The sequence below is a fragment of the Paroedura picta genome, chromosome 10 (genome assembly GCF_049243985.1).
Source record: "Paroedura picta isolate Pp20150507F chromosome 10, Ppicta_v3.0, whole genome shotgun sequence".
NCBI classification, from domain to species: domain Eukaryota; kingdom Metazoa; phylum Chordata; class Lepidosauria; order Squamata; family Gekkonidae; genus Paroedura; species Paroedura picta.
Window position 1 is genome coordinate 41,803,425 of NC_135378.1, and position 72,089 is coordinate 41,875,513.

A 72,089-nucleotide genomic window follows, 5' to 3' on the forward strand; every position below is an offset into this window, starting at 1 on the left:
TTGTGGCAGTTAAGAAGGCTACTGGTCGGAGGCCTGTCTGACAGCCTTAGGACCATGTTGTATGCCACTTTAGGACCTTATTGGGAAGAAAATGGAATCTAAATTTTAAAAGCCCACGAATAAACTAACTGGGCCCCTAGGTTCATGATAGTGGCTTCACTCAGCTCCTTCAGAAAAGAACTTGTATTTTACCCTTCTGTCCATTTGGAAATAAGTCAGGCTAGTCAAGCAACTTAGACTGGAGTGGGAGGAGGGGAGAGCACATCCTTCTCAGAGGAAACATAAGATGTTGTTGTTACCATATACTTCTTTAATGACTTGTGAAGGCATGGGATGGGTAGAAAACTCACTGGGTGAACTTTGTAAAATGGTTTTATTTGCTATTTTACTAGTTGCATTTTAAAGGACTTTCTCCCAGATTTTCTTTATTAATCTACATTTGCTGTATTTTACTGCCATCATGTTCCCTCATTTTCTAAAAAATCATGCTGGTTTAACCATCCTACAAAAGAGTCCTTTAGGAACATAAGCAAAATCTCTAGTGATGACTCGCTAGCAAGCTTTTATTGAGACATTATCACATTATTGCCCACAGCAGAAAAAGTACTCATCTCTCTCTAGACTGGTGCAAAGGGACCTATTTTGGAATCATTCCAATTTTGCAAACATCTCTGTCAAATATGAGTCCCTGGAGATTATTGGGGAGACATTAGTAGTGAAACAGCTTGAGAGAGAAGACAGCTGGGGCTGCTGAAGGCGCCAAGAGGAGACAACGAAATGGAGAACATGAAACCGAGCATTGTGAGTCCCCCTGCATGGCAAATTCTGCTTATCATCAGCGGAAGAAACATAAACCAGGTTGTGCACTATTCCAGAGAATGATAACAATTCAGCAGTGGTCATAAAATAAAAATGGTATGTTGCAGTACACACTCACATACGTAAATGCCATGAGAGCTTTATGGATTTCAGAAAGTCTGTACATTTTTGAACTGGACAGAGGAACATTCCAATAGGAAAAGCAGATATTGGTGGTTTACTAAATAGGATCCCAAGCTTGTATGTACTGTTTGCATACAAAATCTGACACTTTATAGTGGTTAGTCATAAAGTGCTAGTTCCATACATTTATTTTGCTATATTTGGATACTGAATTCAAAAATTTTAAAATGGAGGGATGCTACTTTGTAAATATTTTTACACAATTGTCATGCACCAAGAACTGATGATCTCCTCAGGACCAGTTCAGTAGCTGAGGTAAGACTAACCTTACTTCATTTCAATCTTCATATCTAGCCTGCTGGCCTTCCCTTTGTTATATGGGGAATAATGTTTACACAGACTACTTTTTATAGTTCAAATCGATCTGAATTCAGAAGGATCCACAATAGAATAAACAAAGTAAGTGCAGAATCATCCCTGGTTGATCAGATGTTAAAACCAGAATTCTGAAGCAAAAAAACAAAAAACAAAAACAAAGCAGTATTGCACAAATTTAAGTCAATTCTGAGACCATATATTCAAAACACAAGGTAATACAGAATTCCAGACAGCACAGTAGTCTTGACCCACCGCTGCCACAAAAGGTAGTAATTAGCTGGTTCTGAAAACCATTCATTTATTAGATGTCACAGTTAAGATTTACAAATGATTATATAACATCATGGTTAGTTTTGTGTCGTTATTAAGAGCAGCAACCTTTAATGTGGATAACTGGGTGTGATTCCCCACTCTTCTGTAGGCAGCCACTTGGCTTGAGCCAAGTTACAGTTCACTATCTATGACTATCTCTCAGCCACACCTACCTCATAGAATGTCTGTTGTGTTGAGAGGAAGGGTAGGCGGGCGATTGTAAGCCACTTAGAGACTTAGAGGTCTCAGTTAGAGGTCTCAAAATTGACCACAGGCTTTTGCATGATCATGGGAGTTGCAGGGCCAGACATGAAAGATATCAGAATGCCCTGGCCTACACTATCCTTCCTGCATTTTTTTTCCATTGGAAGCTATGACTATCTGTGGTGGGCATAAATAATCAGAAAATAGGGGGAGAGAGCTAAAATATATGACCAGCTTCAGGATGACAGGGGACTTCCAATGACAAAAACAGAGCAACCCTCTGGTATTTGCGATGGAAGAAAAGGCTGACTTGTGAGAAGCCAGACTGGGCAGTCAGCTCACTTAGGGAGGCCTATGGTTGCGGCCAGGTGCAAGCATCAAGATACAGGCCTCCCTGCCTAAGAACTCACCCACCAGCATAAGCTCTTGGAAGCTCTGACAACCTCATTGAATGTGGGTTTAATTAGTAGAAGCAGGATTAATAGTTTGTATGTTTTTATTACATTTCTATGATTGTTTTTAAAGTTGGTTATTATCCACCGGGGAAAGGCAGGATAGCATTAAAATTTAGTAGTAGCGGTAGTAGTAGTAGTAGTAGTAGTAGTAGTAGTAGTAGTAGTAGTAGTAGTAGTAGTATCATTATTATTATATCCCCTCTCTGATGAAACCAAGTGGTTTTAACAGCTCCCATGACCTATCAGAGCCTGTGTGGAGTAGCAGATAGTATGTCGGAATCAGATGAAGGAAATCCAGATGGGAACCCCCACTCTGCTAGGAATGTTTTCTACATGACTGTGGGCCAGGCGCACACACAGCCAGGTTTATTTATTTTTAGATGTATTCCCAACCTTTCCCCAGGGGGTTCATAACTTACATCACAAGGTTGCTGTGAACATAGAATGGAATAGAAGAGAACAATGCAACCCCACCCCCTTTTTTCCCTCTCTTTTAGGGTATAGTTGCTCTAAGTCTAAAACAGTAATTTTAATTAGATGTTGTGAAAAAGGGATGATTGTTCTTGTTGTTGCTTCTTCCCATATTGTTGCCACTGTGTCAGTTCATATTCTAACTACCAGGGAGCCTCAAGGAGTAAGCAGAGCCCCTAGTTTTAAATATATCGCGATAGGGTCTGAACTGAAGATAGCCTGAAGAAAATGTCAGTTCAGTATGACAGCAAAGAAAAAGGTCAAGTTCCATGCTGAGTATTATTAAGTGAGGGACTGAAAATAAAACCACCAATAATGTTAAGTCCCTGTAGAAATCTATGCAGCAGCCTCATTGGGTGCAGTTTTGATCACCATTTCTCACAGAGCAGGGAAAAAGAAGAGGGCAACCAAGATCATTAAGGTCTGAGGAACCTTTCCTAGATTCAGAAGGATTTCTTCACTCAAGGAATGATTCAATTGTGAAATTCACTGCTGGTGAATATAGGGATGGCCACTGACACAGATTTCTGGAAAAGACATCCATCAGCAGCTACTACATGATGACTAAAGAGAACCACCACAGAGCCAGTTTGGTGTAGTGGTTAGGAGTGCGGACTTCTAATCTGGCATGCCGGGTTCGATTCTGTGCTCCCCCACATGCAACCAGCTGGGTGACCCTGGGCTCGCCACGGCACTGATAAAACTGTTCTGACCGGGCAGTAATATCAGCGCTCTCTCAGCCTCACCCACCCCACAGGGTGTCTGTTGTGGGGAGAGGAATGTGAAGGCGATTGTAAGCCGCTTTGAGCCTCCTTCGGGTAGGGAAAAGCGGCATATAAGAACCAACTCTTCTTCTTATACAGAGTCAGTAAACCTCTGAACCGTAGTATTAGGAGGCACCATCAGCCTCTATGTCATGTCTGTTGGCCCTTTAGGCAAATTGTTGGCCATTATGACCATGTATGCACTGGGAATTTCACTGCCCCGGCTCCCGTGCAGGAGCACAAATTGGAGACAAATGCTCCCCCATGTGGGTGCAGGAAGAGGTGGGGCAACCTGCCACAACTAAAACTCCAGCCTGCAGCTTGGCATGAAACCTCCAGTGCATAAACGGTCGTAGTGACACAGGACGCTGGACTATATGAACCACTGGCCTGGTCGTCAGAGGCTATTCTTGGGGGGGGGGGGGGGTTGGTGGGCCTAATGTGTCTTTTAGCCACTGCCTGAAAGGGGGAAGGCACCAACGTCTGAATTGCTTTGAACTGCAACCTCACTGATTCAACAACTGGAGTACAGAGCCACAAGGGAGAATCTTTTATAAGGAAGAAGTTCCACCAGATCCTCTTTCTCCTTCTTTTCTTTGCTTGGTAGGCATTAAAGGTGGCATTGTTCTATTAGGAGAAAGGTAGCAACCTGATATTCTCATCTATGTACCATTTCTGCAAGCACATTGGCTTGAGCAAAACATGTACATTCCCCCCCCCACACCCCCAAAGTAATTTTCTTTTGATCCACAATACTTTTTCTAGCCTTTAGAGGTCTCTCTCTTCAAACAGCAAATGTATTATCATTTCAGAAGGTTTACATTCTTCATTGTTGCTTGTAAAAGGAGATGGAAAATCGTTTTTGTGATGTGTATTCATTAACAATTGCCATTCTAGTGCCTTTGTACTTTCTTTTCCAGGACTGAGATACATTTTCATTTTATAACTGACAGCTTCAGTGCTGTCATACTGAACCATAAAGCATTTGCGTACAGATTTAAGACAGCTTTCAGTGTGACTTGAAAAAAAATTGAATCCTCTGGATTTATTTTCAGTAACAGAGTAAACCAAGAGAAATACCGATTCCTTCACAGACAAATCAACTGCATTGATCTACATCTAGACTAGGCAGGGAAAGGTTACTAATCTTTTAACATTTTCAAAATGTTTTTCTCCCTTCCTACACAAACTGATCTCAACCTGTTGATAATACAAGAATACTGTCAGGTAGTTTTAAATGTGTATGTTTATGGTCAAACAACATATAGGCATCAACTTTCCAATAACATTTAGGATCAAGACAGGTAAGGAAAACAGACCTTTTCACAAACTAGCTTCAGGTGGTTCCATGTTGGTTTAAGGCATCAGAACAAAGTTTGAGTTCAGTGACACCTTTAAGACCGACAAAGTTTTATTCAACTAACTAATAAAACTTTTGTTGATCTTAAAAATGCCACTGGACTCAAACTTTATTCTCCTTCAACAAACTGCATACCATCAGATATTAAGATTGTCAGTTCTATGTTGGGACATACCTGGCGATTTGGGTGGTGGAGCCTGGAAAAGGCAGGATTTGAGGAGGAGAGGAAATTCCATGGAGTATATTACCACAGAGTCCACCTTCTACAGTGGCCATTTTCTCCAGGTGAACTGATTGCTGTTACCTGGAGATCAGTTGTAATTCCATGGGATCTCCAGCCATCACCTGGAGGGTGACAATCCTATATAGTATATATTAAGAGATTCATCTTACAAGGAGGAAGAAACTCCTCTGCTGGACTTCTAAGGTTGGACCTTTGTCTGCTCCTTGTTTTGTTCGTCCTGTAAAAAGAAAGTCAATTTAAGCTAAGCCTTTATCTCTGGATACTGTAAAGCAAAAGCCAGACAACCAAGTGATGAGGGCAAGGGCTGTGATCCAGAGTGAGGCCAGTGAATACAATGTCCAACCTGTGCAACAGGTTAGCCCCCCTCCCCCCGCCCCTTCTGAAAAACTCATTATTTTGTTTGTGATATGGAAACTTCCAGGTAAGGAATGTGATTTTGGTTTTAGAATAGGATGTTTGTTTTGTTTTTAATGGTGACTGTTCTAGCCTAGGAATGTATGCATTATAAAAAGTATAATAGAGTCTGAACTTTAAAATGAATGGCCCTCAATGTTATGTAGACTTTTGATGCCAACAATTCAGACACATTAATAGACGTATTCACTGATAGTGACATAGTAATGTAAGTTTGTGTTGATGGTGATGGAATCCCAACTGCATGATTTTATCTAAAGCCCATGTCCAAGGACAGATCTAGCAAGGAATGTTGGCTACAATTAAACTTGTTGTGGTCAGCTCCTTTGAGTTCAGTGCAAGCCTAGCCAATATATTGAAAATGTGTTCAAGCTGAGCTGAGTCCACATAGTTCCTCCTCTGAACCAAACAATATTGGATGGTGGGTCTTGGGCAAAAAACGGATAGTCTTTTTTCATCCTCATGAGTCAATATGTTGCAATCCAGAGCCAGCTTGATGTAGCAGTTAGGAGCACCGACTTCTAATCTGGTGAGCTGGGTTTGATTCCCTGCTCCCCCACATGCATCCAGCTGGGTGACCTTGGGCTCGCCACAGCACTGATAAAGCTGTTCTAACTGAGCAGTAATATCAGGGCTCTCTCAGCCTCACCTACCTCACAGGGTGCCTGTTGTGGGAAGAGGAAAGGGAAGGTGATTGTAAGCCGCTTTGAGACTCCTGGTAGAAAAAAGTGGCATATAAGAACCAACTCTTCTCTTTTTATTTGCAGGCATTTTGCATATTGCACAAAATTTTGAATGTGTTTCACATTGAACAGGTTAGCAGATTACATCTAGAGGGTGGTGAAAGGTGCTATGAGGTCACAACTTACTTACAACAGCCCTGCAGGGTTTTCAAGGCAAGAGTCTAACAGAGATGGCATTGCAGCCCTGGATTTCCTTGGTGGTCTTCCATCCAAATCCTAACCAGCATCAATCCTGCTTGCCAACTGAGATCTGATGGGAACAGACTAGCCTGAGCCATCCCTTACAACATAGAAAGGAACAGAAGATATTAAACACTGTATTAACAAAAAGGTAATTATATAGCCCCAGTGGCCCATAACTTTACACCAAGCCATATGGACTGCAAATGGGTTGCATCCTCTTGGTGATCATTAGTCCTCCAAGCTCTAGATTTATAGACACTGCAGTTGGAAGAGCCATTTTAATACGCAGGGCTAAACATCTATATTACATAACTGGTTTCTGTTCAGCTAATTGCACTCTATGTGTCTGCAATAGCTGCAGCTCTCTTTTCCTTCCAGCAGGACTATATTTTTCTCTCTGTATCAGCCTTTAGGACCTGCTTTCCTGACAATGCACTTGAGTGCTGTTAGGAGCTTTATATATGAATGTCACACAAAATGAACAAGCCTTTTAAATCTGTGAACAATGAATCCCACAGAGAGCTAAGTAGTTCTATACCTCAAGCAGTATAAGTTCCAAGTAAAACACTCTGCAAGCCTCCGATTTAGAAATGAGCACGCACATGTACCCATGGCATGCACGTAATGCTTCAGCACAGAGAACAGAGTGGGGCTTCTCATCAACTGCAAGGTCAAAAAGTACCAAACCACTGACTATGGTTTCATGAAGTCAGAGAAGGGCAAAAAATGTCAAAAATTATGGAAGAGAGATGTATTGGAGAAAGAAAGGAAGCCCTTGTAGTATAACATTGGGCTAGAATCTTGGAAACATGGCTTCACATTTGACTCTGCCGTAAAGTTGTGACTTCCAAAGTATTTCACATGACTACCTGGAAGAAGGCTCTTCTTTTGAAAGTAACCTCAGAAGGTGCAATTTTTTAGGGCACCTTTAAGGCCAACAAAGTTTAATCTGGGAATAATCTTTCATGTGCAGGCACACTTCTTCAAAACTTACTTTGGTGGTCTTCAAAGTGCCACTGGACTTAGACTTTGCTGTAGTGACTAGGACCCTCTGAGCATTAGAAAAACTCAAACATCTTCTAGTAGTGTGAGGTGTCTTTTCACCATACCTCCCATATCAAAATGTTTAAAGTCAGAGATCTGCATATGAGGCCTGTTTCTCTTCAGAGATTAATGACCACAGCACGGGTCTTCTCACATGTGGCCTTAGACCATGACCTCCCCAGACAGATGTTGATTCTTGCAGTGTAAATTCCCTATAATTTTCACATTTTGTGTGACATTCACATTTGGTCAGGGCACCTGTCATTCTGTTTGGTTTTTATTGACTTTAACAGCTTTTCCCCTTTGTGTGTGTGGGTTTCGGGGTATATTGTTTTTGGTCATTTTTTACAATAAATTTGATTCTGTTTTATATTTAATTCTAGGATTTATGAATTCCCTACAGCAGAGTACAATGAATTCCATTGAGTAGAAAAGTAGATTTTATATTTCTTAAATAAACAAAATATTTGACAGCTGCAGTTAAAGGAGGGCAAAATCAGTTGACATCAATGTCAGCAGGATTAAGAGAAAATGTTTCCATTACTCAGGCTGAAATACATGTAGTGGAAGGATTTTAAAATATAGCCTGCTTATTCTAGGAAGTAATATATTTGTATAAAGATTAAATACAACATTTAAGCTAAAAGAATATATCAGGTGTGACTTCATCTTTACTAGTAAAAAGAAACAATAACATAATCAATAATGCAATTTATTTAACAAATATTATTTAACAAAGTTTTTTAGCCTTTTATCTGAAACTGTTTTTGAGAAGGGACGCATTTTGGTCAGCAGTGCATTAACCATTACACTAACAAGTGTGAATGTAGACCTTGCTTTCTCTCTAAAAAGCTATAAAATGCCACAGCTTTCAGGATTTAAGTATAGATATAAATCTGGCAGCCAGGTGTTTCTAAATCATTTTCTGTCATCTGCAAATGATACTCACCTTGTTTGATTCAAGCAAAACTTGACTGTCGCTCTTGTTTGTATTAAATGTAACCCACTTAGGAACAAATACATCAAATGCAACAAAAAAGAACCCTAACAGGAAAAACATGTCAAGTGACCTTGAGAACCAGATTTGAGAAGCCGGCTTTGGAAAAATATGCAAAGGTGATGAATGAGAACTGACACACAATCCAGCACGCAAACTCTGCTGAACAAGATACAGTAGAATGCTCAAGTAGCATTCCACTTAATTTATGACCAGCCATAAGTCTCCACATTTATGTCAACATAGATGATCACACAAGTTTTCTTTTCCAGGTTCAAGCCCCATTGAACAGTGTAGATTTCCAACACTTCTGACAGCAAGCAGGAAAATGGTGTAACCTGCCAGGAGTCTCCCATTCATTTGCTCCAACCTGGAGTCACTAACCTGGCATTCAGTCTTCCTAAGGGTTCCCTCCAAGCCTTTCTCATCTACCAAAGGAAAACCTTCCCTCATTACCCTGACGGATGGCCTCAATTACCAAATGAGCAAGTCGATAGCCTAATGTTCTAGGCTTTGGTCCCAGAAAGGTAAAAAGGTTCAATGATATGCTTCAGATCCATCCAATTAGGAGGGAAATTAACTTTAATGCACCAGGAACCACTGCAGCAACAGACAGCAAGCGTTTGGTTGAATAATCTCCATGTACTTACCGTCTGCACACTTCCATGCCTTCTGTGACTATAGCCTTGTTTGCTTTGTATATTTGATTCCCAAACTAGTGGCTGTGATTAATGGAGCTTTCCACTGGAAATGCTGAGAATTTAAGATGTGTGGAAGGCAATGTGCCAAGCACAGGGACAGAAATCATAAGAAACACCACTTATTAGCACACGAATTCTGCCACAATGTATGAATAGGTGTAGCTTTTCCACTACAAGGAATTATAGGGAAATAATTGACTTCAAATAATTGAGAAGTGCATAAACAAGGATATATTATGTTTTGTAGATATTTATTTGAAACTCTATTCTGAAATTTGTTGTACACTACTGAAGCTTCGGAATAAACTTAGCCAGGGTGTGTGTTACAGAGAGAGAGAGAGAGAGAGAGAGAGAGAGAGAGAGAGAGAGAGAGAGAGAGAGAGAGAGAGAGAGAGAACCTTTTAGGGGGGCTCCCTCCCAAGTCCTGAGCGGGAATTGAGGAAAATCAGTGCAATCTTATATACAAGTATTTTTGCCATAGTGAAAGGAAAATTAGCTTCTTTATGGAACTGAGGAGAGTGAGCTCCCAATTTAGGAGCTATACAAATGCCTGGGATTCAAATGACTACAATACTTCAACAGAAAGAAAACCAAACTTGGTCCATATGCAGTTCATTGGACCCTAGTTATTATCTAGAATCAAACTTCATTGGTCTTGGCGGTGCCACTGGATTCATACTCAGTTGTCATGTTTGTTAACTCTTGGGTTTAGCCCTTCCTGGCAAGTACAAAAACTTATTACCTTAAATAAAACTTTATTGGTCTTAAATGTGCTGTTGGACTGCTGTTGATTCTTCTGCCTCAGACGAATATCCCTCTTCCAAAAAACGCAGGGTACAAAATCTGCTTCACAATAATAACAGATCCAACACACATGTCAAGGCAGAGGTTAGATGATGTGTTTGATGCATCAATAATAGAGCCATCAATAATAACCTCCACAAAAAGTTCCCCCTCCCAGAGACTACTAGTTACAAGAGTCTCTCCTGGGGATTGCAATTACATAGAACAGTAATTGGCAATGATTATAAATTCTCACTTTGTTACAGGGTTTCATAGGTGGTTGTGGTATAAATTAGTGAACAGTTTATATTCTGCAGGGCAGGCATAGATCTAGGTCTGCTTGTCTCTGCTCTGGTCTCTCCCTTAATTGTGACCAAGATCAAGACTAAGCCCCTTTTCCCCCTGCAAACAGATCCAAGTGTAACCTGGAAGCATCTCATCTCATAAAATTAATAAAATTCAGGTGCCTACTTGCATGTTTCCAAGCCTGTCCTCAACCATACAGACTAAACACATTTTTTAAAAAACAAGCAAATGAAAGACGGTCAGGAGTTTGTCAAATTTTTGCAAAAGCCTTTTGCTCCAGATATGTCTGTTTCACATATATGGCCTCTTTCTCTTCAGTCTCATTTTTTTCCTGGAGAGCAACCAAGAGAGAAACTATTTTCTTGAACCAGGACAAGAAGATGAGCATGTAAGTGGCAATTCGTAATTATAGGGAATGAGCCGTGGCAGAGGTGATGGTGGTGGAATGTACCATCAAGTCACAAATGACTTGTGGTGAACCTGTGCTGTTGTCAAGGCAAGAAATACTCAGAGGTAGGCTGCCATTACCAGCCTCTGCATCGTCACCCTGGTACTTCTTGAAGTCTCCCAACCAAGGCCAACCCTGCTGATGAGAATAGGCTAGCCTGGTAGTTGACACAAATTAAAGTTTGGTTGCATTTGTTTCCTTACCAAATAACTATTTACCAACCCCCAGCTTTTCTTGCTCCTCTGTTCCCCACTATGCTATTCCCTCCCTCCTGTCTGCTTGGCAGCTTCTTTAAGCTCTGCTTGTCCAGTGCTCATTTCTGCCCTGCAGGGAGACAATGCTTGCTTGCTTAAGAGCAGCAACAAAAGCAGCTGAAATCTCTGAGGTGGCTATTAGGAAAAGAGAAGAATGCAAAGACAGCTGACTTTCTGATGCTGACATGCTCAAAATAGTAATGAGGACCCATTTGTTCTGCAAAACAGCAAGTCAGCTATGAAGGTTAAGGGTAACTGTTAGTGTTTTAGTGAGCTTATTCATTACAACCCACATGAGAAATATTGTGGGGCTTTTATGGACAAGGCCTTTCTTCCATACATCCATTGCAAGGCATTTTTTTCATAATTTTGCAATAACACAACTACCCACCTTTGACCTCTGAAGTTAATTAAAGGTCCTTAGATCACTTCTAATACCTGATGTTGTATCTTACAATATTCATGTCAACTATTCCAACATTCTGCAAATCAAAACCAACGATCCACACATTTTGAGGCTGAGCACAATTTTCATAAACAGATTTCTTATCAATAGACCACACGTATAAAGCTATGTTGATCCACTGCCTCTTTGATGGAGGCACTGTGATTTATCACCATTAGGACCCTCCAAGGAAGAGAAACACTATTTGAGCATCTGAAAAGAAGGGACATTATTTCAGGAGTGACTTATTGAGAGCATTGGGCATGTCCAGATTCTCATTTTATGTGGGAATTTGAAATAAAATCATTATCACCCTCCTCTTGCTCCATTCCCGGTGACTCTGAGTAAGGGAAAATTAAGAGCCATAGCATGCAAAGTACAACAAAACTGTACTATTAGACATTTGCTTAGGTAATTTTGTTGTTTTTATAGTTTTAAATTATTTATATTTTTTATTGTGTAACATTTGTACACTGGCATGATTTGCTGGATTATGGTTTTGTAAGTTGTGTGGTCTTGTAGTTGGCTTGGATCCATCTTTAAATAGGACAGGGTCCTATTAAATAAAAGAGTAAGGCCACCTGGGGAGGAGTTAGGGCGGGCCCTGTCCAGGATAAAAACGCAAAGCGGCTCCTGATTGGGCCCTCCGAGTGTCCATCCAAGGCCAAGCAGCCAATGGGGAGGCGTGCAAAGTGCCTTCCTATTGGCCCCTCACCAGGACAGACCAAAATTCCATTCACCCAGCCCAGTCTGGCTGCCAGTCTGCTCCTGACCACCAAAGGGAGAGGAGGTCAGCAGGGCTGCCAAGGGGGATGAGAACAGAGGCTTGGACAGGCTGTGCCAGCCCTTTTCGCCCCAAGGCTGTCCTAACTGCCATGTCCAACTGTAAATTGCCTCAGAGCCCTGACAGAGCTGGCAGGAGGCTGCAGAGTGCTCCCCCTCCCCCTCCCTTCAGGCCTGCTGCGAAGGAGCCTCTGACAGGCCCTGACTGAGGGAAGGAGGCCTTTCCAAGAGCAACGCAGGGGAGACTGAGGGCCTTCCTTTTGAGGGGGGGGACTTTCCCCTTCTGCCAAACAGTTGCCTGACAGCGAGGCCACAGAAAAGCCCCTTCTCACTTAAAATACTGCTCTGGCCGGGGGTTAGACACAGCCAAGTCATGTGTCTTTCTTCTTTGCAACTCTCTGCAGATTTGAGGCCACTGCACAGCGTTATTCTGCAGAGGAAGCTGGCTCTTTTGTCTCCTGTTTCATCTGCACAACAACCCTGTGCAGTAGGCCTCAAGTCTTTCAATTCAACAACAACCTGTGTGGGAAGTCTTAAATGTTTCTTCTCTACCACAACCCTGTCCAAAGTAGCCCTTTCTGCCTGGGGAACTGATCTTTATACTCTGCAGGTGAGCTGTAATTCCAGCAGCTCTCCAGGCCACACCTGTAGGTTGGCTACCCCTGGGTTGGAAATATTCCTGGAGGTTTGGAGGTGGGACTTCAAAATCGTACAATGCCTTCAAAGGAGCCATTTTTGCCTGCAGTTGGTAGGGAGTGGTGCAGGAGTGTCCCTCCTGGCCTATGGGTTATGGCCAGCCCTTATCAGCAACTGTTTGTATTCTGGGGCGCAGACAGGCAGACCAGCATCAGTCCTGTGAGTCTGGAAAGTGCAGGAAGATCTAAATAAATATTTACAGCCTGAAACCAAATAGAGAACAAGTAAATGTCTGGAGACACATCACTGAAATAGTAACTGGCAAATAACCTTGGCCTGGCAAATAAAAAAAACAGTATTAAAAACCTTACTAAGGTCAAGACTGCTGTGCACAGACAGTCTTCCTCTTAGGGTTGCCAGCTTCCCTGTGAGGCTCGCTACCCCACCTCCCTCATGGGGAGTCTGCTATGGGGAGAGAAAGGGAAGACAATTGGAAAATGCTTTGAGACATCTGAGGCCTGCTGGGTCACTGCGGCCCATCCCCAGTTCTCTCAGATCTCTCACAACCCTACATACCTCACAGGTTGACTATTGTGGAGAGACAAATGGAAAAGGTGTTTGTAAACCGTTTTGAGACTCCTTTGGGTAGTAAGCAATAGGGTACAAAAATCCGTTCTTCTAAGGAGCAACCATGAAAGAAGCATGTGGGCACATAACATTTTACCAACAGTGAAAATATGGGAGACAGAAGGAACAGGGTGGACACCTGTGTACTGTGACTACCCCATGTGTATTAGGGCAGAGGGGCATTTCGGTGAATGTGGCCTAATTCACACAAGAAGGGAAATGACGCAGAACTGGGGGGAATTGGTTGCCATGTAATCTTCCCCTAAGAAGAGTCTCCAGTCTGATTTTCCCTTCACATATCTGATGACATGGCTCTGGAAAGCTCATCTGTAACCACTATGCCACAATTCCCAAAGGTCAGTCCTCGCCCACAATCAACGAACATTCCACACCACAGGTTCTTGACACCCATATCTCCACACCCATGGCCTCATTTGCCACCATGCCACCACAACCTCCCACACAACACACATGACAACCCCATGCCCTTACAGACTGGACAACTCCTCCCCTTCCTCTTCCCACTGCCAAGCTCTAGCGCCCGTTGTATTCTTGGAGACAACGGGCTTTGCCCCTAGTATTTTAATAAATCAATCAATTCAATATATATAAAATGCCAGTCTTCAAAGATGATAGCATTTATAGGGTGCATTTCAAGTGTTCAATGCTCATCTTAGGTGCTCAGTTATCAACAGGTTAGAAGTATCATTCCCACACTGGAGCTCAGAAGCTTCTTAATTCACTCCTTCTATACTTAGCTACTTATCCCAGCAGCCGGCTCAAGGTTGACTCAGCCTTCCATCCTTCCGAGGTCGGTAAAATGAGTACCCAGCTTGCTGGGGGGTAAACGGTAATGACTGGGGAAGGCACTGGCAAACCACCCCGTATTGAGTCTGCCATGAAAACGCTGGAGGGCGTCACCCCAAGGGTCAGACATGACTCGGTGCTTGCACAGGGGATACCTTTACCTTTATACTTAGCTACTATGCTATACACGTTTGTTGGCATTTTTTTCCATTTTGGTTTTTAACCAAGAACCTTCTTTAATATACAGTTAACCTTGTAGACTGTTTCCAGCTATACCTTGTGTTTTTGAGGTCAAGAAAGCCACTTTCAGGAATCCAGTTAGAGGAATACAGTCAGTGAGAACCCACAGGAGGCCTTTCTCAGCTGCCCTTTAGATCTCAGTCCCTTATATTGTAGTGTTTCTTCTCTAGAGAACTATAATCCTTGTGTCAGCTTATTCTTTAAAATGTCCAGGCCACTGTTAGTTAAATTTGTTTCTGATGCATGTCTTTAATAACTGCTGATTAATATAGCTTATTGTAAACTGTCTTGGGTTCAAATACAGTATAGTATAAATATGTATACAATATAGTATAAATATGTCTTCAGCTTTCCTTCTTAAACTACATCTTGCCTACTTAGCAGAAGTTAAAACACAGTTGCTTTTATATATCATGGTCTGCAAAAACAGTGCTTATAATGAGCTGCAAGCAGTATAGATCATTTGACTACAAAAATTGTATTTCTATACAGTTGATATGATTGCTGAATTGTTAGATTTGGAGACAAAATAGCACAGAAGTTATGTGAGATGTGTGGGGAGTAACTACTGATTAACCAGTGGCTCACAAAAATAGAGAGAAACTAGTTCTGGAGTCAGGGAATGACTGCTGTTTTGTCATAAAACTTCTCATGTGCCACAAGGTGGTGCCAGATTTCCAGGACTCTGGAAATCAATTCAAGACTAAATTGATGTTAAGAGAATAGAACAAAATTTGAGTCCAATGGCACCTTTAAGACCAAAGTTTTAGTCAAGATATACACTTGTGTGTGCATGTATGTTTTCTCAGATATAATGAAATTAGAAGTTTTCATGGGATGTCTGAATAAACTGAAAAGCAAAGAGGGTTTCCTTAGGCAGCATAAAATCCATAGGAAATGGACTAACAAGATATAGCACTTTTAAAAAATAACTGTAATTTCGGATGGAAATTTAGAAGAGAATATGAGGTGCTTAGCCAGTCCCTAGTTTACAACTTTTTTCTCCCATTCACCCCATAACTTCTCCAACATTACTGCTCTTAGGCTTTTGCACACACCCATTCAAACTAAAATCTTCTAGTATTCCATCCGTTTTTCCAATTCCTTTAAAAACCACCTGCTTTCCTACCCTGCTGAGTAGGTATAGTAAACTTTCCGTCATTTCAAGGTATTCATTTGGGCTGGCCTTAAATGGGTATTTTTGCTGCCCACTGCATGAATGCGCTTATTGTCTAAATTCATCTTAAATGCCTTCCTCTCTCCCTTTTTACCTATTTGGAGTAAATAAAAATTGCTCTATTAGAGTTGCCTCATTTCCCTAAATATCATTTCCAAGCACATACGTGTGCTTCAAGATCCTGGGTCATGTGTAGAATGTAGAATGCACATGAGGTGCATGTGTAGAAGCCACTGTAATGATTTCAAAAGGTATAGCCCAAAGAAATGGCTAACTGTGACAGACAAAACAGAAGGGGAGGTGTGGAATGGAGAAAAGGAGTCTAAACTGCCAAGATGGGCAGTGGGTGAATAGGAGGGAAAAGAAAAAAAAACAGAAAAAGAGGAATGTGGATGGGATGCTTGTGAGGAAGGCAATTCCATAAGGATCTCTTTAAAAGGATTAATATGCTTTGCTGAAAGAGTGAGTCTGTACCTAACAGGAGGCTAGACTGAAGAATACAATCGTTCATCTCAATCAAGAAGAGATGTATTATGAATCTTTAGGGGGGAAAGCTTGACAAAAAATGGGAATAACATGGTAATATCTGCCTAATGTTCTATTATAAAGCTAGTCATTTATATTAAATTAAACTTTACACGTTAACCTTTTTCTCTATAAAATTGTGTCATACGCTTGAGTTTCCCCTCTTCTGAATATCTCCATCTGGAACAACTCCAAAGAAACACTACTAAAACACCATCTTATACTAATCTATTTAAACCAGTGTCTAAAATTTAAAAAGGGACTAAAAAACTCACAAAAAGTATTAGCAAAGGCTACAGCCACAAATGTTTATATCCCTTCGTTTCCTCAGTAACAACCCATACTAGAATGTTGCGTTGAATCCTGATCCTAAGAGAATGCTGTAGAAAGGATACGATAGAAAACAATACTTATTGCTTACCAAAGAAACCTACAACTTTTGAAATTTAGAAGCTGGCAAACCTATGAGTGGTGGGAGGGAAAAGAAATAGAGGGAGGAAATTATTCATCTTTTTAAATACCACAAAAATATTTACTCTACTGATGTTGGCAGGGCTCAAGCACAAGAAATAAAAGTCTCCACTTACCGAACTAACACATGCTGCTGATTGCTATACAATGTATGCGAGATGTAAGTAAGCACTGAACTTAGTAGGCATTGTTTGACAGTTCTTATGTTGGGAAATATGAATGCCTTCTGATAGAGTGGGCATAAGTTCCATTGTTTTGCAGCAATTTTCTGTTACGCATCTTATTGCTGATGTTTTGAGCTCTTGTTAAAACAAGTTCACATTCATTTTTAGAAAGACAAGAGGTTAAAAAATAAATCATGCTTTACAACAAAATGGAAACAGCTGTTCTCGCATCATCTGCAAAGCTATGCTATTAAAACCCTTTTGATGTCAAATGCTATTACAATGTTACTGAAGGATCTTATCGAATGAACAGACAGAATTAAAGTTAAGCTGGCTGATTAAAAAGTTCCCTCTGCAACACAGATTAGTATGCAGCCCTTTAGAAATCTAAATCGCTGAAGTGGCTTTCCTCTGCCACCATCTATTCTTTATTTGATTATTATCATATTTATGGCTGTTTTACAGATACTTTTGTCTCCAAAGAGTCATTGGCTTCAAATCATAAAACTGCTATGCATCTTAGTATACAGACTGGATGGCCTCCATCTGTGCTGCTGGTCTTAAAATGTGTCAGGTAATACAACACTAAAACGCTCAACACATTTCCTAGTCCGAGACTGTGGACCAACATATGTTTTAATGTTTCAGATCAAAATGGCCTTCATTGTCAAAATCAATGGAAGCTACTATGTATTTGGTGCTCTCTGACTAAGGACAAAACAAAAGTGTATATAAAAACAAACAAGAAACCTAGAAAGAGTACACATTTACAACCTGTGTACTTGGCTTTTCATTAAGGCTTGTACAACTTTACAGACGGCAGGATGGTATGTATGCAATTCTCTTGGGCGCAATATGCAAGTCCCAGCTGGAGTGTTTCCAACAGGATATAAACCATGGTCCTCAAGTCTACACATTAAAAAACATGTTACTTAGCCTAGTGCCAACAAATGTCAATACAAAAAGTACACTTCAGGAACAGTTTTGCTACAGCCACAAAGATTACTTGCATACAAAACAATTACAGGGAAAGGTGGAAATTACAGGCAATGACAATTGTAATATAAAATGTTTATTTTCATAAAATTTATTTTCATAAAAATGTATCTTTGCAAATAATTTGAGTCAAAAATCATGAAAGGATCAAGTAGGTCTAAAAAATTTACACATATACATAATTGCTTTCAGATACTCTAGGAGGTGCTACTTGAGGTCTTCAACAACTCTGAAGTTTCTTCAATCCTAAAATATATTATAGATTAAATAGGGTCAAAAAACTCAACTAAAAAGAGCTTCTTATTGGATAATAAAATTAAATAAGCACCAATTATTCCTGTACAGAGGGAAGACTCACACTAGTTTGAAATAACAACCTATATGAAGTGCAGTTTAGTTTTCAAGTGAAATCACAAAACACTTTGCACAGAACTGCTTTTAAAGGACTGATTAATGATTACTCTTGAAACAGAATTACACTAAAAGTGGAGAACTGCAATGAGACACAATTGCTTCCAAGTAATGAAAAACCATCACATTTTTCTTTACACAAGAGCTAAAAATTTGAACAGAATTATTTTCAGCAAAAACAGGTAACTTAATATCTCTTAAGAAACTAAATTAGCACTCTCATCTCAAGAACAACTATTAAGCACACCTATTGTTCCCTTTGGAAAGTGACTCATCCCACAAACACATAACTGTATATAGATTTATTATCCAGTAGGAACAAATAAATCTTAAGATGCAAAGACCTTTGTGATTTGGAGAATGTACGGTACTTTCTACAGACATTGAAAGCAGAGCAATTCCCTACTGAGAAATTAATTTATCCAGCTTTTTTCTTACTTACATTTTGGTTATTCGTTCCATTCTTTGTATTGTTGTCTCCTGAAATTTAAAAGCAATAGGTTCTATTCGTTCTTTATAGGCACAAAGACAGTGAACTTGTATACACAGAACTTACTTTAACATTTTTTGAGATAAAAGTTTTGCTGTTGTCTCCAACCCTCAAAACAATTAAAAACTCATTTTTTCCTACAGCTATTCAGATGAGGCATTCATTTTAACTGACCTTTGAAACCTTGGATAAATCATGATTATTAACAACCATGGCTTTGGGAGATGGATTTGAAGATATCAGTGAACTGTATCCAGATGAGTGATAAAGATTCTCTGGCAGCTCCTCCTTCTCTTTATCTGTGAAGAAGCATTCATTTCAAAGATCACTTTTGCCTTTTTGCTCTCACACAACAGGTCAGCCATCATCCAGTTTGATTTACAGAAGATACAAACTCACACACACACAGAAAAAGAGAGAGCGAGAGAGAGCCATTACAAAACCACTATGTATTTCTAAGACCTTAGAATTGATGCTCATTCAGTAGAAACTGTTCGAAAATTAACTTTAAAGGCAACATTAATTGCACCAGACATGATGCATATGCCAAGCCCTTGTTAAATTCCATCCTGTTAGCAATAGGTTAGCATTAGGTAGACCTTGACAACAATATCTTAAAGCATTTTTCCAGGTTATTTTAACAAGCAAATAGAAATACCCTCTATAAACATAACAGAAATGCCTATAAAGGGCACAGCAGCTATTTTGGGTGTATATTTTTTTAAATTAAAAAATAAGATTTTACTTTATGGAACATCTTTGAGCTTATCACCAGCATATCAAAGAATAAATCAACCCCAATTTGCACGGGTTATGGAAGACTTTACCATTAAGAAGGACTGTATACCAGTATACTATAATGTTAAATACATGTTTTGGAGAAGATGAGTGAAGTTGTAGTAACCATTTTTGGTTGTCCCACAAATCTAAGTAGGGTATGACAGAGTTTTAAATTTCTAGCTTACAGATCTCCAGGTAAGAGGCTGGAGAACTAAAAACTGCAATGAATAAGTGTTATTAAAATAATAAAAAATAATTTGTTACTGAAGATTTTGACTGGGGCTAGGTGCTAAAAAGGGAAATGATAAATTCTCCATAAAGGCTCCTTGTCAGCACTGATAAGCTACTGCAGAATAATGTGATTCGCCTTTATTAACATAAATTTGGAGGCCCCTTTTTCACACTGTTTCTAACAAAAGGGGGAAATATATTAAAACTAAACAAAACCCATCCTGCATATTGTTTTATATTGATACTTAAGCAATGTTCTTTATTTGCAGCAATGAACACGCAGAAAAAAGAACAGATAAAAAATAAAACTACAGTGACAAACCAGTCATTATTGTTGGTACAAAGATCTATAGCATGTAAGTTATCTCAGTTGGTGAGAATGACGTTTGACAATTCAAAAGACCCTAAACAATGCAGATATAAATGCTAACACTAAATTAGATACTCTACCTGGAGAAACTGAAGTCATATGTATGTTAGAGGTATTTTCTTCATTCATATTATTAGATTCTGTGGACAGGTTGATCTAAAATTTTTAAAAAATTGCATTTATAAGTGAGCTTTGTAGTTTTGGTATTTGCATTGCAAGATGCTTTACCAACTTGGAACAACTCTGCATAGGACTGCACTTACTGTCTTTGAATGAATAGATAGTATCCTTATAAAACACTTTTTATTACAACACTACTAATATATCCTACAGCATGTAATGGCTCAGTTCAGCCAACAGTTCAGTATCACATGTGCCAGTTGAACGGTGCCAGTTGAACGGTGCCAGTTCTTGCCAGTTGCATTCTTAATTTATTTGCTTCCTTCAATATAGTCTGCCATGACATCTGAGCTGGTTGACTGTAGAGCCTGCTAGTATGTTTCTAAACCTCAAGAGCAGTGGTCCTCAACCCCCGGTCCGGGGACCGGTACCGGTTCATAGATCAGGCAGTATCGGGCCTCAGCTCCTCCCCAGCTCCTGCCTCGGGGGCTGCCCTGCCATTGACCATTTATGCACTGGGAACTTCACTGCCCCAGGTCTTGTGCAGGAGCAAAAATCAGGGGCAGATGAGGCGCACCGGATCAAATGCTCCCCTGTGTGGGTGCAGGAAGAGGTGGGGCAACCTTCCACGACTAAAACTCCAGCCTGCAGGACGGCATGAAACCTCCAGTGCATAAACGGTCATTCTGCCGCCGGCTCACCTTTGGTGCTCTCCAGCGGCTGCCATGGATGGGGCTCCCCCTCGGCGTGGCACTGCACAGCTGCTGCTGGCAGCGCCCCACAGCGGGCAGCAGGAAGTCAGGGGCACTGGCGGGAAAGCAAGCGGAGCAGGGGCTCAGACAGTGACAACGTCCCTTGGCAAAAGACTACCCCCCCCCCTGGGCCCCAGTAAAATTGTCAAGCGCTTACTGGTCCCCGGTGATAACAAGATTGGGGACTACTGCTCTAGAGTATAATTTGAACTGGACCAATATTTTTACAAATCACATATTTAGCACCAACCAAATATTTTGTTCCAAAGTAGCATAACTAGTTATTCTCTGTTTAATCTGAATTATGTGATATCATTAATTTATATCACTGATACTAGTCAAAGTGAAATTTAGCATTTTAAAGAGTTGCTAGATAATCTAAGCCATTTCATAATATTGTATAGTATCTATGTAAATTACTCAAAAATTAAAGAAAAATAGCTTTAACTCGGCTGAACTTTTCCCATTCAAATATATTATCAACAAATTTGTACTGATGTAAATTGTAGCCCTTGCAAAGAAAACTATTTTCTGCACTTCTCAAAGGTTCATTCTGAGAATACTCATTATTCAACAATGTAATTTTAAAGAGATTATGAATATATGTGCTTCGACAGTAAAATCATTACATTTAAGAATATGAAAAACGATGATCAGTTTGCATTGCTTGTGAGATTAATAAATAAAAATACATACCTATATATCAACTTTAAATCATACAAAAACAAAAGTGTTCCATTAGTATTGTTTAAAAAAACAGGATAATACCAGGATTTATAAATTTAATATAATTTAAACATTTTTAATAATGTATAACTGATGATGTATTTAATGGTTTTAATCTCTCTGAGCCTGCAGGGCAGGGTGGCATAGAAATGTAAGTAAGTGAGTGAGTGAGTTAGTGAGTAAGTAAGTAAGTGAGTGAGTTAATAAATAAGTCAATAAATAAGTCAATAAATAAGTCAATAATTAAGTCAATAAATAAGTCAATAAATAAGTCAATAATGTACCTTTTCTGGTTGCAGTAATAGCTGTGTTTCAAGGAGTAAGACACGGCTCAATAGATTATTCCAGTCTCTCTCATCTATAATCACTTTACCCTGAAGTTTCTCTTCTAAAACAATCAACTTCTCTTCTATCCAGTTCAGTTTATTCACCTTTTCCTGCAGTTCAGCAAGTTGCCTTTGTAATTCTTTCATTTGATCATCATTATCCTCCAAGAGCTGCAAATAAGATGCAAGGCAAAAACCAGTTTTATGTAACTATTTAGTGCTGATGAAGAGTAAAGGTTGATTCCCATCTTGGCTTTTATGTAATTCAATTTTAAATTAAGTTCATCAATCTTTTCTAAAAATTACTTCGCTAAGTTACTTCATTAACTTCACTGCAGCCTAATAAGGGGGAAATTAATTAATACGCCTGTTCACCCATAGAATAATTTTAGACTCTAGAAAATCATTTCCACCTGTCTCAGTTCTTTATCTGTATGAGACTCATTTATTTCCCTTTATCTAGTAAGAAGATGAACAGAGAAAGAGGAAAAGTGGAGGAAACACAATGCTCACGGGTTTTTCCTCATGCTCAACTTGGTCCTTATTTCCTGGGGAGTCAATCCACAAGCACTGGAATTGGTTTAGGCCTGGTCCTTCTGCACATGTGCCTTCTCTCTGCATTTTCACAGTTGTGGAGTCAGTTAATTTCATTCTGCACATGGTTTAAATAATCACACTTTTTCAAAGGAGGATGCTGTCATTATTAGCAGCACCACAGCAACCCCTTTCTTTAAAAAAATCCCTAAAATATTGATGTATTAAACTATTATTACAAGCACGTTCTCTGAACTGAAAAGTGAGCCAGAGGTGGGGGGGGGACAAAAAAACGAAGCAAAAACTAGGCCCGTTATGCACGGCCGCCGAAACGGCAATTTCGGGTCACATGGAAAACGTGGAGGGGGAAGAAGCGAAGCAAACCTCTTATGCACGGACAGGACGCAATGGCGGCAAAACCCAGAGTAACCGATTATGCATGCGGCAACCCCGGCGCCGCTTCTGGTTGTGCCCCGGTCACCCAGAAGCTGCACTTTCTTCGGCGTTTCGCTAACGCGGCTTTTTCGGCGGCATGCACCAAATCTGCGGCCGGTTGCAGCTGGCTCTGTGCGTTATCGGTGATTTTAGTCACCACCGTTCAACCCTGAATGTGCGCTATCCCCCCCATGCATTATGGGCCCTAAACATGCAAAACTGTTTGTGGAAATTGGAGGATAAGCTGACACAGTACAAGACCAGAACCAGTTGTAAAAACCCACAATGAAAAGACCCAAGTGAGACAGCCTTAAAAGTCTGCGAATCTATACAGTGCTAAGCCCTGACTAGTTACTACTTTTAAATCTTTGTTCCAGCTGGCAGAAAACAGCCTTACTTGTCCATGTGCGTTGTAGGACATATGACTTTCTTCATGAAGTACTTCATGGACAACATCTTTGGGGGAACACGCATCATATGTACTTGCATGGCGTTCTATTTGAGGTTTCTTTGCATGTAAACAAAACAGAATTCCACACAATGTAATGGCAAAAAACATTTAAGAGCTCATTAAAATAATCACTGAATTTAGTGGCAAAACTCTTTCGATTTCAATGGACATGGAATATACCTGCCTGATACAGAAAGCCTTAACAATTTGTCTGAAAGGCAAAAATGAAAATAAAAACCAGACAGGACCATCAGCCTCAAGCCTTAATGCCAAGTCAAGCCCTGACATCTTTTAAAATCAGTATCCCAATATTGATGAACTGTGAAAACAGTACACTAAAGTATTCTAACAGGGCTTGTAATAAGTAGTGCCAGAAACCAAAGAAACAGAGAGTGTGTGGGCATATAAAACCAGCAAAACTGTTTCACCAAAAATGTTAATTTCCATTTAAGGAAAGAAAGAAATGACTGATTACATTTACTGTTTTCTTTAAATGGATTCCTAGCTAAACAAATGAATAACACAATGCCAATTCAGGAATCTTCCCCATCCATGCTGCTTGGGGAGTGGAGGTGGAATTCAGAAATGTGTAACAAAAATTGTGACACACAAAAATCATTCCATGGCAGGAATGGTTTTCACTTGGCAACTGCTGTACTAATACCTTGATCCAATGAAAGAGAATTCACTGCAAGAATTCACTGTGTACAACTGCTTGTGTTAGTAGCTCTTAGGGGTAAAGAAACCTCTGACCAAAAGCTTGGAACATGTACACAGAGTGAAATGGCTTTTTCAGCAGATCTCTGAATCAAGCTTTAAAAGCCTTCTATGACTAAAAAGTCACTATGAAACAATAGGCTTACCAAGCTCAATACACTAAGAGCTGCTGATATGGCAGAACCTACTTTATCATTTGGTAAGCACCTTCCAAATTAACTTGCTCATCCCTGTTAAAAGCAGACTGCAGAACTGTAGGAGTCTTGATGATCTGTGTTGCTAGAACTTTTTTAGAGGTGTGATTCTAATATGTTCACTGGCCAGTTAAGAAACTTCATCATCAGCCACAACTAGTTTATGTTGGCTTAAATTCAGGGCACTAATATTATCTATCTGATCTGAAATTTATGTAATGGTCAGTTTTCTTCCATACTATTAAGCATTTGCTTAAATTTGACCGTTCTCTTTAAAATTAATCAGTAGAAACCATTTTTATGATTTTATTATACAATATATAAAGAGTATCTGTTTGCCTAAGAATCACATTTTTATGCTGTATGGTAGCTCCTAAAATAATCCTACCTGCTGAAAGAGCATAGCATTATCACATACAGAATCAAGAAGATGTGAACTGCTTCCTTGTGGTTCATGCTTAATAACATGGATTTTTTTTCTTGTTTGGGGTTTCACCTATAAAACAACAGAAGCCTTACTGTTGGTAATGCCCACATTTTCCTTTTTATGCAGCACAAATGTGCTCCAACAGGACATACTGCCAAAAGACTAAGTTAGCAGACAAAACAGTCTTTCCAAAACAAACCTAGCCAATTGTAGCAAACATCCCAGGTAAATAACATTTCAGTAATGGAAAACTTAACCAAATATAACACAATGGTGGTATTCAGAAATCCTAAAGAAACTGTCAACTGTCAAGTAAAAAAAATGGTAAATGAAAATATAAACCATAATTGTCACATGAATTCTTTCCACTTGATTAAGTGGAAATAACAGAAAACAAAAAGTGATAGCTTAGCCTGCATATTCTGAATTTGTCAAAATATCAGAGGCTTCATTTACAATGCAATCCAAAGAAAAGTTATGTCCTCCTGAGTGCACTGAGAACAATGGGCTAAGAAGCATGTACCACTAATGAACCTTTTTTGTCCCTCTTAGAATCATAAGAGTTGGAAGGGACCTCATGAGTTATCTAGTCAAAGCCCCTGCACTATGCAGGACACTCACAACCCTGTTGCTCATCCACCGTAACCTACCACCCCCTTAAGCCTTCACAGAATCAGCTTCTCCGTCAGATGGCTATCCAGCTTCTGTTTAAAAATTTCCAAAGATGCAGAACCCACCACCTCCCCAAGGACGCCTGTTCCACTGAGAAACCACTCTGTCAGGAACTTCTGGATGTTTAGACGGAATTTCTTTTGCATTAATTTCATCCCACTGGTTCTGGTCTGTCCCTCCAGGACAACAGAGAAAACTCTGCTCCATCCTCTCTATGGCAGCCTTTTCAATACTTGAAGATGGTTATCAGATCCCCTCTGTCGTCTCCTCTCCAGGAGAAACAGACCAATCTCCCTCACCTTTCTTCATACGTCTTGGTCTCCAAAACCCTCACCATCTTTGCAGCCCTCCTATGGACATGCTCCAGTTTGTCTACATCCTTCTTCAACTGGGATGCCCAAAACTGAACACAGTACTCCAAGTGAGGCCAAACCATAGCAGAGTAAAGCGGTATAATCACCTCCCGTGATCTGGACATGATACTCCATTTGATACAGCCCAAAATCCCATTTGCCTTTATAGCCACTGAGTCACACTGCTGACTCTTACTAAGACTCCTAGATCCTTTTTGCACATGCTACTTCCAAGGAAAGTCTCCCCCATCCTATATTGGTGTGTTTGTTTTTTCCTACCTAAATGCAGAACTTTAAATGTGTCTCTATTGAACTTCAGTTTAGCCCAGTTCTCGAGCCTATCAAGATCATCCTGTCTTCTGATTCTATCTTCTGTTGTGTTTGTTATTCCTCCCAGTTTAGTATCATCTGCAAATGTAATAAGTATCCCCTCTAATCCCTTATCCTAATAATTTATAAATATGTTGTACAACATATTGAATATAACAATAAAAGATACCTTATTCATGTTACTTAATTCTTTGTGTTTTTTATACACCAAACTAACGATTTCACAAACTATCTGTATTTTTCTTTCTGCAAAGCCATACTGTAGGAACTGGTGTTTTGTCAGGACTGGTTTATATTGAAAATTATCTCGGAGAAGCTGCAAAGTACACAAGAGAGAAAAAAGTAAGAATTAGCTTTCATAATCACTACAATTCTGTTTCATAGTGACATTTTCAATTCCTGATTACTGTTGTCATAAGATGCTGTATTTTGTGGCAGTATGTCATATAAAACATTTACTAGAAGCAGACATATATATATATAGGGAATATTTGTTTTAATACTACTATATTAATAGCCACAAGAGGTTAGGACCCATGTGTATAAATCCATAAAATAATCATAAATTCTACTTCTTTCTATTCAATATATCTGATGTACTGTTGTCTAAAAAACGAAGAGACATGTCACTAGAAAGTTTAAACTGGTGAGCTGTTTTCAAAAAAGCCTAAAGTTGCTTTTAACATTTATTCTATTTTATTTTTATTATTTAAGTATTTATTACATTTATATACCACCCTCCCCTGAGGCACAGGGCAGTTTACATGGAATGAAGAGAACTATACACTGAACTCAGTTTTGTCAATAAACTGGAATATAACAGTGGTAACAATGATAATAGTAACAGAAGATAACAGTTTAACAGAGTAGTAATCAAACAGGTCCATGGTTTATATTTGGATACATGGAATCCTGGGAGGAAGGTTCAGAAGCCCAGTGGGCACTGCTGATTCTGACTGACCTCAACCAAACGCCTGGCAGAAGAGCTCTCTTTTGCAGGCCCTGCAGAATTGCTTTATGATGAAACGTAGCAGTATTTCCTTAGTATACCTGACCTATCTTGTTCCTTATATACCATTTTATAAAGGTAAAGGTATCCCCTGTGCAAGCACCGAGTCATGTCTGACCCTTGGAGTGACGCCCTCCAGCGTTTTCATGGCAGACTCAATACGGGGTGGTTTGCCAGTGCCTTCCCCAGTCATTACCGTTTACCCCCCAGCAAGCTGGGTACTCATTTTACCGACCATGGAAGGATGGAAGGCTGAGTCAACCTTGAGTCAAAGCCGGCTGCTAGGATTGAACTCCCAGCCTCATGGGCAGAGCTTTCAGACGGCTGCCTTACCACTCTGAGCCACAAGAGGCTCATACCATTTTGTAGCTACCTTATAAGTAGATTCAATAAAGCGCAAATCATTCTTTGCAGTCAGTTCCACATCCAGTTCCACCAGAAGTTCCATTATATGGGTCGAGAAAGATGTGAAGCAGTAGCTGATGATAGGCAAAAATGCAGACGGATCACCCTTTGCTAATCTATTGTGGAAGAAAGATGAGGTGGTAAAGATGCAGAGAATGTTAGGTCCTGCCACACCAGTGAAAATGCATACCTATTCATAACTGAAAGACTATTACTTCACTCAGAGTTTCTCTTTACTCTCATATTTGAAAGGGGCTTTTAGTTTGCAAAGCACATTCCAGTGATCATGTTCTTAACTGTAACTATAGCTGTGTGAGGCCTTTAGTATCAGCGACTGGTACTTCTTATTCAAAATCCACAGGAAATCGAGGCAGTACTATTTTTTATAAAAGCCTTCTCAAACAAGAACTACAACTTGTTCCCCAGATTCAGATTTAGCCACCTTCAACCAGGAGGTAAGGAAGGGTATAAATTAAGAAATATGGATTATTCAACATCCTTCACAAACAACTTTTTATCTAGTCTAGTATCCTTCGCTAAGTTTTTTTTGTACATTACTATAGCTTTCTCATACTGGTGTATTCCATTATAAGAACTGCAGACACCTTTCCCATTAAATTAAGTTCTGTGAAACCAAAGAAAATGTATATCGAATATAAATGCCAACACTTACCCAGTATAATCCACATCTCTGGGATAGTTTAAAAGTCGAAGCCCTTGTTCCATTCTACGCAAATTTCCTTTAAGGTCTCCCGTAGCCATATTATAGTTTTTTTCAGATCACAGAAAGTGTTTAATGTAGGCTAGAACACAGAAGTGCAATGTAAAACCAAGTGCATAATCTAGCTCAAATATTCTCCTGATAACAGTTTAACAACAAAGCAATTGAAGCCTCATGGTATGAAAAATCCTATCCACTGCCTATGACAGCAACAACATTGACACAATTGCTAAAGGATACCTGTGTAACCCCCACCATGCTGGGGAGACGACCACATAGACTTCAAAAGCTGGTGAGCATGAATTAAAGATGACCCCCCAAAAAACACATTGTTATACATTTTTTGTTAATAGACAGCCTGTAACCTAATGTGTGTTCATGTAAAACAATTCCCTCTTGTTTTTGTGTAACATACCTGGGGGGAAACCTAGCCTTGCAATGGAGTAAATACTGTAATTAACTTTCATGTTCTGAAAGATAAGCGTGATAATTTATTGCTTCTCTGTTCCAGTAGCCTCCGGTGCACCTTGAAACCGATCTTGTAATACCACCGTGCAATCAAGCTAATTCAGAAACACATCCTGTATTCCAGATTAAGATTTTACAAACAACAGTCCCAATGCCTCTGTCTCATTGCAATACATATTTTATTGCTTCCCCTTGGGGCATTATATTTTAAAAAGGTAAAGGTAAAGGTATCCCCTGTGCAAGCACCGAGTCATGTCTGACCCTTGGGGTGACGCCCTCCAGCGTTTTCATGGCAGACTCAATACGGGGTGGTTTGCCAGTGCCTTCCCCAGTCATGACCGTTTCCCCCCCAGCAGCAAGCTGGGTACTCATTTTACCGACCTCGGAAGGATGGAAGGCTGAGTCAACCTTGAGCCGGCTGCTGGGATCGAACTCCCAACCTCATGAGCAAAGCTTTCAGGCGGCTGCCTTACCACTCTGCGCCACAAGAGGCTCTTAGCATTATATTTTACTCAGTATCTAATGTAAAGTTCTGCCAGAGTCACCACCATTCGCACGTTGTTCAGTGATATTTTGGCCAGATCTAATTTAAACAAGTGTTACACTGCTACTGAGTACCCAGCTTGCTGGGGGGTAAAGGGTAATGACTGGGGAAGGCACTGGCAAACCACCCCGTATTGAGTCTGCCATGAAAACGCTAGAGGGCATCACCCCAAGGGTCAGACATGACCCGGTGCTTGCACAGGGGATATCTTTACACTGCTACTGGTAACTTTTCTGGGGGTCAACCCAGTAACATGGCTGTTTTAACACAACTTTTTTGCGATGGCTCACTCTAATTCTTTATACGCTCACGATCTAATTAATACGTCAGTCTTCAAGGCGGCCAGAAGCTGCCCTTTTTTAATCCACCTATGTGAACTGAAATTGAACTCCCTTCAAATTCAGCGCGATGAAGGCTTTACACGTTGAAATCACCGCGTAGTTTAAAAACACAACTGCATCACACGGCTTTTGGGTTTGGAGTTTGCTCGAGTCTAGTGTCCCCCGCGGCTCCCTGGAGCCTCTCCCTCCGGCCGTTAGCACCTTACCCCAGACACGCCTGAAGTAACGGCCACCTCCGGGGGCTGAAGCTGTCGCGCTCCCCCGATTTCGACGGGCCAGCCTCGCCCCCTGGGATCCCCAGGCCTGGACCAAGGCTCCCGCCGCAGGGCACGCGCGTCCGCCGAGGCGCCCCCGTCCCGCTCAGGTGGGCTGCCTACTCCAGGTAGACCTACCTGCCTCGCCCCTCCCCCTGCTGGCGGCATCGGGGTTTGCTCGCTCTCCGATTTGGCGGCGATTTGAGCCCTTCCGCGGGAAGCCCGGCAGCCTTTCGCTTGGAATCAACAGATCCTTCGCCCTTCGGATTCCTCGGCCGCAAACGCGGCCCTGTCGCTCCACCGCTCACCGCCGCCTTCCGTCGTCTCCGGCCTCCTTCTCTGCCCTCCCCAGCACCAGGAAACCGGTCCCGGCCGCTGCCGAATCTGCCGCTGCCCTGCACGAGTAGGAAGGCCCGGACGTCACTTCCGGGAACAACATTTGCGGCGACGGTTGCAGCGGTGACAGCTAACGTCGAGGATCGAGCAGTCCGCGCGTGGAAGGGGTGACGGCGGATGTTTTCGCGCAGGAAGCCGGAAGCCAGGTGTCGCCGCCTGAAGCCGCTTGACCCACTTCTCATCGGCTGAGGCTCGCGCACCAATTCGAACCCGACTCGTCGCGGCGGCGGTTGGGACCGGAGCTAGCGCAGGTAACGTGTCGGACGCCCCAAGTCTCTGCTCTGAGTGGAAGTGAGAGACGGGCGCTCTGGCCAATCGCGGCCCTCGGTTGGCGGGGAATTCTTCTCCGGAGCCAATCGTGAGAGGAGAATGCCGCTGCCCAGTTTTCTCCTCCTGGGTGCCGTGGGGCACAGCTGGGTGGGCGGGGGGGGGGGGTTCCTTGGCTGAGAGAGTTGGTCGCGGCCAGTTTCACCCCTGCAAGGAGGGAGGCACTTCCTTGGCAAAAAAAGAAAAAAAAAAGGGGGGGGTCCCCCTCCTTTCCCCGTGCTCATTTGTTGCCTCGTTTGCGGGGCTTGCAGTCGGGAAACGGGAACACGTCCACTTAGTTAGGCCACAGCCCTGACTATGCTTGTCTGCGAATATCCGACGGTTTTAAACCTTGCCTGCGAGTGACTTGGTCTCTGGTGTTCAGCATTGTCTATCAGGGAACCAACCAGGAGTGGATCACGGCATCTGGGCCGCTTCTGTTGGAGATAGCTGAAACCTTCTAAATGAAACTCATGTGTTTAACCATACCTGCCATTGAATGGGCCTGCCTTTAACGTAATGGTTTCCTCCTTTCCTTAGTATTAGGCTGCTATTTAGAACTTTGCTAAAGTTTGAGACAGTATTTTTTCTGACTTTACAGAGTGTTTATAAAAGTGGAGGTGGAAGATCACATCCATTTGCTTTAAATCAGCTACATAAGTCAAACGTGCCTGTATGACATTTTCTACCATCACCACAGGGTCTTGTATTCACAAGCACTAGTTGCTGTCAAACTTTCATAATTGTGCCCATCATAAAGGTGTATGCAAGGCTCTTTGCTGCATGTTGGCATGATTTGCATCACTCAGGGACAGACTAAATAATTATGTTGTCAATCATTTCTGCTTTAAGTGTTTTATGTATAAAAGCGTGCTGGTAACAAAAGAAAGTAAATATTCCACAAGTATTACATCCTAGATGCTTAAATCAATGGAACAATGACATAAACACATTTTTAATGTGCTAGTTATGTGTCTCCTGTGACTCCATCTTGGTCATATTCAAGCTTTTAAGCTTACTATATCTTTTGGTACATGTTGTTCCTGCATCCCTGGGCCGTTGGCTATGTGAGCCTGGGAGAAATAGGGTTTAGGCTATGCTGGATGGTAGAAGAAGGGAATGTGGCTATGAGGAAGGGAGAACTAGAGTTCCTTTCACAGCTCAGGAGTTTTCCATTATATGTTGGTAGACCTCTGAGAAGTGGACCTGACTGTGGTGTTTCTGTATAGCTTTCTCTGTACAGCATGGCTCTTTCACAAGGTAGGTTTTATCCCAGTCCTTTGGTAATAAAATGCTTATGGACAGTGTGTCCCTCCTCTTACATCCTTTTACTGTCCCCTTGTGTGTGAAGAGCTCTGATTGCCCTCAGTAATCAGGCTACATTTATGAAAAGAAAGCTCTTTATTGAAGAAATAACAAAGTTGCCATCACAGGGATTTTGCTAAGACTGAAGATCCTAATCAAACAATTCCTTTATCTACCCTTTGTCCCTTGCCCCTCCCTGCACTAAACGGTTTGGATTCAAAGACAGTCTCTGTATGAAGGTGCCTGTTGAGATTTAGAGTCCTGGGAAGAATGACCATTCCCAGGTGCATCACAGGAGGGAGGCAGGAAGCTTGAGGTCTGGTGCTAGCTACATTTATACCTACTCTAGACAATAACATAAAATTAAAATGGAGGTAACAGGGCTGAGGATCAAAAAGCCCCATATATACCCCTGATGGGAAGCACCATCTAGCACCAAACTACTGCTGTTACAAATCCTTGAATTATATCAAATGCCTTTAATTTATAGTTTCATGACAATCATTGGTTGAGGTGTAATAATTTTTATCAATCTGTTTTTTTCTGTTCAGTTAGTTTAACACAACTTATATTTAGTAACACTACTAAATCCATCAGTACTTCCAAATACTCTTATTAGGACGTCTAATCATAAACAGTATATAGGTGCATTCCAGAGTATCCCAGTTTTTAAAGATATTTCCTTGTCCTTTCTGCAGCCTAAGCCGATGCATATTCAGTTGAGCTTTTTTAAAGCTAAGTGTGCATACATACGCAAACATATCCTTTTAGGATTCTGTTATGATGCTGATGCTGCTACTGTAGTGACCTTTGGTGGCTAGTCCCCAGGTCTAGGTCTGAAAAATGGCAGCCTCTGAAGATGTTCACAAAAGCAGTGCAAAACCCTTTATTTGAGCAGAAGGATATATACATGGCATCTTGTTTTATGTTGCTAAAGCTTATCAAATATTATCTTATCACCTGCCTTGAGCCTCCCAACAGGATTATTTTACATTTAATTAGCAATTGTAATTAAATTGAAATTTTGCTATTTCAGATGTGAACTTTGCATCATAAATTAGGGTGCAAAAACACATGGCATAGAAATTTGTTCTAAGAAGAGAAGCTTTTGTTCTGTCAGTAGCAATTATGAAGGGATCTCTTGTTTCTAGATTATGCTTGCATATAATCTGGTTTGTGCAGGATTGGAAATTTTTTAAGAATATGAGTAGTGTGCCATTGTTAAATAATAATAAACAGGTAACAAAAATATCTTAATTTAATCCAGTTTAGTTCTACAGTTATAATTCAGTATTTGTGTAATGCCCGTCATATGTTATGCATTTCTACTGAACACTGATGTGATGGTGTTGCAGAGGGAACAGAAAGCACGTTTGCTGTTTCTCCATATTTCCATAATTTCTGAATTCTTTTTGCACTTTGATTAAGCAGGCTATCTTTGTGTCTGTTTAATATTTAAAGGATGTAAAATGCTTTGTAACTAGTATTGACTGTAATGAACATTCAAAGTGCCATCCTAGGCAGAGTTACACCATTCTAAGTGAATTAACTCTTATTAGGATGGTACATAAAACAGGTACTAAACATTAGTGGCTTTTTTTAGATTGACAGTGCTTCTGTAGATGCTTAGGGCCGTGTTTATTGCACATTGTCATAATAGTTATGTAATTATCTCAATATTACAATAATAGAAGCTATGGTGGACCCTGTTTAGACTTGTTGGTGTAGTCTGGCATGAGATGTTTTTGACTTGTTGAAAGTGGGATACACACATCCCATTTTTGCTGGTTCGCAAGGTTGATAAGAACTTGATGTAAAGCTTGTCTGACCTATATAACTGCTTCTAGAGCTATCAATGGTTTAGGAGGGTGGAGCTCTTTGAGACCATTTTAGTTATATGTACAGTATTTGCTGGCATATAAGACTACTTTTCCCCCTTGAAAAACATGCCTCCAAGTGGGGGGGTCGTCTTATACGCCGGGTGCACTTCAGTTGGGATAGACATAGCTGCCCATAGTGGCCCATAGTACTGTATTTTGAGTGGAAATGTTGGGGGGTCATCTTATACTCCCAGTCGTCTTACACACCGGCAAATACGGTAGTTCATATCTTTTATTTACTTTTATGCTAGATTACTGTAATGCTTTCTTTTTCTCGCTTATGTTCTATGCTCATTTTTCTGCTGTGTGCAGACATATTTTAGAAATCTAAGAAAAGCCATTAGACCAACTTTATAATAAGTGATTGCTTCTTTTTCATCACAAAGTGGCAGTTTTTATTGTCTAAGTGTACATATATTAAAAAATAGAAGGATTTTCCAGGTTGGAGTTTGAGGGTTGAAATCCTGTTCCTCAAATAAATTGCCTGCGCAAGCTTCACTGAAATGAGTTGGTTTTATTATGAGGAACTCTGAGCTTGCACAGCTTTCCTTCCTAGTAAATACAACCTATTATTGAAATACTTATTGTAGGTGCCTAATTTACAAGGTGACCAAACTAGACTTCAGGGACATTGGTTTTTCATTTCAGCATACAATATAAAATTACTGGCAAGAACTAACAAAATAAGTTACACAGTTTTGCATATGAATTCTAGTTTGTTTGTTTGTTTTTTTGACTTTTTAAAAATAGAGCCAGAGGTCTGTGTGCTGTGATTAATTTTTTACTTTTTGAATTCGCTTCTAACTGAAAAACATCAGGAGAAAAATTAGGGTTATCTTCATTATACTGAAAATAAGGCTGTAGTCTGTTGTGCAGTTAGGTTGCTTAAATCCTATTGAAGTCAATAGGGTTTAAACAGCACAACTTAATACAGACATGCAACTTTAGTATATGTTGCCACAATTCCTTTCCCAGGGCAGTTTGTTTATATAGGCAATGTCATTGCTCCCTTGCCTGTATCAAATGCCAGAGAGAAGCAAAAGACATTCAGAGTCCTAGACCAGCTGTTCAGTAAGTAGTCTTCAAAGCTGGAACCCATAAAATATCTATTTATTTTAACCAGAAGAAGAAGCAGCCAGTTGTGAACAGTGGCTGGGATCCAGTCCTCTTTCTCCCATGTGTGGGTGGAAGGAACTTCCGCATGCACACAGCAAAGGAGGGGGTATTTCCTTCCAGCAACAGTTCCTTGCACCTTTTGGGTTGTTATTCCAAAGGACAACCCCCCCCCCCCCCGCAGTGTGAGTTTTCTAGGAAGGCTGGGAACTGCCAATAAATAGGAAGAGCAATAAACCATCTGCAGTTCTTTGGATCCCACCCATAACAGATTAAAAGAGGAAAAAATGGATAGAGTTAAACTGAGTTACTACTAAATACAGAACCAGAGAGATGCCCATAGGACCCCCACTGTAATACAGGACCATACAAGCTGAGAAATACTGATTGTATGCCCTATAAAGTTTTCCTGGTTTTATCTACATTTCTGGCATGCTGGTTAGCAATATGTGTTATGGTTCCCTTGTTATAGCACATCAAATAGTAAAAATCCAGATTTACTTCTACTAGGAGCTCAGAAGTGTAAAATACATTTGCCTCCCGATAAACTTACAACCCTCCTCCCCCAATTATCATCATGCAAGGACATTCACCATACTGTAAGCTTGAGTGATAAGCCTTTTTTGTTTGATTTGACATTTTTTTGGGGGGGGGATATCGGAACCAGCATCTAATTTTTAAACTACATGGTGCCTGGGAATTTTTGTATATTATTGTCTATCTTCAGCAACAGCCGCTTACTTGAGAGAGACAGGGAAAGAGAGCGCAACTGTTCTGTAATCTGCCAGTTTGGTATTTGAAGGCTACATATTCTACAAATCCATTTTTAGTCAATCACACTTCTAAAGCTTGCATCAGTTCTTTTTTAAAAAATGAGCAGTCTTTTTAAGACATTCCTATATTGATATTACCCAGTTAAGATAGAATACCAAAACTTTTCTAGATAATCATATTTGAGTGGACTTTTCTGTAAGACATATAGAGAAGCCATTGATTTCCTTTTTATGCACTGTTCACAATTTCATACTTGAAACTATCAGACTGAAACTAGTTCTGTAGGTCTATATCACAATGAGTAAATGTTTCAACCCAAAATAGGCTGGATTTATGCAGAAACCAAGATAAAGTTTCCCTCCTGTTCTGCATTTCTCTCCTGCCTCCATTGCTTAGCCTGTGTATGTTCTTAACTAGTAAGTTTGTGGCCATAGTCTATAGTTATTTTATGTCTTTTTAGGTTTTGTTTATATTTATATCTGCTTTGTGTGGATTTCAAGGTTGATGGTTATAACTGCTTTCCAGCTCTTCTGTGCCATATCGTATTAAGAGTTGGACTTTTGGTGGGTTCTATAAATTACTATTAACAGTAAACACCAGAATCATGACTTCAGGTTGCCAGTGACTGCTTGGAGTTGGATGAATTTTAAATTACTAATACTGCTCTGAAAAATATGAGATTGGATTGTAAATGTAAACATACAGATCCACTACCATTTTTCCCCTCTAGATTTTCCTGGCAGATGGAGAAATAGTCTGTGGTCTTGCATCACTAGTCAGTGGTGAACACTCAAAAGTAGCTATTGTTCATTGTTTAATAGCAAATGCAGCATAAGCTTTGCAACTGTTTCCCAAACTAATGTAATAAATAACATTATTTCGTTACTGTGCTATGAATATTGCTTACAGTATTTGCTGGCCTATAAGACTACTTTTCCCCCCTGAAAAACATGCCTCCAAGTGGGGGTGGTTGTCCTATACGGCAGGTGCACTTCAGTTGGGATAGACATAGCTGCCCATAGTGGCCCATAGTACTGTAATGTAATGTAACAAACTCTATTTTTGAGTGGAAATGTTGGGGGGTCGTCTTATATGCCCAATCGTCTTATACACCGGCAAATACGGTAATTGCTTTCATTCTTCATTTCTGGCATGAAAATTGTAATCTTATGGAATTAAGCATATTTATAGGCACAGAACAGTGTTAGGTCTACTGCTTTTATAGTTTTATTCTTACATACAAATAGGAATAAAGAGCAGGGTCTTGTTTATTTAACTTTTTTTTTTGTACTTTCAATCTACAGTCTTGCAGATGGGTCAGGGTCTGTGGAGAGTGGCCAGGAACCAGCAACTGCAACATCAGGGATATACAGGGCAAGGCTATCTTTCAAGAGAGCATGGCAGAAGAATAGCTGCTAACAATGTTTCAAATGCAAACCATCGGAAAAACGCCCAAGGGGGCATTGACATTTACCATCTGTTGAAAACTCGGAAATCAAAAGAACAAGAAGGGTTCATCAACCTGGAAATGCTGCCACCTGAGCTTAGTTTTACCATTTTGTCATACCTGAATGCAACAGACCTCTGCCTGGCATCCTGTGTGTGGCAGGATCTTGCTAATGATGAGCTTCTATGGCAAGGGTAAGTTAATGAGAGGTCATACACACAGGCTATTAGGTCCATAGTTTCTTGTCCACACCACTTTCTTGTTTAAACAAAACATCAGAAGTGAAAAATTGCTGTACAATTAGTGTTAATTAAATTTTTTCTTGCTTCTATTTAAGCAAGAGTTGGTTACAAAAGTATCAGCTTAAACTTGATAAAAGCAGAGAATGATTGAAATCCAGAAGCAGTTAATTATTTTAATGGAGACGCAGAAAGGAGTGATCACACAGAGAGGCATTACTTATTTCCAAGGAGGTTAGTGTTTTTGCAGATCTCATGATAGAAGTTGTTAAGACTGTGCTACTAAAAGTCTAGTGGGCCTGTACACGTAACAGGATTCCTAGTCCAGAAGCCATAGTAAGTACTTTTAGAGCTTCAGTTCAGCAGAATAAACTTTAACACTATTCATGTGCTTAGTAAAATACAATAGTTGCTATCCCTAGTCTACTTTAGAAAGCTTAAGACCTAGTGAGCTCTACTAGTGCAAGTATTTTGAAAACCAACACTTTGGGCCTTAGAAAATGGCCATATATCTGGAAAAGAGCATAGTTTGATAATGATGTTGTATATGCCAGTAACATTGTGAAGTTGTGGGAAAGTTGGCTTTCCCCTCCTGTTTGCAAACTGCTTGCTAATGCTGGAGTAGCTGTTCACAATGGGCAGAATGTGGGACACCTGACATTTATACAGCTTCCAGACATTACATAAATGTACATTAAAATGTATACATTTCAATGGACTTTAAATGATAGCCACAGTTATTTTGGCTTTTATTTTTCCATAGACCGTATATATTTTATGTCAGCTATGTGGCTTGGCAGTGGGATAAAAATACTAGAGATAAATTTAATATTTGATCTTCAGTGAAAGCTTGCGTCACTAATGAAATTAATAAAAATATGTAACAGCTGTAAGCATGTGTCAGTAAAAATTACTGTGTTCAAGATGTAATGATGATGCTGGTGTAATAGGATTACTGCTGAATGGGGTACTCCTGGGAAAAACCCAGTCTAGAGAAATCACTGCTGGGTGGGGGGGAATGATAGAAATGTACAGTTATGCATGTGGTGCAGAAAGTGGGTAGAGAAAACTTTCTCCCTCCCATAATAGAATTTCACCCAGCTGTTCAGGAAAGGTGAACGGAAATGCTTCTTTTCCCAACAAGTAATTAAATTGTATAATTAATTGCCAGGTCATGAGTGTAGCTGGCTTTAAAAGGGGATTTTATTCTCGAAGGATACGTCCTCAGTGGCTACTAGCCATGACAAGTCAAGGCAACCACCACATATCATCAGCAAACCTCTGAATACTAGTTCTGTGAGAACCACAAGGGTGTCTTTGCTCTGTCTGCCCTCCACAGCAATTGTTTAGGCATTGTTTGAAAGAGTAGATGCATTGTAGGTCTGATCCAGCATGGCTGTTCCTATGTTCTTAAAATGACATACTGGCACACCATTGAACAATGGGAGGTATTTAGAATTAGAAGTTAATTCCAGCATGGTAGATAATATATGTAATATTTTTGTTAAACAAAATCCTCCAATTCAATCTATAAAATTGTAATATGAATCATTGTACAGGTCAGAAATTAACTGTTTTAGAAACCAGAATAACAAATGGGGAGAACATGGGCAAAATTTTCCAACAGTTTGGCCTACATAGAGCTGACAGATTTGAATGAAAATGCTTAAAATTATCTTAGTCAGGTTTGTGTCAAACATTCTTAATGAATGTCTTTACTGGATTTAAGAGAACATTATCACAGGTATATAAACAATACAAAGAATGCTAGTAATTTAAGCATCATACTGATTATATATTTGGCTGAAGGGGTTAAAAAAAAAGCATGGGTTTGTGATCCTGAATGCTCCCACCACCAACAACCACACACTAGTTCACATTCCATCTCTGGAATGATTGATTCCCTGAATGAAAAGCAGCTCTTTACTAATGTGTAGTTGGGTTATTATTTTTAAAATTCAGGGTTAGGGTCAATTGATGTTTACATTACTTACTCAGTCTCTGCAGTATTAATGAGCCTGTTAAAATGGGAAGCCAAGTACTGGACTGCACTGTTAAGCTGTTATACTATGAAGGCTTACATGTGCTTTCTTTTATCTGTTGAGACACTGCAGTATGTAAATTTAGGCATACATGTATTTGGAAGGTTTTGAATCTGAACATTGCTGTTGATGCGCTCTGACTGCATGTGAAAGTGTTTCTTGATTATAACCAGAGAGGTTAATTTCTCAGTTGTTGCATAAATCCTCTGTACTTACAGTGAAATCCACACTTTAAATTATCTCGTCAAACAGAATGAAACATTGGTACCAAAAGCATATCTGAAGCTAGAGAGCAGCCTCCTAGACTGAAATAGTGTTGCTAAAGTATGCCTTAAGCAGCCTTTTAAAATGTTACTGCAATATTGTGTAAAAATATTCAAGGAATCCATATACATTTACAATAGGTTTAAAAAGGAGATAGAACATGCCATTATTTTCACACTGAGCATTCTTCTTCAACTTTTTGTAGATTGTGCAAATCCACTTGGGGTCACTGTTCCATATACAATAAGAATCCATCTCTAGGATTTTCTTTCAGAAAACTGTATATGCAGTTGGATGAGGGAAGCCTCACCTTTAATGCCAACCCTGAAGAGGTAAGTGAAGAGCAGCTGTCATTAGAGTAGATAATAATTTTTATGTTTTTGTTTAAGTTTTCAGTTGTTTTTAAAAGCATAACTTCCGAAGTGTGGCATTCATCCCATGGACTGTTTACACACTGGAGGTTTCAAGCCGGGCTGCAGGTGGGGCAGGTTGCCCCACCTCTTCCTGCACCCACATGGGGAGCTTTTGGCCTGGTGCACCTCATCCGCCCTCGATTTGTGCTCCTGCACGGAAGCTGGGGCAGTGAAGTTCTCAGTGCATAAACAGTTATGATGAGCATCTAGAGAATACTGATCACTAAAAGCTGGGATTTTGTCCTTCAGTGTTTTTTAAAATGTACATTATATTGAGATACATTTGAACTTCCAATCAAATGTGTTTAAGATTTGAGGATGAGAGAGATTATCTATATTACATTCACTCATTTTAGGATTATTAATGAATTATCCCATGTTCTTGCACAGTAGAGAATTAATAGATGCAGTTGGGGCATAGTCCAACATTGCAACCTCATGGCTTTTTTCTGGTTTTTTTTTACTGAAAGGATAATATGATGTGCACTGTTCTTACTTGAAGAGTGCCTAAACAGAGATAGTGCTTCTGGTGTTTGTTTGTTTTTTTTTATCTTGAATCACATTTGGAATCTGTCTTAGAGGCTATGGTGTACATGACATCTGTATGAGTTTTCCATGTATTTATATCTCTCATCATGTGCATTTTCTAATGGCCTGTTTATTTTTTCTGTCTTGTAAACCTGTTTTGTTGTTGAAAACTACTTCAGCTATGAAAGATAAATGTTGGCTCAAAATGTTGATTTATATGCAGTGAAATAACAACACATTTTGTATTCTGATATTCAGAAGTTTTAGGCTACTGTACTCAGATATTTAGTCAAATTCTTCTGAATAAAAGCTGGGACATTATTCATGCAAAGCAGATGCTTTGCCTCTGAGGCACAGGCCTTCTGAACATGTGGTTCCTTTATTTTTATAAATTAAAATGCAGCATTTCACTGACTTGTTAGACTTCTTAGGTGCCACAGATTAATTTGTGAATGAACTAGACTGAAATACCATCAATTAACCCGTTCTTGCAAACTGATACACAAGTGCAGTATTCCTTCACGTTATGACAGCAACAAGTATTACTGAAGTGGTAGAAGCAGTTGTTGGGACTATGGTTATGTTTCAGTGTGAGGGTATCATGGAATCGTATGCCAGGGCTAGGTAATCTATCAGTGAAGTTTCAAATGGGTAGCCGTGTTGGTCTGAAGCAGCATAATAAAATCAGAGTCCAGTAGCACCCTTAAGACCAACAAGGATTTATTCAGGGCATGAGCTTTCAAGTGCAAGCACTCTTCGTCAGACTATGATCTTCTTATCTTCTTATATTCCTTGTCATGTAAGAAGATCATAGTCTGACGAAGAGTGCTTGCACTCGAAAGCTCATGCCCTGAATAAATCCTTGTTGGTCTCAGGGGTGCTACTGGACTCTGATTTTATTGTCAGTGAAGAAACAGCTTATAGGAAGTCTTCAGACCACATTACAGACCTCATCCCTTTGCCTTTTGCAATGTAATATCATAGTGAGGTCCAAGATACTGAAGGAAGCATTTAGCACCAATGTTTCATTTGTGCAGCCTTTTAAAACATTGAAAAGAGAAAACAAAAGATCTAGAAAATTTGGTTAAATATTTCTGTAATATGGAAATAATAAAAGAACTGTAGAAATTACATTTTTATGACAAATGCTAGGTCTGTGAGCTTTCTGAATACATTTTTAACATTTGGAATGAGATCTATGGCTTCAAAACATGTACAATGTACATATGCCTGTACTGGAACATAAGCACAAAATTATACATTTATCCCATATATGTCATAACTTGCAAGTGTCTGTTGTAAAACAAAACAAAAAGGCTGATACATTTTGGATTAGATTTCTTTATGAAACCAAGTTAAAAAATTCAATATGGGTTCATAGGAATCATATGTCTGTAATGTTGTCTTTTTACAAAAGCAGTGCTTGTTGAGGCAAGCATGTTTCTTGCTGCTGTAGTACATAGAAAAGCTCAACCTTAATATTTTGTATGTGAATAATTTGGATTGAGCATGTTCAAATGTAGTTCTAGAGAAAGAAATTCAACATAATGATCCTTTATAATTGTTAGGATTTATTCCATACCAAATTATTTAGATGAACCTAAAAAGCTTATCTTACATATATAAAACATCTCTTTGTCCCAGGGAGTCAACTACTTCATGTCCAAGGGAATACTGGATGATTCACCAAAGGAAATAGCTAAGTTTATCTTCTGTACGAGAACCTTAAATTGGAAGAAACTGAGACTCTATCTTGACGAAAGGTAACTTGATCATGAAAGGGGGGAGCACTATTCCATTTATTTAAAATAATTGAATTAAAATACTATGGAGTAATGGGGTAGTTAGCAATGATGAAGCTCAGGATATTCATTTCCATTCTGTGTTCATCATTTGACCAATAAAGTATGCTCAATTGAGCAAAAAGGTATCACTAAGAAATTACAGACACCTAGCATTGGTTAGTTTAGGTTGCTGGATAATATGGCTCTGAATTTGGACTTTTTCTCTTATGGATCAAATGCTCTAAATTTGGCATAAATTTGGCATAAGTCACTGTGTGTTACACAAATGGCATTTGGACACCCTCCCCCAATATTTCTAGGATCAGAGTTAATTTTTATAATCATGTATTAGACAGTTTTACTTAGATTGACTCTGGATTTTAAGCAAGTATAGTCACGTGTAGCTTTCACACTCCCCCAGTATTTTGTCCACATATCATATTCAGGGTTTGCTAGTAACAATGCTACAATCTCCTTTTGTGCCACAGGAAGAGGGACAGTAGCTTAACTATAAGGAAACAGTACATTGAATTAACTAATAATCATTGGGGAAATTGTTTTTTAATTCACTAAATCATGTGAAGAAACAGAGTTGTTGTCTATGGACAGCTCTTCTGTTTGCACACAGAATTTTAGGGTGCTACAGGGGTATATTCTTGCTCCTCATCTTTGGTTGATCACAAATCATTGTGTAATTCTGGACATACGATCTTGACAGACAACTTTATTAGATTAATTGATTGATTTGATTTTAGGCTGCTCCTCCATGCACATCAGAGATAACAGTCCTGTTAATGTTTAGTTCATTGCGTACCATGAAACAAGAGAGGCAAGAGCCTCTTTCAGTCCATACCATGAAAGTCTACATTCAGTCTACAAAAGTTTTTCCACAATCATCCTGTGTTTTTCTTAGGTGCTACAGGATTTATTGTTTGTCGTCTTTTGAATAAATGTTTCTTGTTTGTCTGCTTCTTGAGTTTTTAAGTAAATGAGAGGGGCATAATGTGTCAAGGAGCTGCCTTCTCACAATCAAACATGTAAACAGGCCCTTAGCAACTGGAAACTGATTACTCCAAGTGTTGTTCAAGCAAGAAATGAGATAAGGATAGCCCATGGATTAAAAGGGTATATAAGGATGTTAGAGATTTTTTTTCCACTTTAGGAAAGCTTGGCTCTTCAGTGCTGTCACTTGCAGTGGTGATTCCTTTTGTGACTTGCTCATTCTTTCCATATTGTCATTAGTTCTCTTCTTGCCCTGTCATTTGCAGTTTTGTGTTTTATCCAACATACTGCTAAATATGTCACGTGTAAGAACCTGTAAATATGTTACGTGAAAGGACCTGTTGTTGGTTAATGTTGTCTGTAGAAGGCTTCCTAGGTTTTAAGACCACTCATTTGTAATGTGAATGTGCAAATATTTGAGGGGCGTGCAATTGTGTGCATATTTACTGGGGATGGAAACATTTTATGAGTAAGCATGCATACTACTAGGCCCTGATGAGGATAGAAAATGAATTCTGATGTAATTTTTAAAAATGTATTGCATTTGTATGCCATTTTTCCCTAATAGCTCAGGATGGTACATAAGGTCAAAATATATACAGCATAATATAAATAATATACAATTTTAAATAAAATTACAGTGATTTAAAATAATAATGCAAGTTGAGTCTAAAACAATGCAGCTGGAAGAGTATTGGTTGAATATGCACTCTTCATTGAGTCTTGGTTAGGACCTTCATATTTCGGACCAGTTGAAGCTTCTAGAGTCACTTCAATAGTAGCCCTGCATAGAGCAAGTTACAGTAATCTAAACTAGAAGTGACAGTTGCATGAGACTGTAGATAGATCAGATGCCAACAGATTATGTGCTAATTGATGCTAATGTGCTAATTCAGTGGTCCGCAACCTTTTACAGGTTGTGGACCTTTTACAGATTGCAACCGGCGGCAGTAGGGAGGGTGATTGCCAACAAAAGTGCCGCGCATGCGCGGCCCTGCTTCCCTCTCCCCCATCCCACAAAAAGAAGCTTGCCGGGCCGCAAGCTTGCGGCCTGGGAAGTTTCTTACCGCGGGGGGGGCGGGGAGAGGGAGCCGCAGCCCGGTGCCAGGGGACCACCGTGCTAATTGACACATCTGATGCATTTGTGACCTGGGCTTCCATGGATATTGAGGCATCCAGAATCAACCACAGACTCTTGACAATCACCAAAGTTGTTTTGGCCCTGTCAATAATGGGGAGTAGAACTAACTTCCCTGGGGCGTGTTGACCCAGCCAGAGGATCTCTACCTTAGCTGGATTCAGCTTTACCCAATTCTGCTTGAGCCAGTCCAACACAGCCTTCAGACACTTGGCCAAAGAATCTGGGGGTGAAGACAGATGACAGTCAGTCAGCAGATAGCTGGATGTCATCCACATATTGTTGGCACCCAGGTCTGAAACTCCAAACTAACTGGGTGAAGCAGTGCATGTAGATGTCAAAAAACATCAGAGAGAGAATGGCTCCCTGCAAGACCCCACATATTAGGGCCTGCTGCTGGGAGGTTCTCTCTCCTAGTGCCTTTGGAGAAAAGGATTGCAGCCATTGAAAGGCAGTACCCTGAATCCCTGCAGTGACTATGTGTTGGGCTAGTAGCCCATGATCAACTGCTGCTGTTAGATCTAACAGTGCTGACCTACAGCTATCTATAGAGAACTTCTGTGATAGCGACCAGAGCCAATACAATGTTAAATTGTATTACTCATAGTACTTGGATTATATTTGAGTGCTATCGGCTAAAAGGTAGTCTTCAACCTGGATTTTCCAGCTTTAGTTTCAGGTATCTTTCTAAGTAAGCTGCCAATTCCAGCAATTTGGTAAACTGGGTAAGCTGCCAATTTTGTTATGAAAATCTGTTGAAGAGCAGTGCTATGATTTAAAGCATTACATCAGATCTGGTGCCTAAATAAACTTATTTTCATTGGACCTATATGGACCTTCAACTGGGTGTTTTAACTATTAATGAACTGCACTTGCATTTGACAGATAACTGCCCTCCCTGCATATTACAACTAGTTCATCTTTTGAGTCTGTTTCTTTACCCTTATCAAGTTGCACTGATACTCTGTTTCATTTCACTGTTTTAGGAGAATGGCTATATTCCTATGATACTTGTCTTTCTAACTGCTAGTGTTAAATTACATTATTCTGTATTATTTGATTGATCATGATTGACTTTTAAAATATTTGCCATTATACGTACATGGGAAGGAAGAAATTGTGTTTATCAGAGCATTCTCTTTGCATTGTTCTTTGATAGATCAGCAACCTGCTTGAACAGGGACAATACTGCTTCTGGATTTGCCAGCCATAAAGGCTACTTTCTTGGGAGTGAGCCAACACACTAGACATTAGTTAAGAGTAAAATTGCATAGCATGAGGCTAAAGAGTACACTATTTGTTGTAGTTGAATATTCTATCTACTAAAAATGATAGAAGCTTTTTTCTTTTTTTAAAAAAAAGGTTCTATACTGTTTCTGAATTTGAGTGCATGATTGTTTCAAAATCAGGCACTTGCCTTAAAGTCTTTTTTTTCTTCAAATCAGGCGAGATGTTCTAGATGACCTTGTGACACTACACAACTTCAGAAATCAGTTCCTGCCAAATGCACTAAGAGAATTTTTCAAACACATTCATGCCCCTGAGGAGCGTGGGGAATATCTTGAGACTCTTATTACAAAGTTCTCACACAGATTCTGCGCTTGTAACCCTGACTTGATGAGAGAGCTTGGTCTTAGCCCAGGTAAAAAGGCAACTTGTATCTACTTTATATATAGCTTACAGCTCCAGTTTATATTGTAAATTAAGACCTGACTAAATAAAGCTTAGCAATAAGATTAAATGAATTTAGGTTTGGAGTATAAGGCTGGAGCCCCGCATAGATTTGCATGCTTTGTAATTTTAGCATGGCTTAAGTACTGCCTCCTTAAACCAGTTGCTTTATAGAAATGAATGAACATAGTGTGTATTGTATACGGGATTGGGTAGGTGTGAATTCATATTCTTTCTGTTCCAAGCTGTAAGCATGAACACTGGCATTTAGCTCCTCAGACTATTCTTGGACTAAGCTGCTGTGTTTAATGGTTGCAGATTAACCAGAGCTAGGGCCTTCAGTAGCCCACCAGGGCAGGGAATCCCCAGCTGCCACCCCCCCCCACACACACACACACAGTGCCAAGCAGCTGGCTGGGGGGGGGGGGGATGGCATGAAAAATATGTTGTGTGGGGAATTTGCCAGCAACTTCCCAAAGCTCTGATGTCACTTCCCAGGCAGTTTTGTTGAAATGCCAGATCACTGCCATTATTTCTTGTGTATGCTAGAAGTGATGTCACCATGTCTAAGGCAACATTGCCAGTTACTGGGGGACACAGACCTGGAAGTCATAATTAGAGTTATTAGGGGAAAGTATGGTGCAATGACTTCATCAACCCAAGAACAAAGGGATATCCAAAACCCAAATCTGCAGTAATAAAGAATGTTCCTAAAATCACGAAATACAGGTTTGTCAATATGGTACACCATAATAGCAAAGAACAGAATCTCAGTGTTCAGAAGCAGATTATATCTGATAACTGGTTATAGGGACCAAATAGGATGGTTGTGTCCATTGTACCTGAATTCTGAACTTCTAAGAGCAGCTGTAGTTGTTCACTTTGATCTGATACAAAAAGAATTTTAATGTACTTATAGTTAGTGACTGATCTGTATGATACTGTCCTGAAGAATCAAGAAAACCTGTTAGGTTAAAAAGTAACTTTCTATAAAATATAATTTCAAGCTCTCAAAACCACCTTTTTCTTTTCTTTTTTTTCTTAGATGCTGTGTACGTACTATGCTACTCTTTGATCCTGCTTTCCATTGATCTTACTAGCCCTCATGTGAAGAATAAAATGTCAAAGAGAGAATTTATCCGAAATACACGTCGTGCAGCTCAGAACATTAGTGAAGATTTTGTTGGGCACCTTTATGACAATATCTACCTTATAGGCCATGTAGCTGCCTAAAAAGCACAATTTGTTAGGACTTGGAATTTGTAGTTTGACAGAAATTAAAGCTACCCAAGGAATTAATTTTGGTAGATATGGGGGTTATATTAGTGCTGGTCATTCTAACCTCTATCTCCAATGCAAATGTACACAAGCAACTTTTTAGTAGTGATTGACCATGGGAGCTGGGGGGGGGGAGGGAAATGCAGTTTGGTTTTTCTAATTTTGCTTACAGTTTGCACAGACATTGCCATTAGTCTGACTCACTACTGCTTCTGAATGTTAAGCTGACATTATAATTTTAAACTGACAAGATGGTGGACTTGTGCAGTAGATTTGCTTGAGAACTTTAACCAGTTCTTTCTTTTTTTTAAAAAAAAAAAAGTAATGTGTACATATTTAACTAAAGAGATTTATAATCATAATTATTTTATTGTAAAATATTTTAACTAAAGGTTTTCCTGTTTCTCTCTAGCATATGACTTCTGTATTTATTTCATTATATATTAGAGCTGTTATTTTTAATTTATGCTACTGCTTAGAAAATGAAAATAATTTTAATAATAATAGATGATGCAGGGATAAAATCTCTTTGGAACCTGGATAAGGCATAACAAGTTGGTCCATGGTTTAGTGTTAATAATCACTCTCCCTTCCTGTCCTGTGCTATCGGTACAGTCTCTAGGCCTGTGAAGACAACTCATCTTCACATTAACTCATCACAGGGAGAGAACTGTGTTCACGCGCATGCTGGCTCTCATGCTATGCCTGCTCTCTGTGTAAGTGCCTAGTCATCTGCATGGTACATGCATGGTCCTTACTACCCATGACCAATAATGCTGTCTTCCAAATGCTGCTGGTCACAGGAGGGGGCTGTGTGTACTCATGCCAACTTTCCCTTCGTGTGCTGAGAGTCAAAACACAGACAGGTCATCTGCACAGGGCTCTTGTCGGAAGGGCAAGGAGTGCTGCATGATTTATAGGCCAGCAGCAGCATTACAAGCAATAAATTGTTCTTGCACAACTGGCTGCACATTGAAGAAAATGCCAGCTGACTTGATTCAAGTGGATCATTGTGCTGGTCTAAAGCAGCAGAACAAATTTAGAGACCAGTGGTGCCTTTAAGACCAGCAAAGTTTTATTCAAGGTGAGCTTTTGTGTACATGCACACTTCCTCAGATACAAATTAATTCCGTTCCATGACCTTGTATCTGAGGAAGTGTGCATGCACATGAAAGTTCATACCCTTGAATAAAGCCTGCTAACTTGGTGAGACCGCCCTTCTGCCTTTCGACTGTAGCTAGTGGTCATTACATATCAAATTCCACAAATAAGGGAAGAAGGACTCTCTGAATGTGTACCGCTGATGGTGACAAGGGATATGTTTAGAGAGCTATAATTATGTATAATTATGTATAATTGGATGTAAGTTCCATTTTATTCACAAGGGCTTATTCCCACAAAAGTGTTTTTAGGATGGCAGCATTATGCAGTCATTGGCATTGGACCCAAGTTAGTGGGACCAGTTGGAGATGTTGTATTTTTAAGGGTTTTGTAGAAGAATGAATTTCAGCAGATGCAGTTCTTCCTTCAGGGAAAACTGTATTGGCTCTTCTTTTTTTTTTTTTTTTTCCCTTGAAGCTTGGTGAGTTCTCTGGAACTATCTTCATTTTGGAAAAACAAATAAGTTCACATTTTCAAGGAATATTAAATTGTGTATCAAAAATGCTTTGCTTAATTGAAGACAGGTATTACTTTAGACCTCAAATATATGACGTTAAGACCTAATCTGAAAAGCATACAGGACCTAAAATTTCTCAAGACAATCCTGTCAACCAAATGCAAGTTGTGTGTGTGTGGGGGGGGGGGGATCATCTGGACATGGAATTGGAGTCACTGTGGGTGGGCAAGTAGTTGTGAATTTCCTGCATTCTGGAGGTCCCTTCCAACTCTATGATTCTATAATTCTATTCTTTGTAGAAAGTGGGAATCATTATTGTGCAAATTAATATGCAAGACTATAGAATTCATGCTTTTCCTTCTAGGGCTACTTTGCACTCAAAATATGCTACAGCAAATCCTACATTTGATACAGGAATACAAATACAGTATTTTTAAAATACCCAAACAATTTAGAAATGAGTGTCCTTAATATTTTCCCCAAAGAGCAAGAACTTTTAAGAACAATCTAATAAATTCAATGAATGAAACATGATGTTTTGAAAATATAGTTTGGAAGGCAATAAAACAGTTGAGTAATACAATGCGAATAGTAATTTATAATGCATGTTTATGCTACTTAATATAACTGGTTTCCCCACTGTGGCATTCATACTTTATATTTTTCATTGAGAAATCTGATCAGGGTTTTGTTTTACATGAAAGTGCTTTCAGACTTCTACAATTTCTCACCTAATTGGTGAATTATTCTCCTCCCCCACATCTCCTTTTATGGCTATTTTAAATAAATAATGCATCCAATAAGCTTTAGATTACCAGCTTTTTGATTGCTTTTGGAAAATCATCTCCCCTAATCTCCAAAGTACTATTAAAGTGGACATAGGACAGACTTAAAGGATTTCCTGTTTCCTCATGCACAATTTGGTTTTGATTTAAGGAGTAAGAAGATACAAGCTTCAAAAATCTACATGCAATTATATCTCTGCCATTGTGCTTTAAAAGGCTTTTGATATTATCAACCAGTCAGGGCAGGGGAGTATAATTTCTTGTTTCACTTTACAAAGTAGTAATTTTTTGTGTGTCTTAAGAGTTCACTGATAAGCATTCAAGTATCAACTTCTGTATTCTGAAATAAATTCCTGGCTGCGGATGAATTATTTAATTCAATCATTTGATTTATATACCGCACCTCATTGCGACGTCTCAGATTATAGCAGAATAAATAGAAAATTGATCATACCACAATATTCCAGTTCTGTTGGTTGGACCATACATGTTAAAGCAGCCTTACTGAAGATAGGTCAAGGTCTGGTTTATGATAGTGCTTGGATGGGAACTTTTTGAGAGTCCTATGTAAGCTGACTTGAGCTTCATGACAGAATATAGGTAAGCCACAAATGAAGTCAATATTATGGTAAGACTGTCCTGCTTAACGTATGTGGATCAAAATCAGGGTGCCTTTTGCAGTCAAGTCACAGGGAGAAGCTTTTACCAAAACATAGGGTTAATTCCTGCCTGTTGTGAAGCTGTTCAGTATAAGGAATCTGTCCAAGAAGATGGTAACTGCTGTGCTGGGGTGAGTTAAAGAATGCCTGTTTTGGCAACATTCGACATTTTCCAGACACAGCTCAAGAAGCTGATTTTGACTTGCAAATGGGTACACAAAAGCTGTAGCCCACCAAAAATTGGTGTATTATTCTGCTAGTTTGCACTTCTACTGGTAACTTATGGCCAATAGATGGCTTACAATCGCCGCTTTGAATGGCCACTTAGAGGCAATTAGCCAGGTTCCTAAATACCTTCTGTAAAGCTTCGAAGAACCCTAACTTGCACATTCCCTCACCACGTTTAAGACCAGTTAGTATTTCTTTATCTGTATACCAAATCTGTAGTACAAGAACACAAAAGAGAGGATACTCTAATCTGGAATGCCCTCAGCAGCTATCCGAAAGAAAAACCATTTTCAGAAAAACTATTTGACTCTTTGGATTGTCTTGTGGTTTAGGTTAAGGAAGCATAGAGTTCAGGAACAAGATTTATCATTTTATCTCTTACATTTTTGCTATAATATTTTATTTTTACCCATCCTGAGTAAGACAATGGAGCAAATTTGAAATACAGATTTTGGGGAAACTGTCTGAAAATGAGACCTGTGAATAGTTGAGGCTAGAAATAACAATTATTTCCTTTCTGTGCATGCATCTCAAATATGTTTATTTAGAAACCTACAAGGCTGAGATATTGGATCTTTTCTCCAAAGGCATTTTCATTTGTAAGTTAGTTCTTTGCTTGGCAGCATCAGAGAGGAATGTTGGATTTAATTTAAAATGATTAATGAGATTTTGTCAGACTCCTGCCCTCTACTGCCACTGCAGTATGTCAGCACAACAACCTGGGAAACCCGGACGCCACTCTGTCGCCCCAAACAGCTTTCCAGGAAAAAATAAACCCAAATAGCAAGAGCCAGGTACTTGTCAATGGTATTGTCTTCTGACTGCTGACAGTTAAATGCTAAACTAAGATATTAACATGTTAAAAGCAGGAGGAGACCCCCCTTCCCCCTTTAGCTGTTTTTTTTATTTGTATGCTAGATACCAATATTCAGTGGAGGTTTTCCGGTATGAATCTGGGGATTTTCCCCTTAAGAAACCATGTCATTTCTGATAGTTATGAGGGGAAATTGTACTGTTCCTGCCAAACAGGGATGAAGGAAAGGAGAGTGTGTAGCCTGTTGCTGGAACTTTGATATGTTTTTTCTTCAATGGCATTGTGAATATTTGATCTCATTTTAGGATACAATATAAATCTGTGTATAAGATGCTAGAAATGGCCTTTTATGCTTCCTTAATCCAAGCGTGATGCTATGATCAAAGGAGATCAAAGCACAGCAGGCTAAAGTCTTTAACTTAGGCATGTCAGCATATTTTATTTTAAATATTTATATCCAGCCTCTTAAAAACAATTCTCAAGGTAGATTACAATCTGTTTTAAAATGCAATCAAACTTTAAATACAACAGTCATTAGAATGAAAAGCAACAAAATACCAATGGTAAATGTAAGAGTAATAAATGCAGGTAGTAATAAAAGCAGCATATAGCTAGTGTATTAGAACCTAATAACACTTTATTCACAAATCTAGAAAGGAAAAATATACAGCACTTATTTTATACAATTGCTCCTGCCTTGCAAGAGTTGGCTCAATTGCTAAATAAGTTAATTTACATTTTTGTTCATTGCATTACAGTCTAATTGCATTCTATTACCCACAGGTACACAGTTCTGAAGGCTGGGATCTCCCTTGGGGCCTGTCAGAGGTGTGTGTGATGTCCATGCCGTTTTTTACTTTGCTATCACAGAATTTTTGGCTACAGGCCTGTTTAAAAATTCTATTCAATCTCATTGAATTCTGGCCATTATATAATATAAGGAATCTATTTGGGGTACTGTATAAATCCTCTATGCAACAACAGCTTTTAATGATGAAGCAACTGGACTTGCGTTAAAGTTATTATTTCTTATGCCCACTTCTTGCTTATGTGACTTTTTACCACATCATATCTGGCCAGGGAGAAGGGTGTAAAATACCCTTCATTGGGGTCCCCAAATTGCCTCTCTGGTACCTAGCTTCCCCTGGATGGATCCTGCCACATGCCCAGCTGAATGTGGGTCCATCCAGTTGTTTTGAATCCATCTGTGCTTGCCATTTCCTACATAGGTAATTGTATAATTTTCGCTGACCCCCCCCAAACCCTTGCCATTTCCAATCTAAGTTTCCCCCTGCCACATGCGAAGTGTGAGTGCTTAGTGTTTGTCTGTGTTTTATTTCTTAAATAAAGCTACAAACCTTATTTTAAACAGTATTTGTTGTCTGCCTTGGATTCCTGAAGGGTTTAATCACCTCATAAACTGCACAAAAGATCCTAGCTAGTTAACCTCCTTTCGCTTCCCCAGTTTTCTCAGAGCATGTTGGTTAACGGATTCAGTGATGCCTTAGGTATTAAAAATTCACTCTAATGGCATATGTGGGGTTTTAATCAGAGTTTTATGGGGTTTTATTCTAATCTATGTAATCCGCCACAAGCCATCAGGGAGTGGCTGGTAATAAATCTAATTAATAATAATAATAAAGCTTCAATATGTGGGCTTCCTTTGGCTTGGTATGCCACAGATTGGACTGGTGAAATTTGGGGGACAATAGTAAAAGTAAAAACTATACCAATATCATTTGGGGTTTCTAGATCAAGGATCACCCAAACAATGGGCATGTGTTAAACTTGCTCATCTGATGATTACCATCTTTGCAGAGTCAAGCGGAGGGGTCCGTTTCTTTGCTGGAATAGCCTGGATAGCTCCTAAGATCCTCCTTTCAACTATATCTTTACCAGCTGCAGAACCAAAGGCCATTTTGAGAATAGTTGCAGCAAGGAGCTGGGAGATGAAACAAGCAAGCCTATGACCTCAAGGAAGCATTCAATAACAACACCCACAAAGCTGTGACATATTTTATAACTATTGTACTATGTATGATGCCACTGGCATCACTCCCCCACCTCACTCCCAAGTTTAAGACAACCTTCCTACCTAAAGATTACCAGAACTGTAAATCCTACATGGACACAAATTAATTAGCTAGGATCCCTTTACTGGATTCCATTCTGTAGCCCTTTGATGCAGAGGTGGTCCTCCACTGCTGGTAGAAAGCATTCCTTTGGCGCTTGGCACTTTTCTGCTCATTGAACATCACTGATATATGAATAGGAGAAATCCACTCATGGCCGGCTGTAGTGGAAAACAGCACTGCACCATTAGAAGCAAAGTAATGTTTTTGATGGTAATGTTTAAAGGTCTGTGCAATCTGCTCTGAGCTCAGACCTACAGAAACACTGGGGGACAGAAGGTGGTAACTAATGCTGAGATCACTGCTGAGTGTATTGTGGGGGATTTGTGATAGGAGGAGAAATTCTTAAAATCACCCCAGTTTGGCCTCCATCCTTGGATATAGATGTACATCTTCCTTCTTAAAATCTGGGCACTGTACCTCCCCTGTCCCAATATACTCAATGTCTTAAACAGGCATTCCTGTTCATTTATACACACGCCAACATGTCATATAATATGACACAATAATCAGGAAAAAAACAGAGGAAAACAACAGAGAGAAGGAGCACTGAATCAGTTTTGTTTCTGCAAACTAAAGATGTGAATGAATGAGTGACAGCGTTCATGTGATGATAGCACCAGAAGCCATGCCAATATAAAGCTTGCCTTCTGAGAGCAACAACATTTTCAGCATTCCCGTTTCCCTCTTCTGGCTTTTTACCCCTCCACCATGACTGGGACTGGGGTCAGTATGCACTGAGGGTGTCACCCTGCTTCCCCCCTCCCAAAATGACCAATGATGGGCGAGGAGGGAGTGGGAAGGGGAGGGGCCCCAGGTGGGCATGTTCACTATTATACTTGCAAACCATGTTCTGCATGGTCATGCCACTTCAGGGGTTTCTCAAAGCCAAAAGAATGTTTCAGGCATTTTTCAAGGATAAAAAAGTTGAGAAAGGCCTGACTAATCCTATATAGAGCACATTTGCACTTGGCCAACTCAGGTCCATTCCGTACAGCGTTAATGTAGCCAAAGTGTGGCCATTGTGTAACGCTATATATTTCTCATTATTCACGACGTCATACACAATCAGCAACACTCCCGCAAAAACCACTAGATTCTTGAGAATAACCTGCAACACATCCAGAAAAGACATGTGGGTTCACAATGTAGCAATACAAAGAATGTCCCTCCCTAATCTCTCGCACCCGCGCTTCTGGTGTCGCAATCGCCATTTTTTCCCCCTTAAACCAGCAAAAGCAACGAATAAGCGTTGCTTCTTTGGGTGAAATCACTCCACAAGCAAGTGTCTGTACAGTTTCCAAGCACAATACAGCCCACCCCCCCAGCCGCCTTCGACACTGCCCATAATTTCAGCCAGGAATAGCGGGGGGGGGGGGGATTTTTTTTTTTCTTTATGAGCCTGCAAATGATTAAGCGCCAGCTCCTACGCCAGTGGAAAAGGTCTCTCTGATACATGGAAGTAACAAATATGCATTGCTACTGGTGTTTTCGAGTTTTTTAAAGAGTTATAGAATCATAGAATCATAGAGTTGGAAGGGGCCATACAGGCCATCTAGTCCAACCCCCTGCTCAACGCAGGATCAGCCCTAAGCATCCTAAAGCATCCAAGAAAAGTGTGTATCCAACCTTTGCTTGAAGACTGCCAGTGAGCACAACAGTTAATTGACTGTTCTGATTGATTGATGGCCGGGGCGGGAGGAAGTGCGGAAAAATATCGCCTCCTCTGTTGCGATTTCAGCGAGACCGGAAACTTGTGCATTAGGAGAATAGCACTAGTAAGAGAGCCTTTTTTTCGATAGAAAGGGCTGTGTGCGTTACCGTGACCTGCCGCTTTTGCCTGCAGCGCTTTTCAATAGCGCTCAGACTTAGCGACATTGCCCTTTGTGTTTGCATTATTCAGTTGACTTCTTAGAGGCTGTGTCAAATAACAGAACCCCAAGAACATTTTGGTGATCACATGACATCAGTTTTCTGCCCAAGGAATGCTGTGGGCACCAGTGGGGCTCAGCATGTTGAAGAAAGTACTACCTTTGTATCTTATCCCCTCCTCCTGTTTCAGAGCACATCATGTGGCTGGCTTTTGGCGGATGGATTCCCAAAGTTGTCTACCCCTGTCTCAGGTCCTCTGTCCAATGCAAACCCTTAGTAGTTGCTTATGGTCTTATTGTGAGCATTGCTCAGCTGTGTTGATGATGAAGAAACTCAAAGGACCGAAGTGTCACTTTTGCATCTGGTCCTGTAATCACTGGCATTCAGTGTTATGAGGGGTGTGCACATATGCATGTGCTACATTGGCAAAGTGAGAATGATATTTCATTTAAATGGGACTTCCATGCACCCAGAAATAGGTAAGCTTTATCAAGCTTTCCTTTCAAATTGATGACAGTATTTACGAATCAATGATGACAAACTCCCTGTTGACCTTCAGCCAATCAATTCTATACAGAATTGTCCAAGTCTACTACAAAGAATAAGACTTTGCATTTCAAAGTGTTTCAAGAAAGCAACCTTTTAATAAGTAGACTTAAAAAAAATGAACACCAGGCACTAAACCCTCCTGCTGTATTATTTAAACATTTTATATTAGCCTGAAGGATCTGATTTACATTTCTGTATGAAACTCTTCCTGTTTCTAAAGGCCTTGAATACTTAACAGGAGGGCAGACTTAAGCAGGCTCAGATTTCCGCTCATTTGGCCAGTGTCACCAGCATATAAATCTTTGCCTCTGAGGTCCTAGCTCAAAGATGGGCTGCTACACAAAAGCACTTTGCTGCACAACAGGTTAGCAAACCACAATCCACAGTAAAGAGCACATGCAAGCTTTCTGCTAAATAACCCCTACTGAAAACAGTTGCTTGTGGTCTTATTGGTTTCCCAGAGAGGCTCTCTGTGCAACAAAGAGCTTGCCATTGTTCCCATTTCAGGCTGTTGCTACTGGTTGAGTTTGTCAATCTTATCTCTAATTTCCATGGAGGCCCCCACAAGTGGCTTAAAACCTTCAGGGGGGGGGGGAGCCACCTAAACCTGCAAGTCTGGGGTCATCCCATGATTTCCAAATAATTTGTACATATACTCACACAACTACATTAAAATCCATTTTTTATGAACACCCCAAAAGGAATACGAAATTAGTGCAGGAAATGGGGAAACAGGATGGAGCAGGTTGCTTACAGAAGAATGCATGATGGGGGAGGGCTGGGAAGGAGAGAAAAGCATGCAGTGGAGAAGGAGGAAAGGCACAGATGAGAGGGCTGAGGAAAGGGAAAGAAAGCAGATAGCAAGGAGGGTGGGGAAGACAGTGTTCAGTGGGAGCAAAATGGGAGGACGTCCTCATCTCAGTTCCATGCCATTCAGACTTAATAAAAAGCATTACATTAGAATAGGAGGGCACTATAGTGACGGTCGGTGTGAATGACTCCTATTCCAGTTGATGGGCACTGCACGGCAGCCACAGACCTACTGCAACCTCTTGTATGTTTTCTTTGGGTCAGAAAAGGCTGCTGCCATTCCAGGTCTCCCCCTCCTGGGGGTGAGGAGGGGTGGCAACTTCTCTCCCACCAGTAAATCTGAAAATATTTACTGCCAGATGGATTTGCATATCGATATGGATTTGCACTGCAAATGTTCCACTTAGTTTCTGTGTCTTCCACTTCACCCATGCCGCTAGCATGGGGATGTTCCTTTGCCCTTTCACACTTTCAAGCTATTGTGCTCAATGGATGAGGAGCTGCCACTGCCCCTTTGCCACTCTTTGGAAAGCAGGACTGAGTAGGTTTGGTATATCTATACAAGGCAGCCTCGGAGCATTCAAAATATAAACTGAATAAATAAAAAATTAGAAGAGTTCAAGCATCAGGCTGAGCAGGGATACAGAGAAAAGGTGAAAACACAATCCTATGTTCATACATTGGGCACTTATCCTAAATGATGTTTACCTGGGATACACTAAACTTCTTGCAATTGAAAAAGCCAGCTTTGTGTTTTGTTGTCAGAGTTGGGATATCTCCTCTTGTCCCTTGCTATGTGATCAAGATGGAAACTTGAATATAAGACAAGAGCATATAAGAGCTTCTGCCTCATATTCTGAGAAAGCCCCCTGGAATAACACAGTTTTGCATCGTTCATAGAAAGTCATAACAGTGGGAACCCTCCTGACCTTAGGCAGGTTGTTCCCCAAAGTTGGGGAACAACAGAGAAAGCACCTGTACAGCCTGTTGTTGATTTTGCCCATTTGCAGGTTAGCATCCACAGAAGACCCTGCTCTGATGAATTAAGTGCTTGTGCTGGAGCATAGGGGGAAGGTCCAAGGCCATGACGTGTTTTGGATGTAATAGTTAATACCGTAAACTGAACCCATCATTCATGGACAGCCAGTGAAGTTCCTGGAGGCCTGGAGTAATATATGTGTTCCATCTAGTTTAGCTCCCAATAATAGCCAAGCCAAAGCATTCTGCATGAGTCTTCTAACTGGTTTTACGGGGAGATTGAGGTACAGTGCATTGCAGTAATCTAGCCTTAATGTTACTGTGGTGTGGATCAAGGTGGCCAGATCAGCTGTATTGGTAGAGTGCCCTATTTCAGGCTAGGCTGAATTGGTAAAAGCACGGCTTTTACCAGCATTATAGCCTCTGGAATATGTGTAGAGGGCAGCCCCAGTTAATAAGACACTGAGCTGGATCTTAGGGTCGCAGACATTGCCCATTGTTTAAATTTTTTCTTCTGTCCTGTGTGCATGTGTAAGTGTACATGTGTGTGCATGCAACACACATACGTTGATGTTTTACATTTGATCTAAATGACATACACAAAGAAACAGCCTAGTCGTTTTCCCTGGAGCATTTGCCAATGGTGGAGTGCAAGGTGCTTTCCATGATTCCCTGGTGCAGGCAATACTACTCTAATTCTTAAATTTGTTATTGGTGTGTTTCACTGGAATATTTATACTCAACAGTGTCATTACCATTTTGAAATACTAATAGAATTGTGACTTTTGTTTGTTTGTGTGAACATATAAATGGGTGTGTGTGTGGGGGGGGTGGACTATTTGTTTCTGTTGTGGGGGGACCCAGGTACTTCGGCAGACAGATTGGTGGAACATCAGGGAAGGCTGAGAATCGCTGGAATAAGCTGCGAAGAAAAGCACCGGCCCTTCCATTCGATTACAGCCTTATTCCTTCCCTAAAGAAGTCCTTAGGGAGGAGCGAGGCGGGCATCTCCCGAAGCGTTTCTCGAGGGATCGTGGCCAGTCTGCCGCTTGGGCATCCCCCCTCCCCGGATCTTCCCCCGCAGGATCCAGGCGCTGCGTCGGGACCTTCAAAGGCGCCGGGCAGGAGCGAAGGGAAAGCGGCCGCTGCGCCGAGTTCCGGGGCCCTTCGAGCCGACCAGACAGACAGACAACGCGGGGGAAGCAGACGGTGTTCTCTGGCCTCTCCCCCCCCCCCTACCTCGGAGGGGCTCGCCTGGTCTGGATCAAGCCGCTGGAAGGCAGCCATTTGCGGGACCGGGTTCCGAGCAAACGGCCAGAGCCGTCCGCTTCCCCCGAGGGTCGATGTGGACCGGGCCGCCTTCTTCGTTCCCTTCGGACTCTTCCCCAGTTGCCTTAATAAACTGGAAGAACTAAGCGGGGTCCATCCTTTCCGGAGACGGGTGTGCTGCTGGGCCCTTCCCGAGCTCCCTGGACGGAGAGACTTTCGGAGAGCAAATTCGTTCGCTGAAGCCCTCTCCGTTCAGCGGCCTCGGCGGGTCCAGAATCACTTTCGCCTAGAACCGTTACGCCTAATTCAGACGGCCAGCGAGTGGACTAAGGCAGCCAAGGCTCTGGTGATTTCCTCCCTCCTTGACTATGCAGTTTAGGTTTTTAAAGGACATTTGCTTTTTTACAGTGTGTTGACTTCACTTTTTTCACACACCCACTCCAAATGGAGAAAAAGAGGCCCAAAACAGGAACGATTCGAAAATGCAAAAGATGATCTATTTCTTGTTCGTACTGGGGATGTAGCTGGTGTTGAACTAAGCCGCTCTGCACAGGTCTCTTCGGCTGCCTTAAAGAGAACCAGTCAGCCTACAATCACAGTCAGGCGACTACAGTCGGGGCTCGGAAAGGTGTAACGCGGCCTCGTTAATATACAAGCGCCCGGCCTTTTCTTCTCCTGGGGCGCATCCTAGACGCCGCAAACTAGTAGAGAGGTTTAGCTTCAACGTTTCTCAGGACCGCGGCCCCGAGCCATATAAATCATACAGAACTCAAAATAAATCATACAGAAACCAAGTAATCGGAGACGTACATGTTTGAAATCGAGAGGAATACTGAACCGGGATCTCGGGCTCATTTGATTTATGGATCGGGATCGATGTAGTCTCCTCCTGGGTCTGAATGGCTTTCCGCGGGGGAGGGAATTAAAAGGCGATCTATCATAAGCTGATGAAGGAGGACCTTGCTCCTTCGTTTAAAACTGAAATTACGCGTTTGGCTGCATTTCGCGAGGGATAGTTTTTTTTTTATCTTCTCTTTGGGGGCCCCGCCCTCCCGCTCCCCCCCGGCCCAACCTTCCTTTGACTCCCATTATTGTTCTCCGAGACATAACAAACAAACGATTACAGGTTGAGAGGCACTCTGAAGAGAGAGAGGTCACATAACTACAACGGTCTGGGCAGCATTAACGAGTGACAGGTTGCTTGGGAGGGAGGGTCGTTTTAAAACACTGTAAAAATACCCCGGATCTCTCCCCCCCCCAATATTTCTTTCAGGGTCTCTGCCCCCCCCCGTCCCCCATCACATAGCACTCTTGGTTGGGACAGGATGTGTTTTCACGCGGAATAAATGCCTTCAATATGAGGGACCGAATTCTTTGAAGGCTGCGTCCTCTTCTGCAGACGCCGGCCCGGGACCTGGAGGCCAATTCGTCCGGCACGGCAGGAAATCGTTCCGTGGCTGCTGCCAAGCGGCACGAACGGAGGGCAAGGGGACGGGGAGGATCCGTGGGTTGGGGAGAGAGAACTATCGCTGAGGAGGGCGCTGGCCCATGAGAGCCGGGCCACCAGACCAGGAGCCACTCCGGAGAGAAATCCTGCGTCCCTCGGGCTCCGCGGTTGATGGGCGGCCAGAGAGCAGCGCTGGGCCCGCTCCTGCCACAGCAAAGATTCGGAGTGGTTGAGGCGTGGTGCCCATGTGGATGTCGGCGCCCCGTAGCCTGGGGGGGGGGGGGGCTTCGCAGCACCGGCCTGGCCCATGCCTCTTCGGATCCCGCCCTGCTCGCCCCTCCCTCCCCGTTCGTGTCCCGGGCCGCAGCCTCGACGAGGATGCCTCGGAAAGAGTCGTCTGAGTAGAAGGGCTGAAACCTCCCAAGCAAATGAACTCCGCCCTGCTCTTTCTGCCAACAGCCCGGCCGGCTCAGCAGTGGGTATCGCGCGCACCCACACAGGGCACACCCGTCGGGCCCCGGCCCACTCAGCGAGCCTATTACGGCCCGAGCAGGCCCGCTCAGGAGCAAGCCCCGCTGGCAGTCCGTGGGCCTCCTTCCCGGCCTCCTCCCCTCCAGGGCGGCCGCCGGGGGCCTAGGCTGGGATCTTGCGGTGAGATTCCTAACCGGGGAGGGCCTGGCCTGGCCTCCCACCTCCCCAAAAAAACTGCGGCAGGTTCAGCCCCGTCGGCGCCCGCGGTGCCCGGCCGTGAAAATGGCCCCGCCTTCTCCTGCCGCCGCCGCGGTGCTCCTGCATGGAGGAGGGACGAGACCCCTCGGCCCGGCGGAGGGGCGCGCGCCTGAAACCCGGCTCTCTTCTGGGCCTCGACCGCCGCTCCGACCCCGCCCCCGCCCGCCCGCCCGCCCGCCCGCTGTCGTAGAGGGAGAAGGGACGGGCGGTCGCTAAGCCTTAAGGCAGGCGTCCTCAGCCGGGGGCTCCTGGAAGCCCTGGGGGTTGCGGGAAGGGTGGGAGTTAATTGTTTTTTAAAATTTTTCAAATGTGTTAAACATTTATTGGGTACTAGGACCATATATGGCCGTGTCGACCCCCTGCGCATCCCCCAAATGGCCAATGATGCCCGGGAGGGGAGGGGAGGGAGGGGCTCGGAGTGGGCGTATTCGCAGCTGCGCTTCCCAAACATACCCTGCGCGATCTCGCCAGCCGGGTCCGGTAAAGGAAGAGGCGCTCCCTTCGTCCAGCCAGCTTCCCCCGCCCGCCGCCGCCTCCTTCCCCACTCCCCGCGCCTGGCTCTGGAAAGCACCGCCTGGTTGTACCGCGGGAGGAGGGGCTCCTTCCTTCCTCTGCTCATCCCTGGGCCTTGACGGGGAGGAGGCGGAGGAAGGGAGGCCGAGGAAGCTCCAAACCAGGGGTAGTCAAACTGCGGCCCTCCAGATGTCCATGGACTACAGCGTTCGCTGGCAGGGGCTCATGGGAATGGACATTGGCGGGCCGCAGTTTGACTACCCCTGCTCCAAACACTTAGTCCACCAGGAAGAGCAGCTGCAGGAGGCCACCAGGCGCGGAGGCCTTCCTCGTGAGTCTCCAGAAAGATGGAGGGAAGGGAGTGCTCTGCCTAGGACTGCTGCTTCTGGGTAGGGTAACCTCACCCAAGTTAGGCAGCCTGGCCAGCCAACCAACCGCTCCCATCTTGCCAAAGGGGGTGATGGTTCCTTGCAGAAAGGAGCAGTGCCTTGATCTACTTCAAGCAAGTGATTTATTTGCCTCTGCACACATTGGATGATGCCCCAAGACTGGTTTGCCCCACAGATTTCTTTGGTGGAACACCAAAAGAAAAGAGTACAGTGACTGTACTATGTACTATGACAGTTTGGCAAAGCAATCCAAAGGGTTACCAGCATGATGATTGGGGTGGTAACGTCTGGTCGGGAGCGTCTGGAGGCTGCTGGGTTGGAAATGAGAGACAACCCCAGTGCCAGAGCCCTCCACGTCTCCACATATTCAGTCCCAAACTGTTTTGGCACTGTCTGGTCAGATGGTGAACTATGCCTTGGATGTGTATGTTTCTCTTGCTTGCTCTCCTGACACTGACATTTGATTTAAAGCTGGCTTTGTCAGAAATAAAAAATAAATAACAAACATGACCACAGACTGACATGAGCTGCAGCTTACAATGTTGCATGGGAGGGAGGACAGAACCACAAAAGTAAATAAATCTTAGTTACCTAATTGAAAGGAAGAAGAAAGCTGTTTGTATAAATAGAGCTTCAGACAGAGGAAAAACAGAACCCAAATGACATGAGACAACCAGCGGTCCATAGGCACATATGTAGCTGCGGGATGTCTGGGTGCGCTGGAGAGCTCACTTGGCCAGCTGGGGCTGACACGGCCTGTACAAAGGGAATTGAACAGAGCTGCTTTTCCTCACACAGCCAAGTGGTGTCATGGCGGCAGCTGATGTGTGTGCGCATGTAGAAACAACCAACTCACAATCATGTTGGTGCATTGGTTGGTCTGTTCAGGACGCTTGTTCTTAGGCTTGACCCCCTGAGGGTCCTGTTGGTGAGTTCATGAGGCCTGAGGGAAAGGGAGGGGATCAAGAATGAACCTCTGGAGGCAAAGTTGTAGCCAGCTCCTCTCTTGTGAGGGCTGCATGTCCTGGTGGGCTTCAAGGTAAATATTTCCTCTAAATCCATAGAAATATCCATGTCATTATGTGCATTTCATTGTCTATGAATTGTAAGCATCAGAAATGTGTGTGCTCAAGAACACAATGTAAAATTGAGATTCAGACTCCACATGAATACCTTTGTGCAATAAATACTTTGTAAGAAGGATTGTGTGTGTGTTTGTGTGTGTGTGTGTGAGAGAGAGAGAGAGAGACAGAGATGCATCCTGGGGACTGGGCCCATTTTTTGTGACATGTCTGTTTTTTTCATTCTCTACTGTGATACTAAGAAAAAATTAGGCAGCATGATTCTGAGCATGGCAGGCACAGGGCTGAGAAAGGGTCTTTGTGATTTAACTTTGTTTTAAGTTATCCCCATTTAAGCACCCTTTGACAGATAGGATTATTGTGGCTTCCACAGGGATGTCTAAAAGATCAGCAAACGGTGAAGCAGGTTAAGAAGAAGTGTGTTCAGGTCAGGATATGGCATTAAAAAAAAAAAACAGAAGACCTAAAAGAGGCTACTTTACCATTATGAAGAGGGTTTCATAAGGCTGGTGTGCTGGTTACCAGTAGAAGAGAAAAATTCTAGTTGTGTCTTAAGAGACTAACAAGAGTTTGAGAGTATAAGCTGTCAAGAGTCAAAGCTCAGCTAGATGCAAGCCGGAATGAATATCTCTGAGTCCTTATATCACAGTCAGAAGATGGGAGCGTGTTAGCGATAATGGAATATACGTGCCCAGCCTTACTTTCCAACCCTGCAATAAAGAGATTCCACAACTTTCCTTGGCTCTTTTCCCATGGTCCAGCTGCATTGCAAACCTGGATATTTATCTTTACTTTTCTGCAGGTTAAATCACTTTCTACATTCTCAGTGGACAAAATCAGCAGTAATGCCTGTTTTTTTCTGATTTTATATTAAATATATGTGAACACATCATATATTCCAGGGATGCTTCTGGAATGTCCTTAAAATTTTTTGAAAAATTTAGTAATTGCGTCCAGTGCAACATTATAAGACATTGAGATACTACTATATATTTTCCCTCAGTACTCTGAGTGCATTCATACAGCCCTTTCCCCTCCCCAATCAAACAACAATATTCTGCATCATGGTTAATTTTAAAGTTCTAAGTGCTTTCAAATCTTAGCACCAGGCTGGAGAACTGGGGCTTAACTAGACATTACATTATTGTGTCCTCTCCTGGTTCACCACAAGATGGATCAAAGCTACAGGATTAAAGCAACTGGATCAGAGGTTTACTGGAATTCTGTGCTTGGAATTCAAGTCACAAGTGTCTGTCTGCCATGGGAATTTTCTAGCCTCTGCAGATCCTGTCTCTTAGAATTTGGTAACTGTCATACTACTATTCTTGGTCCATTGTCTGGGCCTCATACAACCATTCTGCTTATTTCAATAAGTCTAACAAAGTACAACCAGCATTCCATCTCACCTTTTTATTGTTATTGGATGTGTTTTTTCCAGGAGTTTTATGGTTGGTTCTATATTACTGACAGATTTTTCTATTTTATATTGATGTGAAGAGCTGTGTGTATATCCTGCCTAATGAGGTGAAATAGTAGGCTCCAGATTTAGAAATAAACATGGATAAATAAGCTTGTTGAACCACACCACTGGTATTAAATAAACACTACCAAGTGAATCAGTTTTTTAGAGTTTCTCAAAGCAAATTTCTTCTTTTGACTCTTATTGTTCTGATCTGTATGTACAGTTTTTCTGCAGGAGTTGGATCTGCTTGAGGAAATCTGGGTACGATCGCTTACTGTGAGGTTTGTGGATTTCATTGGAGATTTGTGCCTGTGCTGATGTGCAGAACTAATTTGCCTTGTGTGCATTTGATTTATGCAGTTGTTCATGTATGCAAAGGTATCTCAAAGCTCATGATATGAATGGGCCTGTAGTCTTATGTTCCACTCTGAAATCTTTCACTCACATTGCTGTATTCTATGGAGCAAACACATACTGTCCTAGGGTTACGGATCGGCAGAGTGGCGCTGATTCCTAACCTTCCACAGGCTGTGCTGAGAACAGCTGTGGAAACAATTGGATACCTTATTCCTGGCTTGGAAAGCAGAACGCCAGATGGCAATCCACCAAGCAAGGATCAAATAAATACTGCAAAGAAACAAGAGAGAATCCTTTGGGGAGAAACATATTTCATTTTATTGTATCCCAAATCCACTCTTACGCTCTCAGACATACTCAGAACGACTGCTGAATGGCTCTCAGCTATTTCAGAACAAGAAAACTGATCCACTCAGCAGAGCCCTTTTCACAGCACCAAGTTTGATGGGCTGTTTAGCTGCCTCTGTCATTTTTCTTGTCTCTCTCCATAATCCCTATGTAATCCAGAAAGCAGCCAGTAGAAACAGTGAATTTTGGCATGCTTAATTGTTTCCTGCTAATTTGACAGCTACGACTTCAGCTCTGTTGGTTAATCTATATCTACGTAACCTGCTTTGTCAAAGACCCGCATAAGCGTGTGAGTTCACTTACTTCCTAAGCTATTGATCATTCCCAATCAAAATTAAGCACTTCAGCAGACCTTCTACAGGAGACATAGTGGGCCCCCCCCCTTCTTGTCTCAGAGCAGCGGTAGAGAAGCCAGTGGGACTCCTCCAGGCTGAGCAGTGGAATTTGCACAGTCGCTTTTTCAGTTCCCCAGCTCAATGGTTAAAAAAGAGAGTCCCACATTGGTTTGACAAATCTCTTCCAAATCTTTAGTCCAATACTGATAAAAGGCAGGTGTCTTTTGACTGGCTTTGTGGAAAGTAGTTTTCAGAATGGACAAAGTATGGTTTGGGTATTATAAAATTTGCATGGCACATAAAATTATGGATTAAAGGCAGGGCATCTTTTTACGTTCAGCTTCGTTTTAAGAGGATGTCCAACTATAGAAGTCGCACATATGGCAAAGTCTCAGTTAACCTCACTCTGAATTCTCTTTCCTGTGATTTTTAATGTTTAAGTAGTCAGTGGTAGGATGCTGTCACTTAGATCCCCTGTGTTTCAGATGACACATGATTAGTGCTCTACAGCAGTGGTCCCCAATCCCCGGTCCAGGGACCAGGACTGGTCCGTGGATCAGTCGGCACGGGGCTGCTGCTCCTCCTCATCCTCTTCCCTGGCTGCTGCCTCGGGGGCTGCCCTGCCACTCCGCCACTGGCTCACCTTTGGTGCTCTCCAGCGGCCGCCATGGCTGGGGCTCCCCCTCAGCGTGGCACTGCGTAGCTGCTGCTGGCAGCACCCCCCAGTGGGCGGCAGGAAGTCAAGGGTGCTGTTGGGAAAGCAAGTGGAGCAGGGGCTCAGGCGGTGGCAGCAACGTCCCTCGGTAAAAGACTACCCCCCTCCCTGGGCCTCAGTAAAATTGTCAAGTGTTGACCAGTCCCCGGTGATAAAAAGGTTGGGGACCACTTCTCTACAGCACTGTGTGTCTGTCCAAATCATTACCTTTTCAATGATCAATTAGTCTGTTATATTTCTATCCCACTTCCCAGTGAGCTCAGGGTGACATACATGTTAATTACATGCCCCATTTTACCTTTATGAGGCATAGTGAGCTAAGTGACCGCTATTAGACAAAATTACCTAGTCTTCATAGCAAATTGCAGATATGAAAGAAGTTTGCCCTAGGTAAAAATAAATATTTTGGCCTGGTGTCCAAATGCCTGTAGGTTGCGTATCACAGCATTCCAAAGGGAAGACACCACCGCTGAGAATGCCTGGTCTCTGATGGTCACCCACCTCAACTCTGCAGGCATAGACACAGAGAGCAAGTGGACAGTAAAAGAAGAGGTGGTTCTTCAAACATCCTGGTCCCAAGTCATTTAGGCCCTTGAATGTAGGCACCAGCACTTTGCACCCAGAAACAAGCAGGTGTGCAGTGCAAATTTTTCAGGACGAGGTACATACCCCAAAGCAGTCTGGTTGGCACATGTTGAACCAGCTGAAATTTCCAGAGAGTTTTTAAAAGGAGTCCCCCAAACCCTCTCAAGAAGGAGAACATGAACACTAGTGTCAAAAGTTGCTGAGGTCAAAGAGAATCAATACTATTAAAATATCAGGAGCTAATTCACATTGATCAGGAGTTAATTCACATTGATCTATGCCATGGTAGTTCAGATGTCAACGTTGTCACTGAATGCCTTGTTGTGTTGTGGTATACAAAAGAATGTTGTGGTATACAAAAGAAAAATGAAGTGCTGTTAACTCAAAAAATTATTTTCGAAATTCAATCTTGATTGTATCCACGAGCAAGCCTCTAAATCTTTTGGATACTCTTCCTCCCTCCCACCCCAGCTACATTTTATTGCCTGCACTATAATCTAAAATTGTTTCCCTGACAACATCCCACAGAATACTAAAAATGTGCTTGAAACGCACTAGAAATATAGGATTTGACATGTCTAGATTGAGTAAAGCAACCCTAATATGTAGCTGGCAGAAGTCTACATCTTTTTCTGATTATTAGTATTTTCAATTTTTTAAATAGGACTGACCTATATAGAACATATTCATAGGATAAGAAAATCATGGAATTTCAGTAATATTTCCTGTGCTTTGTGCCAGATAACTCATTAAATGAAAGCTGGTGTGGTGTGGAGGTTACAGTTTGAGCCAGGACTACGAAGACTCAAATTCAAACCCTCACTCATTCAAACCCTCACTAAGTGAATTAATATTGGCCAATCACTCTCTTACTTTCAGCCACACCTGCATCACAGGGTTGTTGTGAAGATAAAACATATGCCATTCTAAGCTATTTAAAAGAAATATGAGAAAATGTAATAGCCAAAATGTTGCTCATTTCATGGGGTGGCTCCATTATGTAAACATTTACAGCTCTTGATTCCTCAATTCCTCAATCCTTAGAAGAAGAGGCAGCTGGCTGACCCACAATACATGTCCAGGGAGTGAGCACAACACAGAAGTCCAAAACTAGGGGGCTATCCTAATCATAAAGGGTCAGTTCCCATTCTGAGGTATTAGTGAAGGTGACACAAAGTACTTAAAATGAAAACCCAAATTTATTCAATAAATGGCAACTGGATAACAGTAGCAAATATGTGTTTGCAAACAGATTCCTGATGTACTAATACTGGCTTGGATCCTATGCCGCCATTCTTCTCACGCTTTGCCCAGCCTGCTGAGGAGGCTGCAGTGCTTACTTCCTCTGTCACTACCAAATCCCCATGTGTAAGGACTTCTTGAAAAACACCAAACTTGTGCCTGCAGAAGTGCCAGTGGTGGAGGAAGTGAGTACCACCGGGGAGGAAAGCCTCTGGAACAGCTGCAGAGAAGTGTGAGGGGAACAATGTCAAAGGATCCCAGCCACTGCATTGTTTATTGTGGAAAGCATTAGAAATATCCTGCACAAAGTGATCCTTAGGAAATACAACAATTAACCAGCCAAGAAGTTGGGGACAAAACAGAGAGTACCTTCTGTGTTCTTCTGTCATTGTGCTCTGAAGTTCAGCAACAGTGATCCTGTGAATGGACAGAGTTACCAAGGGGCTTGGGGAATGGGGAATGCCCTGTCCTCTTAATGTAGTTAGTATCAATTATTCAGTCTTCTATAGAGGATTTAGCCCATGAGACAATCTCTTCGCTTTCTGACTGAAGCGTTAATTACTCCTTAACTTTAAGAAATGGTAGTTGCATCTGAAAACAAAATGCCAGAATTCCCTTCCCTTAAACACAGTGGCTTAATGAGTGGAGTCCCCCAAGTGGCATCTGACACATCTGGAAAAAGATTTAATTTAACCAGACTTAGCTGGACTCAAGAATGCTTTTAAAAAGTCTAGTCTAGCAGTATACAAAGACTGGTAGGGTTATGACCCCTATCTAGTGAACTTTACATGCTGAAAAATATTCAGAAAAGGGTTGCTTGAACACCCAAGCATTGGACTCATGCCCTGGTCACCAATTGTGAACAGAGAGCTGATATGTGATGATCAGTTTGACTATGCATCAACTCATTCATGGATGTTTAGCCCCTACTGTATGCCTTCTAAACCTTGTTTAACCACCTCACTGTGTTCCTTCCTAGCCGTGCAGTTCTGCACAAGCTGCTTCTTTTTCGTTTGTGTACATTTTCACACTGCCCACTTGAATTCTATTCACCTGCCATCCCTGCTGCGTAACTGCTATGCACAGCAGGCAGTTATTTAAATAGATAATTAAATCTGTCACAGGTCATATTGATCAGCCATGCTGTGTTGTATTAAATGATGTGTTTTATTAAAATCCCACCCTTCAGTATTAGTCTAAGCAGAACTAAGAGGTGCTAATGGATCATTACTGTTTTGAATTGGCAGAAACTGATCCTGCAGTTATGATTTGCAGCATGTTTCTGTTGCCTCAGATTTTAAATATAATCTCTGAATTTGTACCTGGCACTTTATGATTTAAGGTGCAACAGGACACTTTGTAATTTTTGTTCAGAACAACAGATGTGTAATGGCATCCAAGATGTTTTGCTAACATATCAGCTGCCATTACACAACTGTTTTTCAGCACAAAAACTATGAAGCACCTTAAATCATAACGTGTGTTTAGATGCTGGAAAGGGTGATGGGAGAGGTGTGGAGGCTGGATGTGGAGTCTTTGTTTTTCACTTTTAACTTTCTGGAGCGTCCCCAGAAAGTGGGTGCTATTGTCACTGCAAATTCACATTGAGGAGGGGGAGGGCAGGAGGAGAGGCAGATTATTGGTCATAGTTGATGTGTCATCACTTGAGGCAGGAATGGAGGAGGAAGCAAACTCGAATCCCAAGCTTACTCATTGGATAACCACAAATTCCCTCCTAGGGGAGGAGAAATGGCATTTTCTGAGGCTTCTCAAGCCACATGGCAAGCAAGGAAAACATTTGGATCTGCTCCTTAAGAGCCCAGTTTTTGTGTGAAAGTTTTGTTATTCCACGGAACATTAGGGGGGCCATTGTGGCATGTTTTGCGGCTGTGTCTTTGCACCTTCCTGTGTTTTTCTTGGGGGGGGGAATCTAAGGCTAACCTGTTTGACAGATTTTTGCAGAAGTCCAGTATAAACGAGACAACGATCACAAGCACCTGCTGTACCTTTTCCTCCCTCCAGATTGAGAGAAGATCCCATACTTCCAGGACACATTTCAGTCTTGATTGTTATTGTTCTGCACCAACATCTTCCTAGTCCTGACTGGCAGTGGAAAGAGAAAGATTATCCTCTATTTTTCAAATAATTTGCCCCCATGGAGATGTTTTCTGACTGGGGAGTGCTGCTCTCCCTGCTGGTCATGAGTCTGTAGGCTTGTCATGAGGTGCTTCTCAGATTGTTTGTAGATAAGCCTGAATGCCTGAGAAGTGGCATTTGCACCCAAAGGAAACAGAAAGTGGTGTATGTGCAGGTGCCATCTTTAGGATTATCATTTGACTTCAAAGTAAACAGAAAGCAATTGAAAGCTTTTAAAATAAAATCCCACCCCCACCCCCGCTGGAATTGCCTCAGAATTGTACACTCCTACAGTATTATTATAATCTTTTTTGTATTGTCCAAAATATACCACAGCCAGGAAGAATTTCCTTGTAAAGTGGCTTTAAAAATATTTGATGACTTTAGATGTTAAGTAGCTACAGCAAAAACTGCACATTCAATGTAGCTAAATTCTGCTTTGTTATTTCCAATGCTTAAACATTCCTTGGTTTAATACATGAATAAAGATGGATTGAATTTTCCGTGGCATTTTTATGTGCCACAAAAAAGCATCTGACTGGGCAAGCACCAGGCTTGGCCCTTTAGAAATTCTGACTTACCATATTAGTCTCTTTTCCCTTCTGAATATTAGACTATTCCATGGGCAGTGTGGCAGATAAACTTTGTGAACGGTCAGCTGGGATGGCTGACATTTAAATATACAAGTGAGTTCAGCAATTACTCTGAAGGAGCTTTGCAGGTAACCATTTAACACAAAGCATTCCATTTCAGCTGCTTTTATTCCCTTTGTCTCAACTGGACTAAGCTGTCTTACATTTAAGTCCTTATCTTAAATAAGCAGGAGATCAAGTTATTAGTCCCATCGATTTAATTCAACCAGGCTTAAACCTTGTTAACCTGGCTAGAGCTGGTGGCTGATGAGAAAGTCCTCCTTTCTTACTGAGACTCAAAGCAGCTTACACACTGTAAATTGATCTAATCAATAATACAAAGAGACATCTAATGAGCAACAATGGTACTAGGACAAGGACTACTGAAATGTGATTAAACACAGTATATTTGATATGATACAGAGGATAGATGTAATGCAGAGAAATAGTATTATATCAGTAGGGGAAAAGTGCAATGGCAATAGTGCACTGCATGAAGGAAACACATAATACATCCTAAAATCCCTAGCCCCCTTCCCTTTATAAATTGCCGTCTGGAAGCATGCCATCATTGTGTAGTCCTGTTAGCATGGAGCTCTCAAGTCTTCAGATTCTGAAGTAGCCACACTGATTTTGATGGATGTCTGAGGTCTAAGAATTTGTAAATTGTGAGCAAAAGTTTTATTAGATAACGCCCCCCCCAATAGTATTGCAGGATTAGAGAACTATGTTAGAGAGGATGAATCTGATGCTTCCTGAAGTGAGCAAAGTTCTCACAGTGATTTACAAGCCCAGTTTTTAAAGTTCACCACTTTAAAATTCATTTGCTAAGTTCAAAGAAATTCCAAGTGAAATTCCACCTGATTTCCTGCTACAGTGGAAAGGAGC

At 41.3% G+C, this 72,089-nt stretch overlaps 2 protein-coding genes across 4 annotated transcripts; one reads left to right on the forward strand and one right to left on the reverse strand.

Annotated features, from left to right (window-relative positions):
• Positions 1-17,934: 17,934 nt before the first annotated feature.
• Positions 17,935-30,307, reverse strand: CEP44 (centrosomal protein 44). Of its 2 annotated transcripts, none has more exons than XM_077302444.1 (12): positions 30,074-30,307; positions 28,281-28,410; positions 27,576-27,723; positions 26,363-26,509; positions 24,800-24,907; positions 23,447-23,557; positions 22,594-22,695; positions 22,039-22,251; positions 20,237-20,312; positions 18,950-19,074; positions 18,728-18,765; positions 17,935-18,120 (listed from the first exon to the last, which is right to left on the reverse strand). In XM_077302444.1, exons 2-12 carry the CDS (start codon positions 28,367-28,369, stop codon positions 18,072-18,074), a joined length of 1,206 nt encoding a protein of 401 aa, XP_077158559.1. In that variant the 5' UTR covers positions 28,370-28,410; positions 30,074-30,307; the 3' UTR covers positions 17,935-18,071. The 2 variants fall into 2 exon arrangements, with proteins under 2 accessions (XP_077158559.1, XP_077158560.1); XM_077302445.1 differs by lacking the exon at positions 30,074-30,307 and adding an exon at positions 29,888-30,049.
• Positions 30,308-30,403: 96 nt separating this feature from the next.
• On the forward strand, positions 30,404-47,926 carry FBXO8 (F-box protein 8). Of its 2 annotated transcripts, XM_077302446.1 has the most exons (7): positions 30,786-31,153; positions 31,827-31,897; positions 37,014-37,350; positions 39,907-40,033; positions 42,287-42,405; positions 46,012-46,208; positions 47,283-47,926. In XM_077302446.1, exons 2-7 carry the CDS (start codon positions 31,882-31,884, stop codon positions 47,468-47,470), a joined length of 984 nt encoding a protein of 327 aa, XP_077158561.1. In that variant the 5' UTR covers positions 30,786-31,153; positions 31,827-31,881; the 3' UTR covers positions 47,471-47,926. The 2 variants fall into 2 exon arrangements, with proteins under 2 accessions (XP_077158562.1, XP_077158561.1); XM_077302447.1 differs by lacking the exons at positions 30,786-31,153; positions 31,827-31,897 and adding an exon at positions 30,404-30,582.
• Positions 47,927-72,089: the final 24,163 nt, after the last annotated feature.

Excerpts from the sequence above, each read along its gene's own strand:
- CEP44 (XM_077302444.1), bottom strand. The coding sequence starts at position 28,369 with ATGGCTACGGGAGACCTTAAAGGAAATTTGCGTAGAATGGAACAAGGG. Across the intron at positions 22,252-22,593 it reads TTGAGCATGAGGAAAAACCC|CTCTTGGAGGATAATGATGA; the intron begins GTGAGCATTGTG and ends TCTTATTTGCAG. Across the intron at positions 18,121-18,727 it reads ATGGAACGAATAACCAAAAT|GATTGAAGAAACTTCAGAGT; the intron begins GTAAGTAAGAAA and ends AATATATTTTAG.
- FBXO8 (XM_077302446.1), top strand. Across the intron at positions 37,351-39,906 it reads GATGAGCTTCTATGGCAAGG|ATTGTGCAAATCCACTTGGG; the intron begins GTAAGTTAATGA and ends AACTTTTTGTAG. Across the intron at positions 42,406-46,011 it reads AGACTCTATCTTGACGAAAG|GCGAGATGTTCTAGATGACC; the intron begins GTAACTTGATCA and ends TCTTCAAATCAG.